Below are 52,879 nucleotides of genomic sequence, written 5' to 3'. Positions count from 1 at the left end.
GATGTACCCCCTCCCTAGAAAACCACAGTCATGGCCAACCCTCTTTGTTCCATCCTTTTGTTTGGCTTTTAGCTTTTAGAGTTTATTAAGATTTTTATCAATTTTCCAAAGGAAAAAAAAGAAGCCAAGAATAAATGGTGGGGAAAAATAAATAATAATAATCATAAACAATAAATAAGAAGAAAAGTAAAGAGATGTCAGTGAGAGATGGGGGGTGCTTGGAAGCCTGTGAGTTACAGATGGTCGGGTAGGTACACGGACCCTGGCAGACTGAGCGTTAACGTGGGCCATGAAGGCTGAGAACGTTGCAGTTAGATAGTCGGTGGTCCCTGAGTTCCATGTTTTCTAGCCGGGGGTCCCAAAGATAAATAACTGGGATCTAGTTTAGGGGATATTCCCTTGTTCTGGTTATAGGGAGGGGGGCACTGGAATGGTAATTTGCTCAGATTTGTGGTCTCTGGGTGACAGCGACGCTCGGATTCTGGGTTTGTGACATTCAGACAGATATAAAGCTGGGAGGCACTCCAGTGTAAGTTTGTCAAGCAGTTTAATCCATCCCCTCTAATCCCCAGAGGAGGTCTGTTAGCATCCGCTGAGCTGGGGTGGGGGAGTATTAACCATGTGTTCCATTATCACATTCCCCCAGGATTATTATATAATCCCCACATACATGGCATCTATAGGGCGAACACAATATACAGCACTCTGTGCCACATGCAGGGGGTGCAGGGCAATTACATCAGTCACCGTGCTGTGTGAAAAGCATCCTAATTAAGGAGGTGACTGAGGCACAGGGTCCCCAGGGAGAGTCACGTGGCGTGTAAGACAGAGGGACTCAATATAGTGGGAGAGTCAGCCATGGCAATGGTGCCATTACATGCACACACCTGCGCTCTGTGCCATGGGGTCAGGGTAGGTATACGGGTCATTTTTGGGGAGGACAGTATTGGAAGAACATTGGATTTTGTATCGCACTGAAATCCAATAACCATCAGAGCTTACACTCCAAATGGCAGAATAGAAGAAATGAAACAGTTTATAAATATAGAAAAAGATTTTCGTAGTGTCACGCCAGATTTCAAGATATGTATTCATGTACATCTGGGAAATAAGGGGGAAAACAACATTGACGGGTTTGCAGAATATGTTCTTAGAATTTTTAGATCAGCCCTTTCCTCAAGGTCCTCCAACAGTCCAGGATTTAGACCTTTCCCAATTCTGTAATAGAATTGTGTGTTATAGTAATAAAGATACAGACAAAGCCTGGAATATCGCTGTATCAGACTGCATTGGGAAGCACTGATAGAGCTGATAATGGAGTCAGTAACGGAGTGACAGAGTGAGACACAAAGTGTTAAAGTGAGAGGTCTATTCATATCACATTATTTTGGTCTCAAGTGGCTGCTGGCTATAGGTTGAGGCTGTGTGTCATAGGCACAGGGGTAATATAGGAACCCGAGTGTGCAGTAAATAAAGTGCCAGAACAGTACAAAATGCATTATTTTATGTTTAACGGTCATTGGTTATGCTTTGATAAAGAGGCTACAAGAAAGGGTTTTACTTTAACATATGTTGTTGTATAGACAGAGCTGAGTAAACTCAGAACCAGATCTCTTATTTTCAGTAAAGGTTCATTGGCGCCTGTCGGTAGAGTCAGAGGCGGATGGAAACGCAGCAAAAAAAATAAACAACACACTTAAAAAATAAAAAATACAATTTACTACAAACATTTTTTATATGAGATATTTTCCTTGTGGAAATGTTTCATACATCTCATTATATAGCTATAAACCATGTTATAGCATTAGCTATAAAAATATAAGACAGAATATAGAATCTCAGAATTGGGGTTCTCAGTGGAATGCGGTTCATGTTACTAAAGGGGTGAACTACACCCCAAATATAAATGGTAACGATTATCAATTTCTTAGAAACGGCAGTGTCTTCATTGCTGCTTAGTTACACCGTCAGTGACAGTTACTCACACAACCACTAGAGGTGCCGCCTATCACATTGTGCAGCACCTACATCCAGCGACTCTCCGCTCTGCATGGAGACGCTGAACGTTCCCACAGACGTGCATTGATTCATGCATCTTCAGGAGGAGATGCTGATTGGCACAGAACGGCTTTTTGTTGCGCATGCGCAATAGCCTCCCAATGCTTTCCTAATAGAAAGCTTTGGATTGGCTAAGATCGTCAAGATTGATGATCTCAGCCATGGAGGCAGGGACGGCCGCTACAAGGGAGAAAAGGTGAAATACCCTTTCACATCGATCACCTAAACAGCCAGTTCAGGACTAAAGTGTTTGTATTCCTAACACTAATGTGTCCCTTTAAGGGATGAATACTCAATGTGATGTGTGGATCTCAGGTGTTTTCAGTGTGTGATTATATGTTTACTGTCAGAGACTAGAGGAGGACATGTTTTTAAGTCCAAGTAGAGGGTAATTGGTACTAATGGGTCAAGAAGTGGAGTCAGAATGGGGTCATGAAACGTTGCTTTGATTCCAGATTTGTACTTTACAGACCATGTTCTTTTTCACACTCTTATAAAAAAAAAAAACAATTCTCCTTTCTCTGAGCGTGTCCAGAGCAGAGCAGAGATGGCGGGAGTATTAGCAGCTCCCATCCTGCGGCCCCGGCCGAGGTAACTGTTCAAGAACCTCAACAATCCGTGACAGTCGAAGAGGAGTCGGGAGCCCTGGTACCTACCTCTGGACTCTTGCAGGTCACAGAAAGGAGACGTAAGTAACCGAAACCTTGGTTATCAACTCTACAACAACCGTTCTGGTGTATCTCGATATAAAAGATCTAAACATTCTGTTCACATCCTAGAGCCACTCTAACGGGTTTCCCCATGTCCCTAGCACACGTTATACCAACAATATGTCATCAGTTGGCAAACCACAACTCCTAGGAATCAGTTTATTGACAGATGGGAAGGATCTACAGCCCTTCTCTTTGCAGTTTATGTTTTCATAACATTGGAGTTTTTAAGAAGGTCTGCTATTTGTCCTCCATCTACAGAACCCCTAAGCAGCGTATCTTCACTTGAAGTCCATTTTGACCTCTTGGACCTGACGGAACTCACAGATATGTCTGACCAGGAACTGGCTGAAGTGTTTGCAGACTCAGATGATGAAAATCCACAGAATGAGCCTCCTCCAGGTAAGATAGCTTCTAAACGTAGAACCTAAACAGATTTAGACAACATTAAAAGGGATCGAGTGACGTTCATACAGTCGACAAGACTTCATGCATATTATTGTATAAACAAGAAACTTAGACATTAAATGTATTCCTGACTTTAATATGCAATGTTTTTATGATGTAATAGGTGCATAAGTGTTCAGGTTACTAGGAAGATAACCATTCTCTTTAGAAGGGTCAAAGTAAGGTGGGATCACTTTTTGTAATGCCACTAGTCAGCCTCTCCCCAACTGTTTTATTGTAGGTCTGCAGTTGCCCCCACTCCCTCGAGCTGGGTATCTGCGATCTCCTTCATGGACCAGGACAAGAGCAGAAAGAGAAAAGAAACATCTGAGTGACTCCGAGCTCCAGGGCGGCCTGCTGGATGCCTTCATCACTGCAGAGAGATCCAAAGAAAACTAAACAGCCTTCACTCACCCAATGTGGTCCAACTCCATTCCACCTGCCCCGGGGTCACACTGGGAAATGGACCACAAACAATGCCAAGAGTACAGCTCCAGAAACTGCACTAACCACAGAGAGGAAACAACATATATAGAGAGACCTCAAAAACAAAGCAATCTCCAAGCTCCGCTCACAGAGCTCCCTGCTGGGTTACTGCATGAGGGATTGCTGGATCACACATGGACTTCAGGGTGTAGAAAACTCTTAAAAAGGAGCTGTGATCTGTACGACAAAGACCAGGAACTAATGCTGGAACAGCAAAGACCTAACATTAAAAGTTCAGGGAGAGTTTCCAGTCGCGGGCACAGTTAGTACAAAGGTAGCTTGCAGAACAATAACCTCTTGATTGACCATGATCTGGATGTCATGTCACCATAAGGTCTATGTTGGATTACAGTGAAGGGTGCTGGCACCCAAAACATTGCAGAGACAGGCATCACGTCACCTTCTTGGAAGATTGAAACATGTAAGGAGAGGAGTCTCTGAATGGATGATTGGCATGTTGTAATCGTCACATTGTCTCTTTCACAAGCACAGTTCCCCCTACAGCCTTAATTACACTCGCACCATCAGCAGACATACCAGTACCTACAAGTGGCCTCTCTGGGTCTCCAAAAAGCCACAACCATCTGTCTCTAAACCCTGTGTCATTACAGAATCTCTGTTGTCCTATTGTATGGTCGGTCATTGAGAAGAGGCAGCACTGGGATGACATTTCCAAAGGGATATATCCCTTTTTTTTTTTTTAAAGCTTCGAGGGCACTTCTGCACTTTAATATAAGTCATATTGCACAGCCGCACCCCACAATGATGGGATCTCCCAATGAAGCCCTCGTTTCACCATTTCCCTAAATGAGGGGCCTCTAAAAAACCACAGTGAGCTCACCCTGCAAGTAAAACACGTATGACGTGCATATTTAGTGAGTCAAACAGACTGACCGCTGACGGACTGACTTCGACCATGAGTGAGGGGTTGGTATCCCTATTATTATTATTATTATTATTATTTTATTATTTATATAGCGCCATCAGATTCCGTAGCGCTGTACACAAGAGTGCTCCTAGAAAAACTCCCAAGATGCATTACACTGGGTACAGGTTGTACACCGAAAATTAGCACTTTATGAACAACAATAATAATACTATCCACAGAAGAGAAGTTAGTAAAGTGTCAAGTGCCTCCTGTGTGAGATTAAAGTTCGAGTTTCAGGGCACGAGATCAAAACGTCTAAAGCAAGCTAACATCTGATTGAACCTTATTATTTTTTCATGCCGACGTGGGGAGTCACAGCCAGAGTAGGTGTGGCAGGAGCTGCATAAACAGAAACTACGTGATTTAACTCTCCTAAATGGCAGATCATTTTTCCAAAGCAGCTATCCTAGCCTGAATTTGTCGTTCAGATTTTGATTCAATACAAGTTGTAGTTTAGTAAGTACATCCCAGATTAACACAGTTTGCCAGGAACACACAGCTCACCCCCTCCCCTTTAACGACTCCCACTCCCAATTAACAGCTTTCTACGCAAACTGTCACCTTAGAGACACAGTTAGTGCAGTCTGCTATTCCCCGCCAGCGTTCTGTTCACACAGAGCACAGTGATATTATTAAAAGGTGATATGTGCAGTCACGGAATACGTCTAAAATAGCACAGATAAATAACAGCCAATAGTTTTACATCGTTACAATTAACATTCCATAAAAATCTGTCCCTACAAGTCTTCACAAGGAAAGCCCTGCTTTAACACAGGTGGAACAAGTAAAAATAAATTGCCAGTTGGTCTGGCCATGAAGAACGATACCTTGGACAGTATATAGAATTCATCATCTGCAGGACGGAAGGCAGTTTCTTAATCATAAATGGATTCCAGTGGAGCTGCCTTGAAGAGTGATTAGTATTCCTTCTGCAGCATATGAACGCTATGTACTGCCCCTTATCATTTGGAGAGAAGCATACAGGGATGCCTTTAGTCCCATCAAATCATAATAATATAACAATCAGAATATTAATACGATCTAACTGTGGGTATCCTGTACCTGTGTTAGTTCATTCTTTAGTACCCAGTTTCCAGAGATGCTGGGGCCCCCCCACAGTGCAGGCTTTAGGGCCCCCCGTCTGACTGATAGTATTGAAGTTACCTGTTAGAACAGATCATTAGTGAATACTCATATGGGACCTCCAGCTAAGCACTGGGCTGCAAAGCATCTTGGGGGCGGTAGTTCTGACACAGATCTTAGTACCTCCCATCATTTCAAATTGGCAAAGAGGGACACTTTAAATTTAGGGGTGTTGCCAGGGGCAGGGCAATTCTGAGACTTTCTCTGTGACTTACTAATAACAATTTATCCAACTAAAATGTAATTTAGAAGAACAATGTGTCCTATTTACACAGACTGATTTCTAAACACATTTATTGTAGGTTAAAGACACATTACTGGGAGTATTATTGCTGTGGAACTCTGTTATACATTCAGACACATTACTGGGAGTACTATTCCTGTGGAGCTCTGTTATACACTCAGACACATTACTGGGAGTATTATTGCTGTGGGGCTCTGTTAAACACTCAGACACATTACTGGGAGTATTATTGCTGTGGAGCTCTGTTATACACTCAGACATATTACTGGGAGTATTATTGCTGTGGAGCTCTGTTATACACTCAGACATATTACTGGGAGTTTTATTGCTGTGGGGCTCTGTTATACACTCAGACACATTACTGGGAGTATTATTGCTGTGGGGCTCTGTTATACACTCAGACATATTACTGGGAGTATTATTGCTGTGGAGCTCTGTTATACACTCAGACATATTACTGGGAGTATTATTGCTGTGGAGCTCTGTTATACACTCAGACACATTACTGGGAGTATTATTGCTGTGGAGCTCTGTTACACACTCAGACACATTACTGGGAGTATTATTGCTGTGGAGCTCTGTTACATACTCAGACACACCAACAATTCAAGGGGATTCCTAAAAAAAGAGGGACATTAGGATAGAAAAGAGGGACAGAGGGATTTGGGCTTGAAATAGGGACTGTCTATCCTAAATAGAGACACTTGGGAGGTATGGATCTACATTAAGGCCCCCACCTCATGGTAAAAAGAGTGTAAAACAGTGATGTCTAATCTGGGAATCCTTGATGTTTTGAACTACATTTCCCATGATGCCAGAGAGCAGGGTACAACCCCCTATTGCAGTGTACGAGATCCTCCTTGGTACTGGGTGGCACACCAGGTGTTTTCGTGACACCTGCACTGGATGCAGCTCAGGCCCAAACACTACAAACAATCTAGATTAAAGGACCACTATAGTGCCAGGAAAATAAACTTGTTTTCCTGGCACAATATGGTCTCTATGTCTGTCCCCCCCCACCCCTCCTTCCCCCGGGTCCCACTCCCGCTGGGCTGAAGGGGTTAAATACTTATCTTTCTCTAGCGCCGGGCTCCTATGGACGTCCAGCGTCTTCTCACTGCGGAAGCGCCTCTAGCGGCTGTCAGTGAGACAGCCACTAGAGGCTGGATTAACCCTCAGTGAAACATAGCAATTTCTCTGAAACATGTTTTCAGCTGCAGGGTTAAAACCTGGCACCCAGACCACTTCATTGAGCTGAAGTGGTCTGGGTGCCTATAGTGGTCCTTTAAGTTTTCTTGATATTTCCGGGGGTGCCCTGTATTATCACCCTAATAATGACTATGGGATCCCTAAGGCATGTTTTACTTTGTGCAGCATTCTTGTGGAAATTAATGTTGGGGACATACACTCACTGTCACTTAAACGTCACTGTCTGTCACTCTGCTCTCATGTCCCTGTCTGTCACTCTACTCTCCTGTCCCTGTCTGTCACTCTGCTCTCGTGTCCCTGTTTTTCACTCTACTCTCATGTCACTGTCATTGTCCCTGTCTGTCTCTCTGCTCTCCGGTCCCTGTCTGTCACTCTACTCTCATGTCACTGTCATTGTCCCTGTCTGTCACTCTTCTCTCCCGTCCCTGTCTGTCACTCTGCTCTCCTGTCCCTGTCTGTCACTCTACTCTCGTGTCACTGTCATTGTCCCTGTCTGTCACTCTACTCTCATGTCACTGTCATTGTCCCTGTCTGTCACTCTGCTCTTGTGTCACTGTCTGTCACTCTACTCTCATGTCACTGTCATTGTCCCTGTCTGTCACTCTGCTCTCGTGTCACTGTCTGTCACTCTACTCTCATGTCACTGTCATTGTCCCTGCCTGTCACTCTTCTCTCCCGTCCCTGTCTGTCACTCTGCTCTCCTGTCCCTGTCTGTCACTCTACTCTCGTGTCACTGTCATTGTCCCTGTCTGTCACTCTGCTCTCCTGTCCCTGTCTGTCACTCTACTCTCATGTCACTGTCATTGTCCCTGTCTGTCTCTCTGCTCTCCAGTCCCTGTCTGTCACTCTGCTCTCCTGTCCCTGTCTGTCACTCTACTCTCGTGTCACTGTCATTGTCCCTGTCTGTCACTCTGCTCTCGTGTCACTGTCTGTCACTCTACTCTCATGTCACTGTCATTGTCCCTGTCTGTCACTCTGCTCTCGTGTCACTGTCTGTCACTCTACTCTCATGTCACTGTCATTGTCCCTGCCTGTCACTCTGCTCTCCTGTCCCTGTCTGTCACTCTACTCTCGTGTCACTGTCATTGTCCCTGTCTGTCACTCTGCTCTCGTGTCACTGTCATTGTCCCTGTCTGTCTCTCTGCTCTCCGGTCCCTGTCTGTCACTCTACTCTCGTGTCACTGTCATTGTCCCTGTCTGTCACTCTGCTCTCCCGTCCCTGTCTGTTACTCTGCTCTCCTGTCCCTGTCTGTCACTCTACTCTCGTGTCACTGTCATTGTCCCTGTCTGTCACTCTGCTCTCGTGTCACTGTCTGTCACTCTACTCTCGTGTCACTGTCATTGTCCCTGTCTGTCACTCTGCTCTTGTGTCACTGTCATTGTCCCTGTCTGTCACTCTGCTCTCCCGTCCCTGTCTGTTACTCTGCTCTCCTGTCCCTGTCTGTCACTCTACTCTCGTGTCACTGTCATTGTCCCTGTCTGTCACTCTGCTCTCGTGTCACTGTCATTGTCCCTGTCTGTCACTCTGCTCTCCCGTCCCTGTCTGTCACTCTGCTCTCATGTCACTGTCATTGTCCCTGCCTGTCACTCTGCTCTCGTGTCACTGTCTGTCACTCTACTCTCATGTCACTGTCATTGTCCCTGCCTGTCACTCTTCTCTCCCGTCCCTGTCTGTCACTCTGCTCTCCTGTCACTATCACGGTTCCCCTTGTGTTCTGGTTTAAGCAAGGCACAATGATTCTCTTGGGTTTAAATGATGTATTTGCCCCTGGATTTGTCACTTTGTCCTCCAGGCGGCTGGAAATTGCAATATAAGCCATGTCGTTCATAGACCCCACACTCAATGCTTTATTTTAATGTTAAAAGATGTCACTTGACTTAAAAACAATAGCAGAAAATGAAACTAATCAGTGGTGCTTTTGGTGGGGCGCACTCTTTCTCCCAGTTTGCCTGGAATACATTAGAGAATAAACATCATGGACGATGTATCAGACACTGTGAGATCTTAGTGATGGGAATCTGGTCTCTAAACCAATGGATTCACTTGTTCTGTGAAGGAGGAAATGGTGGATGTGTCCGGCTGCTCACACACTGTTTGTTACACAAAACACTCTGCAAATCATGACTTGCTATCCAGAAGGCATTGGGGGAAGCAGCGTATACTGGCCTTGCTGAATAATCCCACCTCAGCACACGGCCCCACCAGGAAGAGGTTTAGCTGGGATCATCATGGCCAATACAAAGGATTCACTGCGTCAAAGATTCAAAGGACGTTTTGTTCCCGACACAGGATTTCCCGAGTGTCACCAATGGAAGTGAGCGTTCACTTGGCGTAAACTGTGTTAGAATCTTGAACCTCCAGAAGATGCACTGGACCCTGGCGCATGCACAAAACATGATCTGGTCCAATATTTACCTTGTTAAAGGCCCCAGAGCCCTACCCTCTGGTCACTGTTAGCGGGAACCAGTGGCGCTGCAAGGGAGACACTTTACACAGAGAACTTGGGGCCTCCTGCCGGGCTTGGCAAAAGAACAGTTCTGGTTTAAAATTGATAATGAGGTTTGAAGAGCATCATAGTGGGCATTGATGGGTTAAACATTGCTGTACCACAGACATGCACGATCTATTGATTTCCTCCCCGGCATCTAAACAGCTAGCAGAATGCTGCAAGGCGGCACAAGTCAGCAGTTTGTTTTGCTGCCGTGTTCTGTCGCCCGGGGGCAGAAACCGATGTTTCCAGGCAACACGTGTTTCAGGTAGACGGTGCGTGGCTGTAAGTAATTGGAATAACACTGTGAGGGTGGAAATCCACCGGGATCTAGTCCAAAAATGGAATAAGTGACAGCAGTTTGTCACACTGTGATGTAGCAACTTTCTGTGTAATATTCATTAAAGAACAAAACTGAGCAGTGCCACCCTGTGTGCCCACTGGGTGTCTTTATCTAATGCCATCCTGTGTGCCCGCTGAGTGTCTTTAACTAATGTCATCCTGTGTGCCCGCTGGGTGTCTTTATCTAATGTCATCCTGTGTGCCCGCTGGGTGTCTTTAACTAATGCCAAAGGTCTGATTATCAAAGAATTAAAATGGCTTTCCCGCTGTGCCCACCACATGATGTGTACCCATTGCGTGTCATTACAGATTCCACCAACTCTTATATCCATCTGTGGTCTGTTCATTTTCTATAGGTTGAAACAGGTAAATAGCACTCCACAATGTGCATCCTATGGCATTACATATCTCAGCAGACCTTGTGCCCACTGTGCCATTATATACCCCACAATGTGCATCCTATGGCATTACATATCTCAGCAGACCTTGTGCCCGCTGTGCCATTATATACCCCACAATGTGCATCCTATGGCATTACATATCTCAGCAGACCTTGTGCCCGCTGTGCCATTATATACCCCACAATGTGCCTCCTATGGCATTACATATCTCAGCAGACCTTGTGCCCACTGTGCCATTATATACCCCACAATGTGCATCCTATGGCATTACATATCTCAGCAGACCTTGTGCCCGCTGTGCCATTATATACCCCACAATGTGCATCCTATGGCATTACATATCTCAGCAGACCTTGTGCCCGCTGTGCCATTATATACCCCACAATGTGCCTCCTATGGCATTACATATCTCAGCAGACCTTGTGCCCGCTGTGCCATTATATACCCCACAATGTGCATCCTATGGCATTACATATCTCAGCAGACCTTGTGCCCGCTGTGCCATTATATACCCCACAATGTGCCTCCTATGGCATTACATATCTCAGCAGACCTTGTGCCCGCTGTGCCATTATATACCCCACAATGTGCATCCTATGGCATTACATATCTCAGCAGACCTTGTGCCCGCTGTGCCATTATATACCCCACAATGTGCATCCTATGGCATTACATATCTCAGCAGACCTTGTGCCCGCTGTGCCATTATATACCCCACAATGTGCATCCTATGGCATTACCTATCTCAGCAGACCTTGTGCCCGCTGTGCCATTATATACCCCACAATGTGCCTCCTATGGCATTACATATCTCAGCAGACCTTGTGCCCGCTGTGCCATTATATACCCCACAATGTGCCTCCTATGGCATTACATATCTCAGCAGACCTTGTGCCCGCTGTGCCATTATATACCCCACAATGTGCCTCCTATGGCATTACATATCTCAGCAGACCTTGTGCCCGCTGTGCCATTATATACCCCGCAACGTGCCTCATATGGCATTACAAATCTCAGCAGACCTTGTGCCCACTGTGCCATTATATACCCCACAATGTGCATCCCGTGGCATTACATATCTCAGCAGACCTTGTGCCCGCTGTGCCATTATATACCCCACAATGTGCCTCCTATGGCATTACATATCTCAGCAGACCTTGTGCCCGCTGTGCCATTATATACCCCACAATGTGCATCCTATGGCATTACATATCTCAGCAGACCTTGTGCCCGCTGTGCCATTATATACCCCACAATGTGCCTCCTATGGCATTACATATCTCAGCAGACCTTGTGCCCGCTGTGCCATTATATACCCCACAATGTGCATCCTATGGCATTACATATCTCAGCAGACCTTGTGCCCGCTGTGCCATTATATACCCCACAATGTGCATCCTATGGCATTACATATCTCAGCAGACCTTGTGCACGCTGTGCCATTATATACCCCACAATGTGCATCCTATGGCATTACATATCTCAGCAGACCTTGTGCCCGCTGTGCCATTATATACCCCACAATGTGCCTCCTATGGCATTACATATCTCAGCAGACCTTGTGCCCGCTGTGCCATTATATACCCCACAATGTGCCTCCTATGGCATTACATATCTCAGCAGACCTTGTGCCCGCTGTGCCATTATATACCCCACAATGTGCCTCCTATGGCATTACATATCTCAGCAGACCTTGTGCCCGCTGTGCAATTATATACCCCGCAACGTGCCTCATATGGCATTACAAATCTCAGCAGACCTTGTGCCCACTGTGCCATTATATACCCCACAATGTGCATCCCGTGGCATTACATATCTCAGCAGACCTTGTGCCCGCTGAGCCATTATATACCCCACAATGTGCATCCTATGGCATTACATATCTCAGCAGACCTTGTGCCCGCTGTGCCATTATATACCCCACAATGTGCCTCCTATGGCATTACATATCTCAGCAGACCTTGTGCCCGCTGTGCCATTATATACCCCACAATGTGCATCCTATGGCATTACATATCTCAGCAGACCTTGTGCCCGCTGTGCCATTATATACCCCACAATGTGCATCCTATGGCATTACATATCTCAGCAGACCTTGTGCCCGCTGTGCCATTATATACCCCACAATGTGCATCCTATGGCATTACATATCTCAGCAGACCTTGTGCCCGCTGTGCCATTATATACCCCACAATGTGCCTCCTATGGCATTACATATCTCAGCAGACCTTGTGCCCGCTGTGCCATTATATACCCCACAATGTGCCTCCTATGGCATTACATATCTCAGCAGACCTTGTGCCCGCTGTGCCATTATATACCCCACAATGTGCCTCCTATGGCATTACATATCTCAGCAGACCTTGTGCCCGCTGTGCCATTATATACCCCACAATGTGCCTCCTATGGCATTACATATCTCAGCAGACCTTGTGCCCGCTGTGCCATTATATACCCCACAATGTGCCTCATATGGCATTACAAATCTCAGCAGACCTTGTGCCGGCTGTGCCATTCTATACCCCACAATGTGCCTCCTATGGCATTACATATCTCAGCAGACCTTGTGCCCGCTGTGCCATTATATACCCCACAATGTGCCTCCTATGGCATTACATATCTCAGCAGACCTTGTGCCCGCTGTGCCATTATATACCCCGCAATGTGCCTCATATGGCATTACAAATCTCAGCAGACCTTGTGCCCGCTGTGCCATTATATACCCCACAATGTGCATCCTATGGCATTACATATCTCAGCAGACCTTGTGCCCGCTGTGCCATTATATACCCCACAATGTGCCTCCTATGGCATTACATATCTCAGCAGACCTTGTGCCCACTGTGCCATTATATACCCCACAATGTGCATCCTATGGCATTACATATCTCAGCAGACCTTGTGCCCGCTGTGCCATTATATACCCCACAATGTGCATCCTATGGCATTACATATCTCAGCAGACCTTGTGCCCGCTGTGCCATTATATACCCCACAATGTGCCTCCTATGGCATTACATATCTCAGCAGACCTTGTGCCCGCTGTGCCATTATATACCCCACAATGTGCATCCTATGGCATTACATATCTCAGCAGACCTTGTGCCCGCTGTGCCATTATATACCCCACAATGTGCCTCCTATGGCATTACATATCTCAGCAGACCTTGTGCCCGCTGTGCCATTATATACCCCACAATGTGCCTCCTATGGCATTACATATCTCAGCAGACCTTGTGCCCGCTGTGCCATTATATACCCCACAATGTGCCTCCTATGGCATTACATATCTCAGCAGACCTTGTGCCCGCTGTGCCATTATATACCCCACAATGTGCCTCCTATGGCATTACATATCTCAGCAGACCTTGTGCCCGCTGTGCCATTATATACCCCGCAACGTGCCTCATATGGCATTACAAATCTCAGCAGACCTTGTGCCCGCTGTGCCATTATATACCCCACAATGTGCCTCCTATGGCATTACATATCTCAGCAGACCTTGTGCCCGCTGTGCCATTATATACCCCACAATGTGCCTCCTATGGCATTACATATCTCAGCAGACCTTGTGCCCGCTGTGCCATTATATACCCCGCAACGTGCCTCATATGGCATTACAAATCTCAGCAGACCTTGTGCCCGCTGTGCCATTATATACCCCGCAACGTGCCTCATATGGCATTACATATATCAGCAGTCCTTGTGCCCGCTGAGCCATTATATACCCCACAATGTGCATCCCGTGGCATTACATATCTCAGCAGACCTTGTGCCCGCTGTGCCATTATATACCCCGCAACGTGCCTCATATGGCATTACATATATCAGCAGTCCTTGTGCCCGCTGAGCCATTATATACCCCACAATGTGCATCCCGTGGCATTACATATCTCAGCAGTCCTTGTGCCCGCTGAGCCATTATATACCCCACAATGTGCATCCCGTGGCATTACATATCTCAGCAGACCTTGTGCCCACTGTGCCATTATATACCCCACAATGTGCATCCCGTGGCATTACATATCTCAGCAGACCTTGTGCCCGCTGAGCCATTATATACCCCACAATGTGCATCCCGTGGCATTACATATCTCAGCAGACCTTGTGCCCACTGTGCCATTATATACCCCACAATGTGCATCCCGTGGCATTACATATCTCAGCAGACCTTGTGCCCACTGTGCCATTATATACCCCACAATGTGCATCCCGTGGCATTACATATCTCAGCAGACCTTGTGCCCGCTGTGCCATTATATACCCCACAATGTGCATCCCGTGGCATTACATATATCAGCAGTCCTTGTGCCCACTGTGCCATTATATCCCCACAATGTGCATCCCGTGGCATTACATATCTCAGCAGACCTTGTGCCCGCTGTGCCATTATATACCCCACAATGTGCATCCTATGGCATTACATATCTCAGCAGACCTTGTGCCCGCTGTGCCATTATATACCCCACAATGTGCATCCCGTGGCATTACATATCTCAGCAGACCTTGTGCCCGCTGTGCCATTATATACCCCACAATGTGCATCCCGTGGCATTACATATCTCAGCAGACCTTGTGCCCGCTGTGCCATTATATACCCCACAATGTGCATCCTATGGCATTACATATCTCAGCAGTCCTTGTGCCCACTGTGCCATTATATCCCCACAATGTGCATCCCGTGGCATTACATATCTCAGCAGACCTTGTGCCCGCTGTGCCATTATATACCCCACAATGTGCATCCCGTGGCATTACATATCTCAGCAGTCCTTGTGCCCACTGTGCCATTATATCCCCACAATGTGCATCCCGTGGCATTACATATCTCAGCAGACCTTGTGCCCACTGTGCCATTATATACCACAGCAAGTCCATTCATTGCTTTAAGTAAAACACCAGATAGGTGAAGTGCCAGTGTGAATCAGATGTAAGATTACAGATCTGATTGAGTGCCAATGTGTGCCAGCCTGCTTTTCTGAACTCACCAGGCCCACCAGGTCACAAGATGGCAGCCTGATGAGCACTCAGAATTCCGTCTGTGTGTATCTGTACCCAGGATAATGGTACGATGCCAAGGTGCCAAGCGGCTCTTTGCAGATCACATATTTTATCCAAACTGGGAAGAGCGGGTGTCAGTCACGTCTCCTTCCAACTCTCTACACTCACAGGGTTATTAAAAAAAAAAAAAGGAGAATTCCCAGTGAATTTCACATTTAACTTAGATATCCAGTTCGGCTAGTTTACATTTAAAGTTCTCGTTGTATTTACTCTGAATTATTGCTTTAGGAAGTTACCCTTGAACGGTTGATTACTGAAAGTGTGAATTCATGGGAATTCCAAGTGCATTTCAAGTTTATGCCAAAAATATCTGGACTGGAAACATCCGTCTTAAATGTGACATTTTTAAATTCCCAACAATTCACACAATAGTTTCCTGTAACTCTGTAAATGTCAGATTTTCACCTGATCTGTGACCGATCTGGTATCATTACTTGCTACAATCCGGAGTCTACTGAGGAAGCCTGTAAATATCCCCACTAAATGGGGTTATATACCCCACCGGCAGCAAGTCTCCTCCATCTCATCCCCTGAGTCCAGCATCAGATCTTCTTTGCTGCAAACCCCACACTCTGTGCTCAGTCTACAAACAATTCTGCAGAATATACATTGTTATAACACAGTAACTGCTGCCAGGGAGTTAAAGCTACTCGTTTACAGGATTCAGCAATTCGGGAGGGTTGTGTAACATAGAGTGTGGTTAGGAGAAGGGGCCCACTGCCTTAACCCCTTAAGGACCAAACTTCTGTAATAAAAGGGAATCATGACATGTCACACGTCATGTGTCCTTAAGGGGTTAATGGATCATTTGAGACATTAACACAGGGAGCGATTCCCCTGGCTGTATTCAGGAGGCTGCCCGGGGCTGGCACGAGATCTCGAACGCCCCAGACAGTCCTGTGTGTATTAATACAGACGTCACGGCACTGCAGTTACACAACAAGAGCAAATCATGCATTAAAAGCGCCAGGTGCCCTCGGGGAGTCTCTGCTGCCGTCAGCTGACCTTCGCAGAGGAAGCTGAATCAGGACAGGCACACAAAGTAGACGATATAGATTTTATAACGCTTTTCACAAACACAGCAACAGAAGAAAATTAAACAAAACAAAAATATCTAATGGGTTTGTAATGCAGGATGGTGAATTCTACATTGAAATACACAACATATAACATTTTCAAACTATGAAATCATTTTAAAAGTTTATCCAAAAATATTAAATAAAGGTCAAGCACAGAAAAAGTCTACACGATTAATTTAATGATCATAAAATGTGAACACACGGTACATCCAGAATCCATCTATTTACACATATATACAAACCCTGTCATTTTAAATAGACTCAAATGGATTTTGTTTTACGTTTGTTTAGTCTAATCACAAGCTATCAGTTGATTCTAATATAAATGTAGGAAAAAGTAGCCATTTTTTGTTTAACCCTTCCATCACACATTACTTGTGACAGAATAAAACCGAGGCAGAAAAGAAGAATAAAAACACATAAAATGCTCTCTTAGAATCTAACAACTTTGTCCTAGAGAAAGCACACAAAAAACTAACCAGAAAAAAGAGGCAATAATTAAATGTAACACCGTTCTAAGCATGGACCCATTCACAGAATATTTTTTCTAAAATCAGCTTTCAGGAGTGAACAGGTCATTTCGGTGTATACAGTGTGACTTTAACATTGGGGGCTATTCACTGAACCCCCCCCCAACAGATATCATAGCCGCAGCGAGATTCTGAAGGAAACAGACCAAACAAACTGAAAATTAATGGCAGCCAGACTTGTCGGACACAAGAAAAAATCAATATGGAGAGGAGCAAGGGCAGGGTTCTTGGGATTTTAAATGAAATACTCCAATATTTAAACTAATATTTGGTTCCTTTAACTGTATCAGTGCCACCCTCACCCCCTGGAAGAAAAACCAAATACTCCAATTACTCTAATACAGGGACAAGACAGGCCTTGACAGACTCGGTTCTCAATTCCAACAACAAACTCACCTTTGCTGTGACTTTAATTTTTAGATGCTGTTAAAATGCATGTATGACCATTCCAAATACACCTATCCTAAACAAAACGAAAAAGACATATACGAAGTGGAGCTCATTTCTCGTCCATCGTTTTTTGAATTTGAAATATTTCCTGTAAAAATCTTATGTTTTATATTATTTAAACAGAGGTGTTTGTGTACTTGATGAGAAAGCTCCACTTCTAAGCAGTTCCCAATCCTTCTGCACCAGCACACCTCAGTACATACTGCAATATCCCCACTTATATTCTTTGTACAGCGCTGCAGACTATGTAGGTGATGAAGCAAGGATTCGATTCAGTTCGAATGATAAGATGTATTCATCCAAATGCATTTGGAAAGAATGGACAATGACAGAGCCCAAGCTGCCGGCAGAGCAGAGTCTGACAGTAACAGGCGCTGTTTTTACAAGAAGTGCTTATTGTTGGCGTTTTAACCATCGCTTCTTGGCCCCTTTCCTGTATAATTTGTTATTTTGCTGTGAAAGTCTGAGCTAATCTCCTTTGTATCTGCTCAGTGAGCGAGGAGTGTATGTAAAAGGAGCGACTGGCTCTTATAAATAATTTGTGACAATGTTGTTGGAAGGTAGAGAAGGGTTCTTAGATCCAGGAGGCAGAATTACTAATTCATGAGCAACTCAACAGGAAAGGAGAGGCCGTTTTAAGGCCTAGGCTGTCTGCTTGAACAAAGCGACTCTAAACAGGGATCAGAGGGACAGAATACAGCGACTGAAACAGTTAATGCATTATTTACCAGGCAAGGGGCCCTCGAACACCAAGTACCGAGAGACCTGCTCTGCATGCGCAAGTCACTGTAGCAATGTATGGGGCTTTGACATATAACCCAGGGAACATAACTGCTAGCAATATGCTACTGGATCCTTTCAAACCGCAGTGCTCATACAAAGAGACTAATTAGGGTCCTACTGCATTACAAAAGAGATCTGAATCGTGTTCCCTAGAAGCATTTGCAACACATCCAGCATTAAAAACAAACAAAAAAAAACACTATTGTTTACACCAACATTTTGGTTCTATGAAAACTGTACTTTTTGTTGTTGAATTCTCCATAAAGGCTACATACATATCTGTACTGGATTTCTCACAAACGCCCTTAGAGGAAACCCTCTCTTAGCTGGTCTCCAAGTTATGCACTAAATCTACTCCTCTATTAAACCGGTAGCATTCAGATTTTACATGGAGTACCTGTGGGAGCAGTTTCCTCGTCTCCTCTAGAGCCAGGAACATCCTGTAAACTAAGTGTATATTCCTCGTTACAGAGATGTTCTGTGTTTTGTACCGATCATACATTCAGGTACAGGTTATTCTGGCAGGGTAAGTTATAATAGACGGTTTAAACTGTATGGAAAGCACTCCGATACAGATTCAACGAAGACCTAACCATTCGCTCAGGGATAATAACTAAACTCCAAATTGTAATGGACTGAGATCTGGCCTGGAGCAGAGTCGGAGAATTTTTCAGACCACCTGTTGTTGCCTGAATATTTTCCAGTTGGCTCTAAATTAGCTACAATTCTGAGCTAGTAACTAACCCTACCTATGGGTGTAGATTTAGAGCAAATAACACAGGACACAACTTGTCTGTTTTTATTATTTATATAGAATAATTCAGCAGTAAAGCACTGTACAGTTTGATTATATGTAACCTTGTACAGACACCGCCCGGGTGCTGACCCTGTCCTAGTCTATGTAACCGACACAGAGCATTGATGATGGTTTATATGCACTGATAGAACGACCACCAAAATAATGGTATGTACACCAAGAAGGGCGTAAAGGTAGAACCCCCACTAGTTATGAACTACAACACCTGTAATGCTCTGGCCAGCCTTACAGCTACCATTTCACACAGCTAAACACAAAAAGAATTCAGCGCTAGTAATCACAAAATTAGTCAAGGTAGGCAGCAACCCAAATGAAGGAAAACCCCTCAAGTCCTTCAGTGGATAAATACAGATGGGGAAAGAGATATGAAAGGGCTGCGCCAAATGAGGGTAGATAGTCCAGTAAAATATTGCTAGGGTGCCAGTAGATGGTCTGGGATACTTGATAGAGTTCCTCTGTGGAGGTGGATGCGTCTAGTGTTGACCGTTCCGTATATGCAAATACAAGAGAGGTAGAGGCGACTAATGGTATAGTATGTAAAGTTCAGGGTGTGATAGGTAACAAAATGTAGAGAACTCACATTTGAGGGAGCTATGGCCAGCTCTGGTGTGGATAGCGTACAGCGGTATAATCCCCGCTTATAGGATAGGTAGCGGCGATACGTCCATCAGCACCGTCTGGTGATCCAAGGCTCCAATATAGAAGAATAAAAAGCAGCAATAGTGCTCTCAATTGTGATAGGTTAAGAGAGTAATAAAGAAAATAAAATAATACTCACAAAGATAGAGCAGAGGTACTGCTCTATGGATAGGCGCTGGTGGTATGATCCCCACCTAGGATTTCTTGGAGTACTGGAACTTTAAAATTGCCAGTGGAAGTAAAAGTAACCAGGAAAGGTTAAAATGCCAGGAATAGGTAAAAAAAAGTTTAAAGTGCACTTTAAGTGAAGCCACTTTATCCCATTCTGAAGAAGCCACTTATGGTAAAATGCGTTTATGGTTATTAATTCTGTATTTTATTGTGTATTTTAGATCAATAAAGTTTTTTGGCTACTTTATTGTACCAATCCTCTTTTTATTGCACTCTCTATGCACTTTAAACTTTTTTTTTTACCTATTCCTGGTTACCTTTACTTCCACTGGCAATTTTAAAGTTCCAGTACTCCAAGAAATCCTAGGTGGGGATCATACCACCAGCGCCTATCCATAGAGCAGTACCTCTGCTCTATCTTTGTGAGTATTATTTTATTTTCTTTATTACTCTCTTAACCTATCACAATTGAGAGCACTATTGCTGCTTTTTATTCTTCCATATTGGAGCCTTGGATCACCAGACGGTGCTGATGGACGTATCGCCGCTACCTATCCTATAAGCGGGGATTATACCGCTGTACGCTATCCACAACAGAGCTGGCCATAGCTCTCTTGAATGTGAGTTCTCTACTTTTTGTTACCTATCACACCCTGAACTTTACATACTATACCATTAGTCGCCTCTACCTCTCTTGTATTTGCATATACGGAACGGTCAACACTAGACGCATCCACCTCCACAGAGGAACTCTATCAAGTATCCCAGACCATCTACTGGCACCCTAGCAATATTTTACTGGACTATCTACCCTCATTTGGCGCAGCCCTTTCATATCTTTTTCCCCATCTGCATTTCACACAGCTGCTGCATGGCAAACACCGTACGAAGATTCAGAACCATGGACAGGAATGTACAACTGGTAGAAAATTGTTCATCTGCAATCGTTGTTCCTGATAAATTAATAGGATTCCACTGCATATCATCATTTTATTGGTATAGCTCAGCCGTCTGGGAGTCGAAGTGAAAATACAGCTCATGACATAATATTTAATATCTTGGCCAGGCAGCTATCCCACGTGTAGCACAACATCGCAGATTGGTACCAGAACTGAGCTTTAGCCCACATTTACCATGATGTGAGTGTCACAAAGTGCTCTAATGAAGGAGGAATCCAGCAGTGGTAAGTTGTCTTGAGGCACTGCCGGTAAGATGTTACACATACATAAAGGGAACGATCAGGCCCCTTTCTAAAGCAAACATCGTCCCTGAGAAGAAACTCCCACTTAGGAACATTGTAATGGAGAGTCCATTGCAGTCTGTTAGGATGTGTTCTCCTGTCTCTTTGGCTCCTGATCCTCTGTCACCTCTTGGTTCCAGTCCTTCAGACCATCTGGAAGCGAGGTGTCCTCCTCAAAGCTGCCTGTCCCCTCCACAAACTCTTCATACGAAGACTTCTCTGCAAACGGTCTTGGACCCAATAGTTCAATCATGTCCGACTTCTCCAGCACTTCCTTCTCCAGAAGTCGCTTCCCAACCTGTCGGTGGCAAATAAAGTATGATGTACAGATTGCAAGCTTTTATAATAATGCCTACATTGTCATTGTATTATGAATTCACTGCATCCAGTGGCCAAGGATATTGGTTTTTTATAAATAAATTATCAGTATAACATAACATAAAGGGTTACTGTAGTCACTATTTAATCTGTTTAAATTAGTTATGGTGCCTGGAGTTCCCCGAACTGTCCCTCCATTCAGTGGTTTTTTATCCCATTTTATAGCAGTTTAACACTACATAAGGATCCCGGCCCCCACTGGAGGTGTGGCTAGGCAGAGATTACACACTTCCTTGTAGCCATACGCTTCATTCTGTCAATTGGAACTCAGATAGGCTAAAAGCAGTCAGCTGACACGCTCAGCCAATCACAGCTGCACAGACAAAATATCAGCAGGGATGCTGTAGGCACTGCATCTGCTTTGTCCAGTTTAGCATGAAAACATTAACAACTGTTTGATGCCGAATGACATTATGTTACCAAGGGACCCCAGACACTATAACCAGTTCAATGAGATGAAGCAGTTACAGTGCCTACAATATCCTTGTATTAAAATCCTAGCCGAGGACAACCCGACAAGCCAATCTAGTCTGACCAACGTCAGGGTTCTTGTACGTTGTTAAAGGGATCCTATAGTGCAAGGAAAACAAAGCCGTTTTCCTTGCACTATAGATTTCTAAGGTCCCCCCTCCCTCGCAACCCCTTCCGCGGGGCTAACACCCTTTCAGCCACTTACCTAAATCCAGCAACGATGTCCCTCGGCGCTGGGTCTGGTTCCACCCACGCTTTCCCCTTGCCGACGTCAGCTGGCTGGGTAGACCAAGTGTGCATGCGCAGCAATGGGAAAGCATTATTCAATGAGGACGTCCAGCGTCAGATAACAGACCAAAGGTCAAACAGCCACTGAGGGCAGACTTAGAGCTACAATTTAATCATTGCAGTTTCTCTGGAACTCAATGTTTTACATTGCAGCACTAAGTGCAGAAGTGACACAGCACACAGACCACTTCAAAGAGCTCAAGTAGTCTTGGTGCCTATAGTATCCCCCTCGCTAAATGAGCTGAAGTGGTCTTGGTGCCTATAGTGTCCCCCTCGCTCAATGAGCTGAAGTGGTCTTGGTGTCTATAGTATCCCCCTCGCTCAATGAGCTGAAGTGGTCTTGGTGCCTATAGTGTCCCCCTCGCTCAATGAGCTGAAGTGGTCTTGGTGCCTATAGTGTCCCCCTCGCTCAATGAGCTGAAGTGGTCTTGGTGTCTATAGTATCCCCCTCGCTCAATGGGCTGAAGTGGTATTGGTGTCTATAGTATCCCCCTCGCTCAATGGGCTGAAGTGGTCTTGGTGCCTATAGTGTCCCTTTACCTTTAACACTTTCACTGGAAGGCTGTACAAGGTATAGACTATTCTTAAAGTAAAGATGCATTTTTAAACATCACCAATGTAACAAATGGATATAAAAAGCTGTAACATTGTATCATTGAAGAGATTAGCTCCAAGGAGGTCAGTGGAGGAACTGCTGCCATCAGACAGTCTTTTCCCCCCTTTTATCTGGCCGTATGAGTGGAGGCAGCTGTGACATCAGCATGGTGGACAGAGCGAAGCAAGTCATTTTATTTTTATATTTATGACAAAACTGTAACAGTAGCCTGATTATACAGTATCTCACAAAATATCGATATATACAGTATCTCACAAAAGGGAGTACACCCCTCCAATTTTTGTAAATATTTTATCTTTTCATGTGACAACACTGAGGAAATGACACTCTGCTATAATGTACAGCCTGTATAACAGTGTTAATTTGCAGTCCCCTCAATATAACTCAGCACACAGCCATTAAAGTCTAAACCGTTGGCAACAAAAGGCAGTACACCCCTAATGGCCAATTAGCCATTTTCCCTCCCCGGTGTCATGTGACTCTTGTGAATGGGGAGCAGGTGTGTTAAATGTGGTGTTATCGCTCTCACACTCTCATACTGGTCACTGGAAGTTCAACATGGCACCTCATGGGAAAAAACTCTCTGAAGATCTGAAAAAAAGAATTGTTGCTCTGCATAAAGATGGCATACGTTATAAGAAGATTACCAAGACCATGAAACTGAGCTGCAGCACGGTGGGTTTCACAGGACAGGTTCCACTCAGAACAGGCCTCGCCATGGTTGACCAAACAAGTTGAGTGCACATGCTCAGCCTCATATTCAGAGGTTGTCTTTGGGAAATAGACATATGAGTGCTGCCAGCATTGCTGCAGAGGTTGAAGGGGTGGGGGGTCAGCTAGTCAGTGCTCAGACCATACGCTGCACACTGCACCAAATTGGTCTGCATGGCTGTCATTCCAGAAGGAAGCCTCTTCTAAAGATGATGCACAAGAAAGCCCACAAACAGTTTGCTGAAGACAAGCAGACTAAGGACATGGATTACTGGAACCATGTCCTGTGGTCCGATGAGACCAAAATTACTTATTTGGTTCAGATGGTGTCAAGTGTGTGTGATGGCAACCAGGTGAGGAGTACAAAGACAAGTGTGTCTTGCCTACAGCAAAGCATGGTGGTGGGAGTGTCATGGTCTGGGCCTGCATGAGTGCTGCCGGCACTGGGGAGCTACAGTTTATTGAGGGAACCATGAATGCAAACATGTACTGTGACATATTGAAGCAGAGCATAATCCCTTCCCTTCGGAGACTGGGCCACAGGGCAGTATTCCAACATAACGACCCCAAACACACCTCCAAGATAACCACTGCCTTGCTAATGACGCTGAAGGTAAAGGAGATGGACTGGCCAAGCATGTCTCCAGACTTAAACCCTATTGAGCATCTGTGGGGCATCCTCAAACGGAAGGTGGGGAGCGAAAGGTCTCAAAATCCACCAGCTCTGTGATGTCGTCATGGAGGAGTGGAAGAGGACTCCAGTGGCAACCTGTGAAGCTATGGTGAACTCCATGCCCATGAGGGGTAAGGCAGTGCTGGAAAATAATGGTGGTCACACAAAATATTGACACTTTCGGCCCAATTAGGACATTTCCACTTAGGGGTGTACACACTTTTGTTGCCAATGGTATAGACATTAATGGCTGTGTGTTGTTATACAGGCTTACTACTTTACATTGTAGCAGAGTGTCATTTATTCAGTGTTGTCACATGAAAATATATAATACAATATTTACAAAGGTGGAAGGGGTGTACTCACTTTTGTGAGATGCTGTACGTATTATTTTTAATTACACTTGTTTGTGTTTTATTTCTCTCAGTCCCTAGAGAATAGCCTTGTTAGAGCGTCATCATTTCTTACACCGAGTCTTCAACATCAAATAACAGACTTCTATTCTAAATACTCTCCATTGCAAATGTTCTGTTACAGTATATAGTTATTCTTCGTTGAAACTGTAATCACGATTGGCTTTTTGGTATTCTATTATCTGGCCAATAAAACCTTTTTTATATTTAAGAAAACTTAACATTTTATTGAAAATGCTTTATTTTTTGATAAAGTAAACACAGCTGAATGTGTTTTTTTCTGCAGGTTTCCTCCACTAGGGGGCAGTGTTTCTATGTTACATCTGGGTTTGAGCACAGTTTTCAGTTCATGCTACACAGACAGATCTTATTGGTCCGTCAAAGTGACTGTAGATAAATGTTACATTAGTAACAGACGCAATATTTATTAATAAAAGAATAACTGGCTTTCTGCAGACTGTCTCAGACAAATACAGGTTTCTCAATGAACCATCAATATAAATGCGTCTAAAATAAATAAATAGTGTCTTTTGGGGTCTTGGCTTCTCCTTACCGTGTCCACCTGCTCTTTGTATCTAGTTAGAAGCTCCAGAGTCCTCTCATAGGCTGTGTTAATTAGATTCCGTGCCTCCTGGTCTATGAGCTCTGCCGTAGCCTCGCTGTAAGGTTTCTCCGCTACCATTTCTCCCTGACGCGGAAGGTCGAAGGATACCTGGCCCACCTTGTCGCTCATCCCAAACTGCACAATCTGAGGGAGAAGACCGGAAATCATACTGAGGAAGAATCTCACACATTGTAATTCTGGACGATTATGGATGCCGGTCACTGTTTTCTCACCTGTGAGTATGCACTCTGCGTGACTTTCTTCAGGTCATCCTGGGCCCCTGTGGTAATGCGGCCGAAGAAGATCTGCTCAGACACACGTCCTCCGAGCATCATGCACATGCGGTCAAACAGCTGCTCCCGTGTGTACAGGTACTGCTCCTTCGGGAGATACTGGGCATAACCCAAGCCCTTCCCACGAGGAATAATAGAAACCTAACATACACAGAGAAGGAGGGATGAAGGTAGATTTTTTTGAAAAGTTAACCTCCCCCCCGCCCCCCTCAGTTTAGGAAAAAAAACAAAGAACGAATGAACTGCAGCAACAATCTTCCCATAAATTCAAATAGAGTCAGAGGAAACAGCACTCCATTCAGTCGCACACCATCAGTACAAAACTGTCACTTCTCCGATGCAGACTGTTCCTCACCCCAATAAATGAAATTAACAGTTCACCGGGCAGCCTTTTAGGATCTAGCACTAGTCTCCTACAATGATTCACCAACTATGCTCTGGATCGGATTCTAAAGTGCCGAATGCGTGCATGCACATTCAGACATTCCTCCCACAGTGTTGTATGTGCATTCGCCATCAGCGTTGCTTCACATGACCAGCTAAGAGGCTGTCCTCCTGTACCAATATTCCTTCCACTGACTCAATTTAAGGTGTGCCTAGTGCAAGCATGCCAAACCCACCCCATGGCACCTTCTGATTAACTGCTCTCAGAGAGAGGAGACATTGCTGGTTTTGTGGCTTCAGGCATTGTTATAGCTGATCAGTCTAAAGTGCTGCGGTGGGTAAGCTTGAATATTGCATTTCCCTTTCAATGTACCTTAAGTAGGGGGTCAGCATGCTCCAAGAACCACCCAACCACAGCATGTCCAGCTTCGTGGTATGCCACAATTTTCTTCTCTGCTGGTTGAAGGACCTGAGTCTTCTTCTCTAATCCTGAAATATGAGACAAGTCAACACTAGATAAAGAAATCACATCCACTTAAAAGAGAGAAAACTTCCCACCACAAAAATAAAACCACATCCTTGACATTGTGTAGATATGTACAAAGATTAGATAAACTATTACAAAATGATCATAGTCAGACACGTGGCCCCCTGCTGGTGAGCAGCAGAATGTGCAGATAAATATATGTCTTACCTCCAATGACACGCTCAATGGCCTGCTCAAAGTGTTTCCCGATTATGTTCTCCTTCAGATGACGGGCAGCAATCAGAGCAGCTTCATTGCACACGTTGGCGATATCGGCTCCTGAGATTAGCAAAATGGACACAGACAGGAATACAAGCAGTTATAAAACATGTTAACGAGTTGCAGTCACTTCTTTAGAGACTCTTTAACTCAGCAGACGCCAATCCTGGCCCTTCAGTAGTGCCTGAAACTACAATTCCTACACTTCTCACCACCTAACAAAATCTGTCTTCTATGTTAACACGTTCTTCCTCACCTGTGAACCCTGGTGTCAGGGAGGCCAGCTTTCTGGACAGAGTATCTTTACACAGACTGTCAGACAGCTTCAATGGACGTAAGTGCACTTTAAAAATTGATGCTCTTCCTTTTATATCAGGCGGCCCTGGAGGAAGAGAAAAGAACAAATAAAACCTTTTTCCCTGGAATCCAGAAATATCCAAACTGCAGTTACATTCGTTTTCGGTTTACCAATGTAAATCTGACGGTCAAATCGTCCTGGTCTCATCAGGGCTGGGTCTAAGATATCCGGTCTGTTTGTGCCAGCAAGGATTACCACGTTTGTGCTGGAATTAAACCCTAAGGAGGAAATGCAAGGCATTACCAATAACCCACGGGACATGACATGAATATGTGACAGCCTTGAGACAGAGGAGTAGATATTCTTCTTCAAATAATCCCATTTACTTACCATCCATCTCCACCAGCAACTGGTTCAGAGTGTTCTCCTGCTCACTGTTCCCACCAAAGTTTCCTCTCCCCCTCTTCCGGCCAACCGCATCAATCTCATCAATGAAAAGGATACATGGCGCGTTCTTACGAGCCATCGCAAACATGTCTCGCACCTATAGGAGCAAGGACATAAGAGAGGACGCAGAAAAAATATATATATATTCCAGCTCAGCCTGTGAACTCCAAAACAGACTCCTTACCCTGGCTGGACCAACACCAACAAACATCTCCAGGAACTCAGAGCCGTTGACGGTGATAAAAGGAACATTGGCTTCTCCAGCTGTGGCTTTAGCAAGTAAGGTCTTCCCGGTGCCTGGCGGGCCGGTAAGCATAGCTCCCTAAAAGAGAGTGTGAATATAGGATGCTACGTGCAAGGGATAACAAGGAAAAATATAGCGAAAGACGATAAAAGGGAGAATAAACAATTAGACTTCAGTCTGTCTACAGTAAACTGTACTGCCGCTATTTACAAAAAGACATACAGGCACTGCCAAGACAAAAGCAGACGAGTTACTCCCAAATGAGCTACATGTTTATCCAATGATTACTAGCTGGGAAAAATGAGTGAGAATAAAACTGAAAATAAAAAGAAATGTCGGATTTTTAATGCAAGCTTCTGAAAAGCCGGAGTCGTCTTCATAGATACACTTTAAAATATACATCCTACACAGTACTCACCCTGGGAATTTTGGCTCCAAGATCCAGATACTGTCTGGGATTTTTAAGGAAATTCACAAACTCCATTATCTCAAGCTTTGCCTCCTCACATCCAGCCACATCCCGAAATTTGACATCAATGTTGCCCTTTAACATCTTGGCCGTCGTCTCTCCAACCCCAAATAATCCACCACCTCTTCCCCCCCGGCCTGGCCCCATGGCACCCCTCCGTAGGGAAAACAGAAGGAAGCCCACCAGGAGGAGTGTAGGGATGATGCTCATTAGGAAGGACCTGTATAGCGTAAGAAGGGGATATCATTATTTGCTTACGTTTTATACTCACTATGAACATATTTACATATCGCTCGTTCACTGTATAGAAAGAAAATGTGTGCGAATATATTCAGAATTCAAGCTCTGGAACTTTATAGAAAGTTTGCCAGGGTTCATTATGGCAGCAATCTTTAATTCAGGATCTTGTTATCTCTGTGCTTTTTTACTCACTGTAACCTTATTCAAATATAAAGGGCATTTGCCGATCAGCGTGGGCACACAACTCATTTTCACTGATATACATTACATCTGCGATCAGACTTGTGGCCCCACGGCGGCAACGAGAAAGCCAACGTTCCTAACCTTACTCACCCATCGCTCTCGGAGGAATATATGACTGTAACTCTCTGCGCGGTTTCTATTCCCAATTCTTGTTGCGCAGCTTCCAGATTGCGTTCCAAGCTGTCCACGCTTCCGATGTTAAACCAGACATATTTCTGTTTGTCACAAAATCAGGTTTCCAATCAGCATACACTAAATACATCTCACAATGAGAAGTATATAAACTATCACACCACATACAATAAACATTATCAGAAATATCAGGAAGCCCACCTAGTGGGGGTCTCAGGACTGCAATATAACCAGAGAAAAGGTATGACTGATCCCTGTCTGGGGAAGGGGTCCACAGGGCACCCATTTAATCATGGGGAGCAAGACACAGCCTCACAAACAAAGGCTTTAGATCATATAAAGATGCATGAAAAGAGTCACAATTCACTGCTCACACCTCGGTAGTGGCTCCTGGTACCGGAATCACTCTTACAAACTGCTTGTTCACCACCTCCAGCCGGTCTACCTGAGACAAGTCAAAGACAAACCATAAATAAAGGTCATTGCTAAATACAATCACTGTGTTCCTGGCAAAGCTGATTCTGATTAGAATATTCAGCTATCTGTGATCCTGCCTCTGTAATGTGTTAAAGTACCATTTTATAGCTCAGAGTAAGTCGTTTTATTTTCTAACACAAAATATGTAATAAATGTATTATTGTAGAATATTCAATCCATTTCCAGAATAATTAACTATATGAAAAATTGTTTGCAGGCTGGATTCATTATCTGTAATTAAACGACAATCTAAATGATATTTTAGTTCTGATACCAAGCACTACAACCCATGGACTAATGTCAGAGTGTGATCCTACAATGCTCACTTACCACTCCCCTGGCAAGGTACAGGTGTACAAATTCCTTCCAGTTGATTTCTCTCCCAGGATCTCGCAAATAAAACATGAAAAATCCACTGGCAAGTCCAGCAGCCATTATTAATAAGTTGCGGAAATCCTTATCGTCCCAAGGGATGTCACCCTGACAAGAACAAAGGGAAAGATAAGGAGTAGTAAGTGCCCACATTTACAAGGTGGCTGCTTGGAACGGATAATGCCTTACGGAACAAGAATATCTGATTCATAGTATCTAGCGAAAGAAGATTACTCCCGACATACCTTCTGCAGCCGCCGATACCATAATGTATCATCCTTCTTGCCATCCTTCTTGCTACCTCCATTGCTACCTTGTGACCCAGAATCGTTTTCCTTTTCTGGGGGAAATAAAATTAATTCAGCATACGGAGAAAAACAGCACAATTGAGTGATACAGCCTATCAGCGAAAGATTATTTTAATCAAGTTCTCCAATTAACAACTTTTGCTATAGTTATGATTAACTATTATAGACCGGAGGCTATCCAACCGTGGCTCTTCAAATAATACAGAACTCCAATACGTGATTACCTGTTACGTTTTCTGGGGTTTCAGTGCTCGAATCCTTTTTATTTCTCTTGAAAAACTTCTCAAATCCTACACACACAAAACATTACAAAATGTGAAGGGTTTAATGGGGTACAGTCACTTTACTCAATAATAATAAAGATTACAAATCACCTATAACTTGTGTTAACCGATTTTATAAGTGACGCACCTGACATCACATTCCGGTTTACAATCCACCAGCAGCACAGACAGGGCACACAATACAAATGAGGAGGAGCTCTAGAAATAATCTATGTATGCTTTCTCTATGCGGACTGCCGGTGCTAAGGACAGATATAACAATAATAGGAGGCACACACTTGCAGAATAACAGACAAGCCATTTTTCAGTACTGAAGCCCAGAATAAATAAACCCTTCTAGATTTCAGGATAGGATCAGTGGCTATTACATACCTTTAGGCGGTTTAGACCCAAGGCATGACAAAGCTGGTGATAATCTCCATGAAGGGTCCACTTGCATTAAATTGCTCCTCTTCACAAACTGAGATTAGACAAAAAGATTGATGACTCAATATACTCACAAATAGAGATCTTTAACAGGATAAATATAAAATAATAAGTCTATTTGGAAAGGTGTCATTATGCCTGGCACATCAAGTACAATACAGAAAATGTTAGGGATCCTGCTGGTGTACCTAAAAACAAAGGTATCATATAGTGCAATAATACCTGATGTAGACAAAACGCAGATAGACAATTGCACTCACAAGCGCCTTATGGGTGCCACCCACGATTTCAATAGGGGGCTAAAGATTTACATCTATAAACCAAGAATTCCACAGTGTCTGTGATCTGGTTATTTAACAAACTCAAAGTCAGTTCATTATAAAATACTCCCAGAGAAAGACAGGTCTTCCAGGATGTGGGAGCGATTAATGTGTATACAGGAGCCAACAGATATTTTTATAGTTTATATTTAATATTATTATGAGTAATTAATGTGTATACAGGAGCTGAGCAGATAATATTATTATAGATTATATTTATTATTATTATGAGTAATTAATGTGTATACATGAGCTGAGCAGATAATATTATTATAGATTATATTTATTATTATTATTATTATGAGTAATTAATGTGTATGCAGGAGCTGATCAAATATTATTATTATAGATTATATTTATTATTATTGTGAGTAATTAATGTGTACACAGGAGCTGAGCAGATATTATTATATATTATTAATATGAGTAATTAATGTGTATACAGGAGCCGAGCTGATATTTATATATTATTTATATTATTGTTATATGTATTATTTATATATATTATAGATTATTCTATATTATTATTATTATAGATATTATTAATTATATATTATTATTATTATTATATAATATTATTTCTGGGCTCTGTCCAGACCCGGCTATTGGGGGCCTGCCTGTAATAATTACTCAATGAATGTCCTGACTGGCTGAGGATGGATAACTCTGTGAACTACATTTCCCATGATGCTCAGCCAGCCCTGGCACCGTGGTTGTGGCTGAGCCTCTGGGAGTTGTAGTCCAGCAGGAGACACTCACCCCGCGCAGGCCGGCCCGGCTGGACAGGCTCCCCAGGACACGGGGCCATGTGTCCCCCCCCGCCCGGAGCAGGCGGCCGAGCCCGGCACTCATGTCACTGTGTGCGGCTGGAGCAATGTCACTGTGTGCGGACAGGCTGGGAGGGCCGGGCGGCGCCGGGCTCAGTTACATTACTCTCAGCCAATAGGAGAGCAGCATTCCGGACAGGCAATCCATGGGCAGCCCGCTGGGTCCTTCCAGCTGCGTCCTAATCTGTGCACAGCCCACAGTTCGCCGACCGGAAACACGGAGAGAGTGACTTAGTTCCGGGCTGAACCTGTTTTGTCACGTGATCACAGCCAGGTTGTTATATAGTAAGGGGTGGGTTTACATTGAGTTACACAATGCAGGATTAGCTCAGTACTGGCTGGCACTGATTGCATAACATGACAGGAGGCTTCATAGAAACTAAACTCCAGCAGCACACAGTTAACAATAAAGTTTAGTGAAATAAACATACAGGGTATAAAAGCCCCCTCCCCCTTTATCTCTTACTTACTGTTACTGGGGCGACCCCCCAAGTTCAGGAGTGCCTATATCTGTATGTTAAACTGTACAAGTTACTTGGTGTCGCACAATTACAGCCCCGCTGTATAACTGGGGTGAACCCCACATTCACGCGCCCTGATGACCGTTTGGCAGGCTGCTTTCATTGAGACCCTCTCCACTGGTACCCACCCCATCCTACGGGACAATACACCCTCCTCCCCACTACTGATTTATGATACTGTCAGTGTCTCCAATACTACCAAGGGAAACCCCCTTGCATAAATACACGACAGCTGGTACTGGTTGTTAGAGAGTAACCCCCTCTTATTTGGCACTTCAACCACTTTGTGCATAAATTCTGGGTGATCCCCAGTTGAACTAGAAGCCAGATACCCTGCAACATTACGTGGGGCACACGTGTTGCTTACATGTATCCCGTTCTGTCATTACAGGACTGTGGCAAGATGTCTGACTCATCACAGACCCCGACTCGAGACTTCCAAAGCATGATAAATGCTGCCGTAGCAGCGTCGGTGGAGAAGGCGCTTTACAGAGTGCGCACCCTCCCACCTGAGAACACGGGACATATCCCATCCGATAATCATGATGTGGAGGGAGCAGAGGGCTCTGAGACACCCAGAGTACCCATATCTGTTCCTAAATGACACTGTAACCACGAAATCTAAAGGTAAGGCTCCTCTCAAGAGACCTAAGTATGTAGAATCACATGACGTACTCCCACCTCCACTTCCATTCTCCGAGGAGGAAAGCTCTTATCCGAATTCTACCCACTGTGGCAATTTTGGACAAATGGCGAGCAGACAGCTCGACCTCTGATGACGACTGGCATGGTATGCTGTGTACACAATCCTGTTACGTCAAAGAATACGTAGTAAAGCCTTCTCCACGTAGAAAGGGTAGCCACAAACTTACGAATACCGATGAAGACGTGTTAATTGATACCCAGGGTTTGCCCCTATTTGACCCACGGGTGGTACGACACCCAAGATCTTCCAAATAGGTGTCTTCCAGACCATCTCGCGCTATACGTGCATTTTTGGCAACTAAAGCCTTTGGAGAAGAAGGTACGCGCACACTTTCACACAAAATGTCCTTGTCCGATCCTTCCAGACAAAGTAAGTGTCACCCCGGAGTTTGATACCACAATAGTGGTCTTCATGGCACGGACGGGACAAAACCCTCGTAAGGGATATAAAAAGGGCTGAAGTCTACACAGGATAAACTCGTGGACATGTTGGGTCCACTGGCAAAGATCCTATACTATGGAGATCTCGCTCTCTCACGCAACACCCCACTGGATCCAAACGATATTCGAGAATGGGCTCCGAAAGTCATCTGTATGCTGCGTAACACGAACGCGGCTCTATGCACTGAACGACATAAGGTCTTGGATCTGGGGAAGAGAGAACTAGGACCATTGGCAAATGGTTTATTATTTGGTGAACCTTTCATCGCTGAACTTAAAATATGTGAACCTCTTCACCACTCTCAACAAAGCCCAGTCATCATTGAGACAAGTGTTTCACCCTAACCTTGTCAGGGGTTCCCCTCCTTTGCATGTGGCAGCAACCCCACAGGTCGCTCATAGATGAAGAGATCCGTGCCCGGTTCACCTAAGGAGCAGTCCAAGTCACTCCGGACATGACAGGTTTCTTCAGCAATATATTCGTGGCCAAGGAAAAGACAGGAGACTACAGACGAGTCATCAATTTACGTCACCTGAACGACTTTGTAGTATACCGCCATTTCAAAATGGAAGGTATTCATCTTTTAAGAGATCTCCTACTGGCCAACGACTGGTTCACTCGTCTAGATCTAAAGGACGCCTATCTCTCCTTCCCCGTGGCACCAGAAAGCAGACTGTTCCTGAGATTCATCTGGCAGGACAGTCCTTGTCAATTCACATGTCTGCCATTCAAACTCAGCTCGGCACCATGTTTCTTATCCAAGCTTCTGAAACCGGTAATGGCTCACCTACGATCCCAAGGTATCCGTTGTCTGGTCTACCTGGACGACATTGATCTTTTACGATTCCATCTCCAGACTGCACTCATAGATGGAATTCATTGTGTACTTTCTGGAATCCCTGGGATTCATTGTGAACAAGGAGAAATCAGCTCTAATGCCTTCTCAGGTGATACAATTCCTGGGATTCGAGATCGACTCGACCGAATGTGCCCTTCGCTTACCCAAAAAATCAAAGCCATTCGCAGAGAAATCAGGCGTATTCTAAGCAAGGACTTCATCCCTCTACGAATCCTGGTATCCTCATCCATCCAGGTGATTTTTCTAGATCCGCTACACTACAGTGCTATGCAACGAGTGAAAGCCCAATTATTTATGGACAGGTCACTCTTACGACCATTGGATACCAGTAACACCCAAAGTAAGGACTGAACTCCACTGGTGGTTACTTTAAATGCAGATGTGGAATGGCAGAGCGATTTTCGAACTCATGCCGGATTTCATAGTGGACTCAGACGCATGTCTATAGGGATGGAGTACCCACTACGCACACGCTTCCACAGGTGGACAATGGGCCGTGGACCGAAGAGGAGACAAATCTCTACATAAACTGTCTGGAACTGATCACAGGCTCGTTCGCGATTCGCAGTCTGGCCAAAGATGTCTCGAATTGTTGCATGCCCTTCCGCATGGGCAACATATCGGCGGTTCAATACATAAACCGCTTGGGTGGAACTCGATCTCGGGACCTTATGGAGGCAACAAAGGACATATACCGATTCTGCTTACCCCGCAACATCACTCTACGAGCAGAGTACTTACCAAGAATCAACAATCTCATGGCGGACTGGAGACTGAACGTCTTGATATTTAGCACACTGAGGACAGATGCTAGGATAAATGTGAGGAGGTATGTCTACTAAATATCTAAAAAAAAATAGGGCTATAAGATTAGCCACTTAAATATGGACACAAATGGAATGAATGCACTTGGATGTAAAAGGCTACTAAATTCTATAAAAGTTATTCTAATAATATTGCAACATAGTATTACATGAAGTTAACATTCATTACCAATAAAGTAGCAGTGTGAGTTGGCTGGATGAGGAATGAGGGCAGCCAACAGAAAAATTGGTAGATCGCTTGATCCTTCCCTTATAACGTAAAGAACCCTTTCGTAATGCCCAAACGTAACATCAGGTCAGTGGATAACTGTGGGTTAGGCTGACTCCAACGGACACTCCAGATGCCTCAGAATGTAAACACCGTACAATCTTATTAGACCTCGAAGGGGTCTGAGTTGAATAAATAAGAGTTTGTCCATGGAAAAAACTCCTCTCGCCCAATGATCTCCTATCACTGTGGTCCCCATAGGAGCTTAACAATAAGACTGAAAGGACTTCCCAACCAGCCCACCAACTAATACTAAACACTATGATACCCCCAGCATGATTCTAAACTAACAGCCCAAATCACCATCTCCATATAACTATAAAAACCAAGCCCAATTCAACAAACATCAAGAAAACTCCCGACGTGCGTTTCGGCGCCACAATAGTGCACCTTCATCCGGGGCAAATGCCCCTTACTAAGCAGTATTTAAATACCGGCGCCTGTATTGTAGTCCCGCCCCACTTAAGAGTTCCTCCAATCGGAATGAGATGGGGCGTGGAGAATACTTGACGCACTCCGCTTTGTATCACGGGGAGTTCGCTAGGATTGAACAGAACTATCACCTATTGCTTTCACACTTTCTTGATTTTTGTTGAATTTGATTCAATTAGGCTTGGTTTTTATAGGTATATGGAGATGGTGATACAGCTTAATGCATGGTATACAGCTTATTGTATAGTATACAGCTTAATGTATCGCATACAGCTTAATGTATTATATACAGCTTAATGTACGGTAGACAGCTTATTGTATAGCATACAGCTTAATGTATAGTATACAGCTTAATGTACAGTAGACAGCTTAATGTACAGTGTGCAGCTTATTGTACGCCTATAGACTGTAAGCTCGTTTGAGCAGGGTCCTCTTCAACCTATCGTTCCTATAAGTTTTCTTGTAATTGTCCTATTTATAGTTAAATCCCCCCTCTCATAATATTCTAAAGCACTACGGAATCTGTTGGCGCTATATAAATGTCGATAATAATAATGATAATAATGTACGGTATCCAGCTTAATGTAGTTGTTTTGGGAACTATATCCTGTCCCTGCAGTGTTAGCACGGTCTGTTGGGAGTGGACACTTTGCACAGTCTGAGCTTTCTATGGTCATGCTATGTCTTCAAATATCAAGTCCGTTAGTTACGAGCAAGATCACAATATGAAAACTCCAGTCGACAAAGGCCTTAATTTATAAAATTAGATAAGCTTTTCAACTTAATATTTTTGGGTAAACATTTAAAATGTAATGTAATGTATTTGATACCTTAGAGAGAGTTCAGAGAAGGGCTACTAAACTGGTTCATGGATTGCAGGATAAAACTTACCAGGAAAGGAGGAGACCATATTTAAAAGAAGAAAAACTACCACAACAAGAGGACATAGTCTTAAAGTAGAAGGACACAGGTTTAACCCCTTAAGGACCAAACTTCTGGAATAAAAGGGAATCATGACATGTCACACATGTCATGTGTCCTTAAGGGGTTAAAAATAATATCCGGAAGTATTACTTTACTGAGAGGGTAGTGGATGCATGGAATAGCCTTCCAGCTGAAGTGGTAGAGGTTAACACAGTAAAGGAGTTTAAGCATGCGTGGGATAGGCATAAGGCTATCCTAACTATAAGATAAAGCCAGGGACTAATGAAAGTATTTAGAAAATTGGGCAGACTAGATGGGCCGAATGGTTCTTATCTGCCGTCACATTCTATGTTTCTATGTAAATATATTTTAAAAATTTTATATATTAATTTTATTTTATATGATATATTTTTTGATATCTTTATATTTTGGGGAAAAACATTTAAAGAAGCACTATAGGGTCAGGAATTCAAATGTATGACTGACCCTACAGTGTTAAAAACACCATTTAGGTGGCATGCTCCCCCTACAAGGTAAGAGAACGTGCAGCACTGACTCAGGAAGCACCAGGAGGAGTGGCGGCCACTAGAGGTGCCATTAGGCTGTAATGTAAACACTGCCTTTTCTCTAGAAACAGTGTGTACAGCAAAAAGCCTGGACTGACTATTCTCACCAGAACAAATACAATAAGCGGCACACTATACTAACTGTACACTGTGGTGTCCCTTTAAAGTTAAATCATTTGAGGAGCTTATCCAAAAATATCAAAACTAGGCCAAAGTTGGAATTCAGCTACCATTTAGGAGTTTGAAAAGGAATTTACATTCTGACACAGCCCCAGAGATCTCCGTAAACTCAGGTTTAGTGGGCATATCCCAATCCACCCACTTTTAAAATCTTCAGGAACACAAACTCGTTTTCCTGGCACTATAGTAATGGCTCCCCTCCCGCCGGGCTGAAGTAGGAGGAAGGGGTTAAACACCTACCTTTCTCCAACGCCGGGCTCCCTCGGCGCCGGGGACTCTCCTCCCTCTTCGGCTGAATGCGCATGCGCGCAATCAGTCCATAGGAAAGCATTCTCAATGGTTTCCTATGGAAGCTGGCGTCTTCTCACTGTGAAAATCACAGTGAGAAGCGCCTCTAGCGGCTGTCAATGAGACGGCCACTAGAGGCTGGATTAACCCTAAAGTAAACATAGCAGTTACTCTTTACAGCAGGGAGGGTTAACCCTAGATGGACCTGGCACCCAGACCACTTCATTGAGCTGAAGTGGTCTGGGTGCCTATAGTGGTCCTTTAAACAATTCCTTTTTTTATTATACCAGCCATAACATATCTTTGGTCCTGAGGAATTAAAGCTTTTTTTCATTTTATTTTAGTATTGATCCTACCCCAACCCTTAAACAACAAAACATTAACATGATTAATTTAAGCAACTTTATTTGTAGTTTTATAAGGCAATAAAAACAATACATTTATTACATGAAATAATATGTACACAGGTCTCATGTTACATTATAAATAAGCAATTATAAATAAAGGGTTGACTTGCTGTCCAGAATTTAAGACCTAAGTCATGACACTGCATATAATTCCCAAGACACATGTACATCTAATAATAGCGATTCTCGAATTATCTCAGGAGTTGAAGTACTTTTTGTCCAGTATTTACAATGACAAGCCTTGATCTGCGCATTGGCAAAAGTATACTATATAGTTCGAGCAATGAATGAAAAACAAAAAACAAAAAAACAAACACAATTTTCATCCCATGGGGGAAAACAAATAAAAAAAATCAGGTCAGGATTGATGGAATAATACACTCGTCTCATGCCAAAGTTGCTCAATTTCTAACCGGTTTTCCGGTCAGTGACTTCAGTGGGGTATGGGCTTAAGAGCTTTCCTTAGGGACAAACAAGACAGCCGAGTAAGCTGGGTCCATGTTGCAAAGACAAGATTGTGTCTGGTTTCAGCGATCACTCCCAAGGCAACCATTTGCCTTGACCAACCTATAGAGGCTTTGTGAATCGACTCTAAGGATGGTGGGATTTGAAGTTCAGTATTCCCTTATGGTCTAAGTATTGGCTTCCTGTGCTACACATTTTCATAGTATTCACTATTTAAATGACAGTCACAATATTTGACATTGTTAAAATCAAACAGCATTAAAAAAAATAAGCCAACAGAGGACAATATGACCCGCTAGACTTTAGGAATTAAAGGTTATTAATGAATGAGCTCTTTATAAAGCTTCGTGGCATACCTGTAGGTAAATCCCCCCATTCTCGACCTGTCTAAAGATAATCGGTTTGCGCTCCCTTAATAGTTCTTCAAAGGCTAGAAAACAATAGAAATCTCTAACTCCAGGGGATAATACATAAAGTGCAAAGAAAGATTCTAATAGGAGCAATACGTAGAATATTTAGTGGGTTTATTCACAATGACATTTCACTATTTTGGTCAAACTAGCAACGGTGGTAAAAATCTCTAATTCTGTGACCCAGCTCTGGCTGTGAAATCGCCTGAATAGGGAATAAACCCATCGCAAATCGACAAACTATAAAGACATCATTTACAGTCTGTGGGTGAGACGAAAAATACGTTGTTTCAGAATAACAGATGTCGCTCCTTTTCTCTTGGTGCCTCTTTACCAAACATCAATTTATCTGATATTTACTTTCACAAGATACAAAAAGATGAAGTTAAAAGGAAGAACTTTGTAACTTCCACATTTATCGTCAAAAAAACTTTACTTCTCATTTCTTAAAGCCTGCGGATGATTTCAGAAATCCATTGTCCATTGTCTGCTTAATAATTAGTGCCAGGTTTCCCCCCAGTGTTAGGAAAAAATCAGCTATTTACGTCTTTAACTCCCATCATCCCGAGTCCCAACAAACATTAGCAGAGGATATTGGGAGACATAATTCTACCATAAGATCTGCCTGCTGAGTACTTCAATTTTTAGCATCTTAAAGGACAAGTTTAAGGACAATGTTTCTTACGTTTACTGAAATGTAAATGATATTTTCTTTTAACTTCTGTATTTTATTTTTTTAGAAAATGTCACTTTTTATCTGGCTGAGCGGCCATATTGGGTCAGACTCTACGGTTAACTGACCAACTGCTGCTCAAGCTAACTTGCTGCGGCTGTGATTGCTGTGTGTGAACCTGCAGCAGCAGCAAGTTAGGTGGAGCGGCAGTAGAGTCTGACCCAATATGGCCACTTAGCCAGATAAAAAGTTACATTTTATTAAAAACTAAATAAATAATCAACATACATCATTTAAAGAATATAATTAATTTTCAGTTAACTTTAAAAAAAAAAAAAAGAAAAGTGAAAATTTAACAGCTGTTGTCCTTTAAGTCAAATTATGTAAAATTAACACAATTAATTTCTCCTCTGCATAAATGAATGTTCTTATACTGTTTTAGCGAAATCATCAAAACATTACCCTGCAAGGAGCAGGATTAATACTGACCATATGGGAAGTAGATCACCACTTGAATAATGGGTTATGTCAGACATATTTTAATATTTGGTATAATTATCCCTACAGTTAGAGTCTTCATTGATAATTAGTAGCAGTCTTTCAGATACATTTCTTATCTGCCAATATATTCCGTGTAGCACTGCTACTGAGATCAGAGCACTAACACTCCCTCAACTATAGCAGCGTGTTATTTACCTGGGGGAGGGGTGTTTATAGCATTCACATGCTTCACGTAACATCAGGTGACTACAATCCTTTAGCTTTATTGATGTTTTTCAAGAATGAAACGTCTGGCAAGAACGGCTCCACATTGCACATTTCCCAAAAGGAAAATCAGAGAGCTGAACTATATTTCCCTTAAAGATTGAATGCACAGGAAGATGCTTAGCTCTCTCAAAGCATAAATAAAGAGGGAAACCAGGATTGGTGAAAATATTGCAGCCTCTTCCTGGTCTCTGTATGGCTCATTGCTGATGCAACAGGTACTACGGATCTGCTGCAAATATAGGACATTCAAAGGGTATTTTAATTTTCATGATTTGTTTTTTCAATATTGTAATACATTATCTCTACAATGCATTAAAAGGGGGAATCAAACACATCCTAGACTGTCACATTAAGTGCTTAAAATATCGCTTATGCTCTCTTTTAGCTAAGCAGATACCCAAAGAGTATATACATGTTCCACAGTCACCAAAGTCCAGAATCTGGGGTTCTTAGTAAATCTCAGCCAGAGACAGTCAACTTATTGTATCACATCCTGCAACCCCCAGGATGCTCAAAAGCATCAACCAACACCACCCATTATACATTACAGCCATGGGAGATGGTTCTAGAACAACCACGGGCTACCAATTGCCCACATTTGTTTTAATCGGTTTCGACACAGTATAAAACAAGAACATCCAATGACGGGTATGTAAGGCACCTCAAGACGTGTGTACAGGAGAGGACCATCTGCAATGCCCAGTCTTTGATACAGTTTGAGAAAGCCTGACGTCTCCTTAAAAATGTGCAAAACTGGGTGCGAGGCTTGGCAGGCGACCATTGTGCATTAGTCCAGAATGCATTGCTGTCATCCCAGGCACATATAACGGGAGGCTTGAGGTGTAAAACGTAGCACAATCAGCAGTCTCTTCATGTCTGTATGTACAAATCTTTTTGTGAGGCTCGAACTGCCATGTACTGCGTCTAGATGGCAGCGGTAATAAGAGCTGTACACTCCACTGGCAAGCACAGACATTTCTGGAGAAATTAAGATGTCTCTGCGTGTCACAGATAAAGTGTCATTCATTGCCACGACTCCTCTCCAGGACCCTGTTCCTGCTTTCGGAGATTGAGCCTCATGCACCGGGGGCAGCTCGTGGAGTTATCATAATAGCAGTCCCTGCAGGAAAGATAGACAGACTTTATTTACAACGTGTTTCAGGTGGAAGATTTCACACATGCTACACACTGAAAGAAATGGCTGGAGTCCATCAGGTTAAGCTGTTCACACATCCCTGTTACTGTGTTTAAGATAAAATTAAAAACATTGTTTAGAAAAATTAACTAGAAGACATTTCTAGGTGGGGGTGTAAGGTGTGTGATGCCGGCATGCTATGTGGGCAGACAATAGATTTTACATTCGCTACTCCTCAGGAAAGGGCATTTTCCCAGTACGTGCAGTGTTTTAAAATGGAACTCGGCACATACAGACTCAAAGCACTATGACCATCTCAAACCAGTAAGTAGGAATGGTGTTTAAAGTAACCCTTTAATGTCCATGTTAACTATTACCACTCTAAACAGCCTGGTTAGCAAATCTGATGAATTATCCGTTTAGGTAGAGAATTACACAACTTTAGTGTTTTCCCTGAAATGAATACCATACTCAACTGTTAATTACTGGAAATGTGATTTTATAGCAAGTTCTGAGCCACACAAGTGGATTCAGTATGCTGAAGGTTTTCTATTTTTTCATTAATATTGTGTCTATTATTGTTTAAATTGGACGACTGACTGTCACCTATTTTACATAAATAATCATCGGAAGATGACCTCTTCTAATCTCAGAGACGGTTGTGAAGGGACCAGGCCTGTACCAGCAGATATCAGGGGCGCCATCAGTTTACCCACGCTGCATACAGTCTGCCGCGGCCGTACCTGTGGAACACAGCAGCACAGTCCTGGCAGACAGACGTGTGACTATCGAATGGAAAAAGTATGTCTCCTTCCTTGCACAGCTCACACACAAAGCCTTTGGCCTGACATCGCTGAAAGACAAGTAGAGAATTACAAACATCAGAGTGCATCTACCAACCAATCAGGTTTCGATACTTTGCACCCTTACATTCATTAACTACAACCGAGCCATAATCACTCCTAGACGCCTCACCTCACAGTCCAGCTTGATGTGCTTGGCAAACATGGTGTGGATCTCTGTGAGAGAAAGACTCAAACGGCCGCTGCTCATGTCCAGGAGATCCTGCAGGGAGTACATGTCATCGTTCTCCACGAAGTGCTGTCGATCCTGAAGCTGCAGAAACAGTCCGAGTGAGTATGGGTACAAAGACCGTAATCCCACAGAGTCGCCACAGAGAACCGACACAGCAATTCTCCTCATATTTTGATTTTATAGAGTACCGCTTCCAGGATAGACAATTAGATATGCCAATTCATTTGCCCCCCTGCTCTCTCCACGTACCTGCAGCAGTAGCCGAGCCTCCATTGCTTCTTTGCATGTGATAAAGTAAGGCTTCATAACAAGAATGTCCTGCCGCAATTTCTACCGGGTGACATAGTGAGCGTTAGAATAAAGATCAGGCGATCAAATACAAAATTAAACAAGTAACACATTTAAAATGAATAAATTAAAACAGCCTCTCCCAGAGGCACCATGTACGACTCTCCAGGGTTTTACAGTATTAAGAATACATAGAGAGAATCGGTAAAGGCAGACAGGGAGATGAGGAACGCTGACCACCTGTGGCCACGTTTAGTCTTAGTAAAATCAGAGTTGGGCAGGTAAATTGCAGGGTTTTTTAAATCTTGGCCAATTTACACCAGCAGACTGTTCAGTGAACTCACTAAGCACTGGGGAAATAAAATCTATTGTGTTATATTTAAAGGAGAAGTAACATCTCACCCTTATCTCCACTAGTTCCTCCACATAGTTAAACAGCAGAGGGTTGACTTCTCGTAGTTTGAGGACAGGCCGGCTCACCATGAGGGCAAGATAACGCATACTGCAGCGGGAAACCTGCACAGGAGAGAGACAATGGCGGTGACTGATTTGTGACAACACCCATGGGTTACCGTTAAATTGTATAAAACGATAGAAACATTTCAGGAAGCAACCGGGAGGGGGGCATGCTATATCCCACTGCCTGCTGAGCTTCTCATTCCATAGCTCAGACCAAATTGTTACCTCCACTGGAATGGTAACAGTTAATGGCTATACCCTAAGGAGTTAGAACTGGATTGCGAATCACAAGTCTTATTACCCTCAGCCAGGTTACCTTGCGTGGCTCAAAGTCCCAGTTGTGAATGACTCTGGCTGGGATGACAGCAAGATCATTCCAATGGCAGTTGCTGCAGTAATATTGGCCAGTGTAATCGCATTGCCGTGCTTCGTTTGGTGCTGCCCCTGTGTCCAAACAAAATAGAAGAAGGTCACACCACCTGAAACAGACCTGTTCTATGGAAATCGATGTTCTGTGCAGCCAGACACGTTGATGGCCAGTAGGTGACTCACGTAAAGCGATGGGTGCTCGGCATTCTGCACAGCGGTAATCCTGGCTGTCCAGCCCCGTCTCTGGGCAGATGGATAACTCGTACTCAGACTGATGGCTGACCTTCGATCTAACGCAGGGTTTAGTGATAAGATTTAGGCATTTGCTATGACAGCGATAGTAACACCCTGTGAAAAAGGAAAAACACTGGTCAGTCTGCAGAAATTCGAACTCATTTGGGAACATGACAGAAGCAGGATGGTGTCTGTGTGGGTGATAGTGTGAGCATGGACCTGCTCTGTCATGTAAGACGATGCCTCCCTGTACAATTAAACTGGCAGCACTCTCGCACACACATTACAACAAGTGAATGGAGAACCTCACAGGTACACGGTGCATGTATGAGTTCATTCTTAGCAGCAGTAGAGCATATGGCGGTGAGGAACGGGCAGATGTATTGCACTTCAAGGTAAATCCAGGGGTTCCTCTGAAAGGCATGTCAATGGAAAAAAGGCTAACTATCTGGGTTAACTCACCGACACACCACAACCTCATTAGCTAGGCCACCTGACTTCAAGCAGGGATATCAACTACAATGTAACCATAAGAGTACAAGTGGGATTTGGGGCAATTCTATTAGTTCAATAAACTTTCAGCTTTAGGTCGACTGCAAATCCCATAGTCCTCTGGCAGCCACAGCAACAACTGCTGGAACGGAACGACTAACCTCAGTGGATTGACTGCTGTAACGTGGAGATGGACCTAACACTGTCCGCATTACATATGTCCATGAGGTGTGGGAGCGCAGAGCTCACCTGTGCAGGTGTACCAGGTATGGATCAAGCCCCAGATAAAGGTGTTGCACTTATCACACACTTGTTTTACACTCTTGCTCTTTTCCTTGTAGAATCGGTGCTCCAGCAATATCCGCAGGTTGGGTTCGTTTTCGTGGGGATCCTAGGACAGAGAGCACGAGGTCATGGAGGGGCGGGAAGCAGTAAATCAAGGAATAGACGGGTCTCTGCTCGGTCCTTACTCCTGATACTCACTTTCAGTTCCTGCAGCTTGAGCCGGAGGTGGATGAGTCTGATCACTGCGTCCTTCTGCTGGTCAGAGTTCTCCGGCAGCTCCAGGATGACCTGCTTACATTCCTCTATAGCCTGACGCAGCTGCTGAATGTCAGACGCCAGGAAGAGACCCTGCAATGGGCGCACAATGTATGACTGGTCTGAAAACAAAACTATCACATCAGCAACCCCAAATTCAAATACAATCACCCCAAAATGGTTACTTACCTTTATTTCATTACATTGTCTAAATCCTTCTTTATTGGCCAAATGAAGGGTAATAAAAGATCAGTGGACTGTATGAATCAGTATGATTTTAAAGGTATATGTATATACGTGTGACATCTTTATATATTTAAAAAAGACAAATACATTTATATATCTAAAAACAACTTGCAAAACCTGCAGCCCTTGATAACCCTCCCCTTCTAACCCCGCACAGATTTTCTGTGGCTGTCCAATCACAGATTCCCAATGCAGCTCAATGAGAAGTCCTTGCAAGGCAGGTGCTCTGGGCAATTGCTGCCTCTTGAGTTTAGCTCCACTGAGCTAAACCACCAGGAAGTAACAGGAGCTGTCTGCTGTATATGACCCTGCAGTGAGATAATTCCCCAAACAGGGCAATCCTCTGTGCTGGCGCTAACATGCTTGCTTAATTACCAGCACATTAGTGTCAATGCGTCCCATACCTCCCTCCGTCAAGAGAACATACCAGGGAAGGGGTTCTCCTGCTCTCCCTGTCACTCACTCGTCGGCACTACAACCTGTGAGCCACCATCACACAGTTGTAATGCTGAGAATTTGATTGACAGGTGATGGAAGGACCGAACTTTTAAAGAGCTTTAAATTAAAATCTACACATTTGCTCGTATTTCTGCACGCACAATGTATAGATAGAATGTAAAAACCTATTGAACTAATTTAACATGTTATCCATATGATGAGGACCCTCCACCTACATTTTGCAATCAGAAAGGACGTTCCCCCCAATTTGTGGCACCTGATAATCACTTCAAAATGGATTTTTTCCTCTTCTTTTGGATAAACAGCAATAATATAGAATGGAGTCCATGCTCACCACAGGTCGCGAGAAATGATCCTCCGATACGCCGAGATCCATGACGCGTTCCGGGCAGTGGAATTCTGGTTCACAACGCGGAGAGCCTGGAGGTGAATCTGAGAATGGAAAGAGGGAAGAGTTAAAAAAAGTAATACTGGGCGAAGAATCTCCCTGAGGGGCTCAATCGAGATATAGACTGGTTGGGAGCCCATTCTAATGGTGGACTGTATATATGGCACTTAACTATAAGGTTTATTCACCTCCATGTCTCTGACACTAACCCTTGGATGCCAAATCGTCTCCGTCCTCCCGGGAGGATTTCTCTTCCCTCGGTTTATTAAAAGGGTTAAGATGACTCTGACGGAACCGAGCCAGTTTGTCATTGTATTCCATATCCAGTCACCCTGCAAAGTAAGGTAGCAAGAGATCTATGGGGTGTACGAGGGAGAACAATGAAATCAGGAAATTTAAAGGGGTTTCTTTGAATATTGCATACTGGGCATTATTCTTTATGTCCCCAAAATATACTGAAAAGAAGTTTTACAATAAGCTGTACTTACAGTAATCCTGTGGTGCTCAGCACGGCCCCCCATGTGAAGTCACGGGAGCCGTGGGGGAGTCCTATCGCAGGTTTCTCACAGAGAAGCCTTTGACTTGACGATTTAACTGGCTCAGAGTGCATGCGCACGCTCTGAGTCGGCTAAGGGAGGGTTAAAGGAACAGAGGGGTAAAAGGAAGGCAGGAGAAAAGAAATAATCAAAGGGCATAGGGAGGCGGTAGGGCTGCAATAATGGAGAGAGGGAAGTAGGAAGGGACACGAACCTCCCTTGCAGAGAAAGTCTGTCACCAGCGTGCAGTGAGCATTGACAACAGACGTAAAATATGCACAGAATTGACATTAGGCAGGCTCAGACAGCGCTGGGTTTATATCTAATGTAATTACATGATATCAGGACAGGCTCAGACAGCGCTGGGTTTATATCTAATGTAATTACATGATATCAGGACAGGCTCAGACAGCGCTGGGTTTATATCTAATGTAATTACATGATATCAGGACAGGCTCAGACAGCGCTGGGTTTATATCTAATGTAATGACATGATATCAGGACAGGCTCAGACAGCGCTGGGTTTATATCTAATGTAATGACATGATATCAGGACAGGCTCAGACAGTGCTGGGTTTATATCTTATGTAATGACATGATATCAGGACAGGCTCAGACAGCACTGGGTTTATATCTAATGTAATGACCACATGATATCAGGACAGGCTCAGACAGCGCTAGGTTTATATCTAATGTAATGACATATCAGGACAGGCTCAGACAGTGCTGGGTTTATATCTAATGTAAGGACCACATGATATCAGGACAGGCTCAGACAGCGCTGGGTTTATATCTAATGTAATTACATGTTATCAGGACAGGCTCAGACAGCACTGGGTTTTAAATCTAAGGTAATGACATGATATCAGGACAGGCTCAGACAGCACTGGGTTTATATCTAATGTAATGACATGATATCAGGACAGGCTCAGACAGTGCTGGGTTTATATCTAATGTAATGACATGATATCAGGACAGGCTCAGACAGCGCTGGGTTTATATCTAATGTAATGACATGATATCAGGACAGGCTCAGACAGCACTGGGTTTATATCTAATGTAATTACATGATATCAGGACAGGCTCAGACAGCGCTGGGTTTATATCTAATGTAATGACATGATATCAGGACAGGCTCAGACAGCGCTGGGTTTATATCTAATGTAATGACATGATATCAGGACAGGCTCAGACAGCGCTGGGTTTATATCTAATGTAATGACATGATATCAGGACAGGCTCAGACAGCGCTGGGTTTATATCTAATGTAATTACATGTTATCAGGACAGGCTCAGACAGCGCTGGGTTTATATCTAATGTAATGACATGATATCAGGACAGGCTCAGACAGCGCTGGGTTTATATCTAATGTAATGACATGATATCAGGACAGGCTCAGACAGCGCTGGGTTTATATCTAATGTAATTACATGTTATCAGGACAGGCTCAGACAGCGCTGGGTTTATATCTAATGTAATGACATGATATCAGGACAGGCTCAGACAGCGCTGGGTTTATATCTAATGTAATGACATGATATCAGGACAGGCTCAGACAGCGCTGGGTTTATATCTAATGTAATGACATGATATCAGGACAGGCTCAGACAGCGCTGGGTTTATATCTAATGTAATGACATGATATCAGGACAGGCTCAGACAGTGCTGGGTTTATATCTAATGTAATTACATGTTATCAGGACAGGCTCAGACAGCACTGGTTTTTAAATCTAAGGTAATTACATGATATCAGGACAGGCTCAGACAGCACTGGGTTTATATCTAATGTAATGACATGATATCAGGACAGGCTCAGACAGTGCTGGGTTTATATCTAATGTAATGACATGATATCAGGACAGGCTCAGACAGCACTGGGTTTATATCTAATGTAATGACCACATGATATCAGGACAGGCTCAGACAGCGCTAGGTTTATATCTAATGTAATGACATATCAGGACAGGCTCAGACAGTGCTGGGTTTATATCTAATGTAAGGACCACATGATATCAGGACAGGCTCAGACAGCACTGGGTTTATATCTAATGTAATTACATGTTATCAGGACAGGCTCAGACAGCACTGGGTTTATATCTAATGTAATTACATGTTATCAGGACAGGCTCAGACAGCACTGGGTTTTAAATCTAAGGTAATGACATGATATCAGGACAGGCTCAGACAGCACTGGGTTTATATCTAATGTAATGACATGATATCAGGACAGGCTCAGACAGTGCTGGGTTTATATCTAATGTAATGACATGATATCAGGACAGGCTCAGACAGTGCTGGGTTTATATCTAATGTAATGACCACATGATATCAGGACAGGCTCAGACAGCGCTGGGTTTATATCTAATGTAATGACATATCAGGACAGGCTCAGACAGTGCTGGGTTTATATCTAATGTAATGACCACATGATATCAGGACAGGCTCAGACAGCACTGGGTTTATATCTAATGTAATGACCACATGATATCAGGACAGGCTCAGACAGCGCTGGGTTTAAATCTAATGTAATGACCACATGATATCAGGACAGGCGCAGGCAGCACTGGGTTTATATCTAATGTAACAATTGGACGTGATCAGGACAGACTCAGACAGCGCTAATATACATATAGGCAGGAAACAACCCTGATCTACATATGGGTGGGGGGACGACGACCCTGATATACATATAGGGGGGGGCACAGATATACATATAGGCTGTTGGTTTGGTGGCAGTGCTGTCAGTTGGGGGGGGCAGTGCTGTCAGTTAGGGGGGCAGTGCTGTCAGTTAGGGGGGGCAGTGCTGTCAGTTAGGGGGGGCAGTGCTGTCAGTTAGGGGGGGCAGTGCTGTCAGTTAGGGGGGGCAATGCTGTCAGTTAGGGGGGGCAATGCTGTCAGTTAGGGGGGGCAATGCTGTCAGTTAGGGGGGGGGCAGTGCTGTCAGTTAGGGGGGGAAGTGCTGTCAGTTAGGGGGGGGAGTGCTGTCAGTTAGGGGGGGCAGTGCTGTCAGTTAGGGGGGGCAGTGCTGTCAGTTAAGGGGGGGGCAGTGCTGTCAGTTAAGGGGGGTGGCAGTGCTGTTAGTTAAGGGGGGTGGCAGTGCTGTCAGCTAGGGGGGCAGTGCTATAAATGGGGGGGTAGTGCTGTCGTAGGGGGGGCAATGCTGTCGGTTGGGGGGGCAGTGCTGTCAGTTAGGGGGGGGCCTTGCTGTCAGTTAGGGGGGGCCTTGCTGTCAGTTAGGGGGGGGGGGCAGTGCTGTCAGTTTGGGGGGCAGTGCTGTCAGTTTGGGGGGGGTAGTGCTGTCAGTTAGGGGGTCAGTGCTGTTAGTTAGGGGGGCAGTTCTGTCAGTTAGGGGGGGCAGTGCTGTCAGTTAGGGGGGGCAGTGCTGTCAGTTAGGGGGGGCAGTGCTGTCAGTTAGGGGGGGCAGTGCTGTCAGTTAGGGGGGGCAGTTCTGTCAGTGGGCAGTGTTGGCAGTGGGGGGAAGTGCTGTCAGTTTGGGGGGGCAGTGCTGGCAGTGGGGGGGGCAGTGCTGGCAGTTAGGGGGGAAGTGCTGGCAGTTAGGGGGGAAAGTGCTGGCAGTTAGGGGGGAAAGTGCTGGCAGTTAGGGGGGGAAAGTGCTGGCAGTTAGGGGGGGAAAGTGCTGGCAGTTAGGGGGGGGGAGTGCTGGCAGTTAGGGGGGGAAGTGCTGGCAGTTAGGGGGGGGAGTGCTGTCAGTTGGGGGGGGCAGTGCTGTCAGTGGGCAGTGTTGGCAGTGGGGGGAAGTGCTGTCAGTTTGGGGGGGCAGTGCTGGCAGTGGGGGGGGGGGCAGTGCTGGCAGTTAGGGGGGAAGTGCTGGCAATTAGGGGGGAAGTGCTGGCAATTAGGGGGGAAGTGCTGGCAATTAGGGGGGAAGTGCTGGCAATTAGGGGGGAAGTGCTGGCAGTTAGGGGGGGAAGTGCTGGCAGTTAGGGGGGGAAGTGCTGGCAGTTAGGGGGGGAAGTGCTGGCAGTTTGGGGGGCAGTGCTGTCAGTTGGGGGGGGCAGTGCTGTCAGTTTGGGGGGGCAGTGCTGTCAGTTTGGGGGGGCAGTGCTGTCAGTTTGGGGGGGCAGTGCTGTCAGTTTGGGGGGGGGGCAGTGCTGTCAGTTGGGGGGGGCAGTGCTGGCAGTTTGGGGGGGGCAGTGCTGGCAGTTTGGGGGGGGGCAGTGCTGGCAGTTTGGGGGGGGGGCAGTGCTGGCAGTTTGGGGGGGCAGTGCTGGCAGTTAGGGGGGAAAGTGCTGGCAGTGGGCAGTGCTGTCAGTTTGGGGGGCAGTGCTGTCAGTTTGGGGGGGGCAGTGCTGTCAGTTTGGGGGGGCAGTGCTGTCAGTTTGGGGGGGGCAGTGCTGTCAGTTTGGGGGGGCAGTGCTGTCAGTTTGGGGGGGGCAGTGCTGTCAGTTTGGGGGGGGGCAGTGCTGTCAGTTTGGGGGGCAGTGCTGTCAGTTGGGGGGGGCAGTGCTGGCAGTTTGGGGGGGGCAGTGCTGGCAGTTTGGGGGGGGCAGTGCTGGCAGTTTGGGGGGGGCAGTGCTGGCAGTTTGGGGGGGGCAGTGCTGGAAGTTTGGGGGGGGCAGTGCTGGAAGTTTGGGGGGGCAGTGCTGGCAGTTGGGGGGGGCAGTGCTGGCAGTTGGGGGGGGCAGTGCTGGAAGTTTGGGGGGGCAGTGCTGGCAGTTTGGGGGGGCAGTGCTGGCAGTTTGGGGGGGCAGTGCTGGCAGTTAGGGGGGGGGCAGTGCTGGCAGTTAGGGGGGGCAGTGCTGGCAGTTAGGGGGGCAGTGCTGTCAGTTAAGGGGGTGGCAGTGCTGTCAGTTAGGGGGGGCAGTGCTGTCAGTTAGGGGGGCAGTGCTGTCAGTTAGGGGTGGCAGTGCTGTCATTTAGGGGGGTAGTGCTGTCAGTTGGGGGGCAGTGCTGTCGGTTGGGGGGGCAGTGCTGTCGGTTAGGGGGGACAGTGCTGTCAGTTAGGGGGGGTCAGTGCTGTCAGTTAGGGGGGGTCAGTGCTGTTAGTTAGGGGGGGCAGTTCTGTCAGTTAGGGGGGGCAGTGCTGGCAGTGGGGGGGGGGGGGCAGTGCTGGCTGTTAGGGGGGCAGTGCTGGCTGTTAGGGGGGCAGTGCTGGCTGTTAGGGGGGGCAGTGCTGGCTGTTAGGGGGGGCAGTGCTGTCGGTAGGTGGTCCAGGCGGGTACTTACCTCGGCATGTCCTGCTATCCCTGTGCTGGCCGGACAAGGAGCCGCCTCTCCCGGGCACTCACCGCTCCTCTCCCCGGCCTCCAGCGGTCACACGGCCCTTCCTGTTACCGGGTACATGAACCCTCCTCCCCGGGCTCCAGCTCGCCCTCTGCCGGACACTTTACCGAACTACAAACACATACCGTGTCCACGTACAACGCCCTCTAACATGGACACAGAGTGTCACCTTATTATTAATTCATTTATTGGGGGAGAGAGAGAGGGGTCTACACTGTATTAGTGCAATATACTGGGACTCACTGTACCAGGGGGGGACTGGGCATGCTCTGTCACTGTACCAGGGGGGGGACTGGGCATTCTCTGTCACTGTACCGGGGGGGGGGGGGGGGGGACTGGGCATCCTCTGTCACTGTACCAGGGGGGGGGGGACTGGGCATGCTCTGTCACTGTACCAGGGGGGGACTGGGCATGCTCTGTCACTGTACCAGGGGGGGACTGGGCATTCTCTGTCACTGTACCAGGGGGGGGGGCATCCTCTGTCACTGTACCAGAGGGGACTGGGCATGCTCTGTCACTGTACCGGGGGGGACTGGGCATGCTCTGTCACTGTACCAGGGGGGACTGGGCATTCTCTGTCACTGTACCAGGGGGGGGGGGCATCCTCTGTCACTGTACCAGGGGGGACTGGTCATTCTCTTTCAATCTACCAGGAGGAGACTGGGCATTCTCTGTCACTGTAGGGGGGGGGGGCATCCTCTGTCACTGTACGGGGGGGGGGGGGACTGGGCATTCTCTGTCACTGTACCAGGGGGGCTGGGCATGCTCTGTCACTGTACGGGGGGGGGGGGCATCCTCTGTCACTGTACCAGGGGGGGACTGGGCATTCTC

General features: G+C 45.0%; 4 protein-coding genes across 15 annotated transcripts in view; 2 read left to right on the top strand and 2 right to left on the bottom strand.

Moving 5' to 3' along the window:
* Window positions 1-6,105, top strand: part of DBNDD1 (dysbindin domain containing 1) — a 6,893-nt gene extending 788 nt beyond the window's left edge. Inside the window, exons 2-4 of one of the 2 annotated variants that reach the window (XM_063438362.1) lie at window positions 2,594-2,746; window positions 3,030-3,170; window positions 3,457-6,105. In XM_063438362.1, coding sequence (XP_063294432.1) covers window positions 2,594-2,746; window positions 3,030-3,170; window positions 3,457-3,614 — 452 coding nt within the window. In that variant the 3' untranslated portion in view covers window positions 3,615-6,105. Of the gene's footprint in view, window positions 1-2,584; window positions 2,747-3,029; window positions 3,171-3,456 lie in introns of both variants that reach the window. The other variant, XM_063438361.1, reaches the window with a different exon arrangement.
* Window positions 6,106-7,249: 1,144 nt separating this feature from the next.
* Window positions 7,250-10,141, top strand: LOC134578729 (keratin-associated protein 16-1). Of its 11 annotated transcripts, none has more exons than XM_063437740.1 (4): window positions 7,250-7,482; window positions 7,859-8,293; window positions 8,408-8,677; window positions 8,728-10,141. In XM_063437740.1, exons 2-4 carry the CDS (start codon window positions 7,863-7,865, stop codon window positions 9,038-9,040), a joined length of 1,014 nt encoding a protein of 337 aa, XP_063293810.1. In that variant the 5' UTR covers window positions 7,250-7,482; window positions 7,859-7,862; the 3' UTR covers window positions 9,041-10,141. The 11 variants fall into 11 exon arrangements, with proteins under 11 accessions (XP_063293810.1, XP_063293804.1, XP_063293808.1 ...); XM_063437734.1 differs by having other exon boundaries at window positions 7,250-7,511; window positions 7,614-8,293; window positions 8,408-8,779; window positions 8,856-10,141; XM_063437738.1 differs by having other exon boundaries at window positions 7,250-8,293; window positions 8,728-8,779; window positions 8,856-10,141.
* Window positions 10,142-20,963: 10,822 nt separating this feature from the next.
* On the bottom strand, window positions 20,964-31,975 carry LOC134579455 (AFG3-like protein 1). The gene is made up of 17 exons (XM_063438751.1): window positions 31,823-31,975; window positions 30,690-30,777; window positions 30,258-30,323; window positions 29,971-30,065; window positions 29,684-29,833; window positions 29,253-29,321; window positions 28,835-28,959; window positions 28,211-28,481; window positions 27,733-27,870; window positions 27,492-27,645; window positions 27,272-27,379; window positions 27,060-27,185; window positions 26,753-26,863; window positions 26,432-26,547; window positions 25,615-25,815; window positions 25,331-25,525; window positions 20,964-21,525 (listed from the first exon to the last, which is right to left on the bottom strand). Exons 1-17 carry the CDS (start codon window positions 31,913-31,915, stop codon window positions 21,310-21,312), a joined length of 2,322 nt encoding a protein of 773 aa, XP_063294821.1. The 5' UTR covers window positions 31,916-31,975; the 3' UTR covers window positions 20,964-21,309.
* An 8,560-nt stretch (window positions 31,976-40,535) lies between these two features.
* DEF8 (differentially expressed in FDCP 8 homolog) lies at window positions 40,536-52,066 on the bottom strand. The gene is made up of 12 exons (XM_063438781.1): window positions 51,992-52,066; window positions 46,477-46,599; window positions 46,214-46,311; window positions 45,118-45,267; window positions 44,884-45,025; window positions 44,092-44,256; window positions 43,856-43,983; window positions 43,483-43,596; window positions 43,042-43,122; window positions 42,733-42,873; window positions 42,501-42,610; window positions 40,536-41,742 (listed from the first exon to the last, which is right to left on the bottom strand). Exons 2-12 carry the CDS (start codon window positions 46,586-46,588, stop codon window positions 41,646-41,648), a joined length of 1,338 nt encoding a protein of 445 aa, XP_063294851.1. The 5' UTR covers window positions 46,589-46,599; window positions 51,992-52,066; the 3' UTR covers window positions 40,536-41,645.
* Window positions 52,067-52,879: the final 813 nt, after the last annotated feature.

The sequence above is a fragment of the Pelobates fuscus genome, chromosome 12 (genome assembly GCF_036172605.1).
Source record: "Pelobates fuscus isolate aPelFus1 chromosome 12, aPelFus1.pri, whole genome shotgun sequence".
NCBI classification, from domain to species: Eukaryota; Metazoa; Chordata; class Amphibia; order Anura; family Pelobatidae; genus Pelobates; species Pelobates fuscus.
Note: the sequence above shows the minus strand (reverse complement) of the source record. Positions and strands in the feature narration are given on the sequence as shown.

Bases quoted from the DNA above. Each gene is read 5' to 3' on its own strand.
- LOC134578729 (XM_063437734.1), top strand. From the start codon at position 7,351: ATGACTATGGGATCCCTAAGGCATGTTTTACTTTGTGCAGCATTCTTG. The intron at 7,512-7,613 runs CTCTCGTGTCCC...CTCTCATGTCAC, and splicing joins TGTCCCTGTCTGTCACTCTG to TGTCATTGTCCCTGTCTGTC. The intron at 8,294-8,407 runs CTCTCGTGTCAC...CTCTCGTGTCAC, and splicing joins TGTCCCTGTCTGTCACTCTA to TGTCATTGTCCCTGTCTGTC.
- LOC134579455 (XM_063438751.1), bottom strand. From the start codon at position 31,915: ATGAGTGCCGGGCTCGGCCGCCTGCTCCGGGCGGGGGGGGACACATGG. The intron at 29,322-29,683 runs GTAAGTGAGCAT...GACTTGTCTCAG, and splicing joins TGTACCTTGCCAGGGGAGTG to GTAGACCGGCTGGAGGTGGT. The intron at 21,526-25,330 runs GTAAGGAGAAGC...TGCCACCGACAG, and splicing joins ACAAAGAGCAGGTGGACACG to GTTGGGAAGCGACTTCTGGA.
- DEF8 (XM_063438781.1), bottom strand. From the start codon at position 46,588: ATGGAATACAATGACAAACTGGCTCGGTTCCGTCAGAGTCATCTTAAC. The intron at 43,984-44,091 runs GTGAGTCACCTA...GTTTGGACACAG, and splicing joins CCGAGCACCCATCGCTTTAC to GGGCAGCACCAAACGAAGCA. The intron at 42,874-43,041 runs GTACGTGGAGAG...CTGTTTCTGCAG, and splicing joins AGGCTCGGCTACTGCTGCAG to CTTCAGGATCGACAGCACTT.